General features: G+C 32.0%; 3 protein-coding genes and 1 pseudogene across 12 annotated transcripts in view; 1 reads left to right on the top strand and 3 right to left on the bottom strand.

The window, feature by feature from the left end:
- The first annotated feature begins 2232 nt into the window (after positions 1–2232).
- Positions 2233–28630, top strand: LOC148610341 (uncharacterized). 2 transcript variants are annotated; one of them, XR_015914803.1, is made up of 7 exons: positions 2233–2336; positions 21138–21206; positions 22137–22481; positions 22936–23001; positions 23825–23872; positions 24941–25050; positions 25764–28628. XR_015914803.1 is itself a non-coding variant. In XM_088542828.1 (6 exons), exons 2-6 carry the CDS (start codon positions 21149–21151, stop codon positions 25793–25795), a joined length of 549 nt encoding a protein of 182 aa, XP_088398954.1. In that variant the 5' UTR covers positions 2233–2336; positions 21138–21148; the 3' UTR covers positions 25796–28630. The 2 variants fall into 2 exon arrangements, 1 of the variants encoding a protein (XP_088398954.1); XM_088542828.1 differs by lacking the exon at positions 24941–25050 and having other exon boundaries at positions 25764–28630.
- A 1146-nt stretch (positions 28631–29776) lies between these two features.
- Positions 29777–34306, bottom strand: LOC148610340 (uncharacterized; annotated as a pseudogene). Its single transcript, XR_015914802.1, has 2 exons — positions 34182–34306; positions 29777–31935 (listed from the first exon to the last, which is right to left on the bottom strand). The product of XR_015914802.1 is annotated as an uncharacterized LOC148610340 (transcript).
- Positions 33209–36839, bottom strand: LOC148610339 (uncharacterized). Its single transcript, XM_088542818.1, has 4 exons — positions 35989–36839; positions 35714–35870; positions 35276–35359; positions 33209–34519 (listed from the first exon to the last, which is right to left on the bottom strand). Exon 4 carries the CDS (start codon positions 34511–34513, stop codon positions 33419–33421), a length of 1095 nt encoding a protein of 364 aa, XP_088398944.1. The 5' UTR covers positions 34514–34519; positions 35276–35359; positions 35714–35870; positions 35989–36839; the 3' UTR covers positions 33209–33418.
- An 8583-nt stretch (positions 36840–45422) lies between these two features.
- LOC148610338 (uncharacterized) overlaps positions 45423–60948 on the bottom strand; it is a 20727-nt gene continuing 5201 nt past the window's right edge. For 3 of the 8 annotated variants that reach the window (XM_088542820.1, XM_088542819.1, XM_088542821.1), the window contains 10 exons: positions 58544–58618; positions 57973–58302; positions 56725–56763; positions 56310–56423; positions 55176–55247; positions 54298–54387; positions 51302–51373; positions 49603–49683; positions 48059–48163; positions 45423–46651 (listed from right to left, as the gene is read on the bottom strand). In XM_088542820.1, coding sequence (XP_088398946.1) covers positions 48063–48163; positions 49603–49683; positions 51302–51373; positions 54298–54387; positions 55176–55247; positions 56310–56423; positions 56725–56763; positions 57973–58302; positions 58544–58618 — 974 coding nt within the window. In that variant the 3' untranslated portion in view covers positions 45423–46651; positions 48059–48062. Of the gene's footprint in view, positions 46652–48058; positions 48164–49602; positions 49684–51301; positions 51374–54297; positions 54388–55175; positions 55248–56309; positions 56424–56724; positions 56764–57972; positions 58303–58543; positions 58635–60948 lie in introns of all 8 variants that reach the window. The other 5 variants (XM_088542826.1, XM_088542824.1, XM_088542827.1 and 2 more) reach the window with 4 other exon arrangements.

The following is a 60948-nucleotide window of genomic DNA, read 5'->3' as shown; positions in this document are numbered from 1 at the left end:
ATTTTGTCACAGAAGCTAACATTTGAAAATAAATTGGAAATCCATAATTTTCATGACCAACACTAGCTCATGCTTAAAATAACAATTATAATCCAAACAGGTGGCGGGTCCAGAGATTTTCACAAAAGAATATACTTTCCATGGGCCGAAAATACACATAGAATTCACTTTTGCTATACAAGGCAAAACAACAAATTGTTTAATTTCTTTATATCAAACTGAATGTATTTTTAGTTTAATTCTTTACTGTAACAGTGTATAAAAATGAGATAAGGGAGATAACCATAATTAAAATTACTGACTCTTCTGAGATTCTTTCGTTGAGTAAGAACTTTAGGTACGTATGTTAAATATCCGATTTTCTCTGTTCTCTAGTAGGTGAAATTTTGACCACCCTAGAATCCCCTAATTCTCCACAAGCCTCGATACCATTAGAGTGAGGAATGTTGGTATTGAGAAATGACGTCGATAGTAACTATGGTGGTCTTTGGTGGAAGAAGATTCATAGCCTGCATCTTCTGTAAGTAATGAGTCGTATCTTTTATAAATGATGGAAGTTTACCAACATATGAACGTAGATGAAAGTCCATGAATTCTAAAATATTCTCTTGGGGTTGGCCGTTAGCAGAGGCTATAGGTCTACCAAGGCTGTTGACTGTAAATTTTGGGAGTAGATACAATCCACCAGGTTTAGGTTTTTTTTCTGGTTTGAGATGTTTACGACTTTTAATGTCAATATGGCTATTTTCGTACATTTTGTTTAACTCACTGTTCATTTCCTACGCAAAGGGTTGAGTTTTAATTTGATATAAAAACGGTTGACACTCGGCCTCATTAATGTAGGAAGGTTTGTCCATGATCACTACAGCGTTGCCTTTGTCTGCATGTTTTATTATGATGCTGTCATTAGTTCCTAGACCTTGAAAGGCTATACTTTTCTTTATAAACTGATAATTTTCATCCTCTGAATCACTCTTTTTTAACCCCTCGTTCTCTTTTGAGCCCAAGTACACTTTGATCTTTCAACTGCTGGCAAAATTATCAAGTTACTCGGTCAATATTCATTAACAGGATCGGGAACTGTGCAGAAATTAAGCTCTTGGACTTTTTATCCTCAATAAGATTGTCAGATCAAAGACTAATAGCAGTGTTGAATGCTTGACTGTCACTTTGTTTCTTCAATTGAAATGTGTGTTGAGTCTTTTGCTTTGTTTTTCACTTGATGAAACTTTAATTGGGGACATGCCATCACATTGACATTTACATTTCTGTTCATTATAAAGGGCATGGTTTTGCGTTTTTGTGATGACATCAAGACACTTAAAGATGTCACAGATGCACGAGTGCCGAGTCCCTCGGAGGGAACGACTAACAATTTGCATTGCAAATTGGACAGTTCTAAAATAAGGTTTTTTTTCAATTGCCCAAAATAGTATAGCAAAAGTTTTATTTTCTTCAGTAAACAATTAACTTTTTAAAAATATTTTCCTCATTGAACGATTTCAGGAATGACATCATAATAATTAATAACCTAAAGCATTTATTACAACATTGGTTAACAATGCATAGTACACATAATATGCATTCGAATGCAATCTATGTTTCGACTTTTATATCATATCCTCCAACTTATGTAATTGGTTCAAATTCAATGTTTGAATATAGAAAATTAACTTTATAGCCATACATTTGAAGTTAAATTATATACAAGGTTTCAATCTAGTACACTTTGTTTTCGATGTATGGACAACATGGAATAATTTAGGGATGGGTGCCAATTCGTGATTGGAATGTAGATTTTGAATATAAAACGTGATTTTCGATAGGGGAAAATGTATTTCCGATATAATTATAACTTATTTTATGTTGATATGTTGTTGGTTCAAAACATTATTTATAATAAAACAGACTGATGCAAGAAAAGGTCAGTTGAAAATAACATTCTGAAAAATCAAATTGGATTATGTAGCACACATGACTTTTTTGTTATAGGAATACAAAGTCAGTATACCAAAACTATTAATAGATTAAAAGAAATGATTTGTCCATAAAATAGAATATACTATTCAAAAAGCTACAGTTTTATAAAACACACATGTGCAAAATTTAAAGATTTGATAAATTTTGCGAGGCAAGAAACTTATTGTTTTTTTTTTCTTTTTGCTTTACATACGTTATTACCTGCAACGTTAAAATATTTCATTTACGCCCTTGACAACAGTAACTTGTCCAGAACAAACTACTTCCTGGTGCACATTTATTTTGTGCATTCGTAATTGAATATAATTGTACCAGTTGAAACAGGTTGTAGGTTAACAAGGAGTGGTATTCTTTCAGTAAGTTTTCTTATTACAGTTTTACATATATAAATGCATATTATTACTACATTTGTTCCAGTCACCCCCAGACATGTGCGAGTATGTTTTTGTAGTGAACGTAGACTAGCTTTCATACTCATTTGCAGGTATGTCATAGGTCTGTGTTATTCGGCCAAAATTGATAAAATGGTTCGCAGCAACGCCGAGGTATCAAATCTTACCACTACATTTGTTACTCCTGTACTGGTATTAACTATATGTGGATCCTAAAGAATTAAAACAATCTTCTAGAAACCGTACATTTTTTTTAAGTTTTAAGTCTTAAACGACCATTTTGATCTTAACGCTAACTAATCTTAACATAAAAATGTCAAGACTATCTGAGAGAGTAAGATCGATTTCAGATGGAAATGTTAAGACCATTTAAGACTACAAGATTGTTTCAGTTCGACACGTGCAAGACGTGTTCAGCTTTGTTAAAAAAAACAAGACCAACTGTTTTGTTTTCCGTTCATACTAGTTCAGACTTTGTTGGATCATTTGAGATTGAATGTACATTTTTGTGTTAAGATGTTATAATATCGCGTCTAATTTGTTAAGTCATAAAACTGTGGACATGACTTGTCCCCCTTTGACAATATTCTTTAATTATATGTTGTTTTTAGATCTTTTTTTATAAATGTATTTAATAGTTCATTTTGATTCTGAATGTATTTAAAATAGAACAATCAAAATAATTGGTGTCGTTTTGATTCTAAATATTATTTACATTTACTTAAAAAAATATTATAGCCAGAATTGTGTTGAATTTTTATCCAAATTTAGTGTATTCAATATCCCTCCGACTTAAAAGTAAATTCTTATACAAATGAGTTTGAATACATATAGTCAATTTACCGGGTAACTGTAGAAAAAAACTTGCAGACGCCACTATTTGCTGAACCACCTCCGAATTATGTTTATAGTTAACTTGCATTCTAAATATCTGACTGAAATATAGCGATAAAATTCTTTATCTAATTCATCAAATACAAGTTTGCAATCTGAGAAACATGTTTGCAGATCTAGATTACGGATGTCGCTAGCCGACACCATGCAACGATAAAAGAATTAAGCCGCGCTTGCCAATTCACCAATCAAGTCCTATCGCAATGAGATGTTTGTTAAACTTTCAAATATCAAATAAATTTATTCATCGCGTTTAATTACATCGGCTTTGTTTAATATTCTAAACATTCATATGTTTCACCTACTATAAACTAAATTTAAAAGTGTTAGAAGAACAAAATACCATGGTACATATAAACCACTAAAAATATAAAAAAAAGCAATCACACAATTATTAATCATTATGTTTTATAATTAATATTTTTTCTACCTTTTTTCTAAGTGTTGTAAATGTATACCTAATAAACCTGTCATATGTAAATGACCTTATTTATTTAAAACATTGCAAAATCATGGCCATCAAACATTAAAAGGAGTCCATTCCAGATTTGTTTCACTCTTTGGTTAACTTGCTGCAGTTTGAAAATGTTCACATACTTTCATGGTGTACATTTGTATGAGAATGAGCCAGATAATCAACACAGCAGCTTCCCTGTAATGGGTGCTCATTACAGACCCAAAAATGTGTACAAGTCCATAAAAACATATAGTAGTAGCAGCTTGTCTTTTTTTAAAATGATTCTTTGCTACCAAATGCCCATTTTGTACAATTTGCTTTAAACAGATTAAATTCTCAATTATAAAGAAGGTAAAACAGTTAAATTAACATTAGCAGTACCTATACATTACCAAAAAACTCTCTGCAGGACAAATTTCCCCTTCCGGAAACGGCAAATTTGACATGCTTAAAGAAAAGATATTTTTTTTCTGATCATGTAGTATTTAAGTAGCCTAAGCATACATGACATGCAAAGAGAAGAAAAAAAACTATCAAGAAAAAAGTTATTGAGGATTTAAGTCAGATTTCCCATGTAAAAAATCTAGAGTTTCCATGAGGGAAACCACATATTTCTTACGGAAGGATTCAATTTTTCCATAGGAACTTTTTTCCCATGGGAAAAGTGGACTCTTCCCATGGAAAACCTGATAAGCTATGTTAATCATTCTAAAAATTCATTTTTTCTATAATTTCATAGTTACAAACATTTGATTTCTACAGATAAATTTGTTTTAACCAAGGGAGGTAATTTTGCTGCATTCAGTAAAGGGGAAATAATTTTGATGAAATATTACACATCTTTTCATGCATATTTTTTTTATTGAAATAAATTATTTAAGAGACATAATTGACATTTTCCAGAGAGAAGGGCAAAAAATACAAGTTTGAGTTGAGTTAAAGTTGGATTTTTATTAAATTTTGGATTGTTTTTTTCCAAACTTGAAAGTTAATCTGATGCTTGACCACACACCTGTCCTTGGGCATGTTTTCTTTTGAGGTTAGAAATAATCAGGGATACACCAGCAAAGGCAGATCCAAAGGTAGATGACATGTGTGCCATCCTATGCCATACAGCCCCCTTATGCTTGTAAAGTTTTGGCTTTAATATAATAAATATCAAAATAACTAGAGCAATAGCAAATCTAGATGGGGGTGGAGGAAAACCCCCTACAATTTGGGAAAGGTTTTTTTTGAAAATCTCCCCCTCCCCATTTTCAAATTTGATTCATGCCTTCTACCCCGCCACCTGATTAATGCCCTACCCTTCTTAGGTCAGTCTTCCCCACCTCCTATTCACAATTTCTAAATCTCCCACTTTCCAGTAATACCCATAAAGGAAGAAAAGTTCAACCATGCAATGAAATGGCTGGTAACATAACTTTGTCCAATACAAAAAGAATAGGCTGTGATCAAGCTTTTACAAAATAGTTTCATGACAGTTCATGGCAATAGATGACCGAAAGCTACTTTAGACCACTATTAGCTAACGCACTTGATAATTATGTTCACCATTATTGGTACCAGTATTGTATTGAATATCCCTGATCAGGTGTACGTCAAAACATGGATGCTTTTAAAATATAGTGCATTTTCTTTTTACCTCTCTACAAACTAATGTTTTGTCAAAAGATATAAACAATGACTTATAAAATAGAGCAAACATCACACTGTAAGATGAAGAACTTTTTTAAAAGAAAATCTAACACAACATAAAAATGTTCCGAGGTTGGATTGATGAGTGCAAAACGAACGTGAAATAGGGAAAATGGCTATCTATAGTTCAAGACTACTTTTCTGTTCGATCTTCGTGGACACACCCTATTTTCTTCGCGGGAAATTATTTTTTCACACGTCCGTAGAAATGTTACATAAGTGAAAGTTTTATTGAATCAATTTACATATTTGTTTTTTAATTCTAAAATATGTACTTCACTATAGAAGTCTATGGGAAAATTAATACGATACTGAGACCTAATTGAATGGGGATAACGGTTGCATGGGAGTGAAACGGATAGACAAATTTTCATAAATCCTTTAGTTGGACCAACCGTGCAATGCACATAAATTGCAAGGCGGATCGAGAAATTTTGAAAAGGATGAGGTTCTGGTTATTATTTGACCATTTAGCACGAAATAAAAAAAATCACAACAGGAGTTTTCAACCCAGAACCTTTTTTTTTTTGTTGTGCCACTGAAGTGTCTGGATTAAATTAATTACAGGCCTATGGACCAAGTTGGCAGCTATATCATTGGGATTTTATTAGCATTCATACAAAATAGCTTTCATTTTTATTATACTTTTATAATATCTAAAATTTAATGTAACTTTTGTGCAGATTTCAGCAGGCGCCTTGTAGAAAATCAGAGAATGTGACGAACGAGTGAATTATCCGGCACATGTGGTGCGGCACCCATAAAAATTGAAACTGACATATACCAAGGTATTAGGATGTTTGGCTTAAGGAGGTAGGACAGAAAGTCACGGTATTGGTTTAAGTGAAATTTGGACAAAAGGTCTTACATAATTATATTTTGGGGAATTATCCACAAAATTATGTAATTTTATTGAATTTTATTCAATATTGTTTTTTTTTGTGTTGAATGCATATAAACAGATGGTCGAAACAAATGATTATATTAATTTAACGGGAAAAGTTCTGTTAAAAAATATTAAATTTTAGCATGATTTTTATAGATCGGGGTTCCAATCGGAGGTATTGTATTACAGTACACAATCGAATGACACGTCCGTTGATTAGAATTTATAAATGAATCGTATACATCAATAAAACTAATTACAGGTTTATGATACATTAAAGTCCCTGTTTTATTTTATAAGATGTTAAAATAGTTCAAGAACTAAAAAAAGACAAAAAACAAATAACAAAAAAAAAAAAAAAAAAAAAAAACGAAAACAACAAACAAAAAAGGAACGTCCGCAGGAGACCCGATACTGACCAAAACTAGCAACGTAAAATCATGGTATGTACAGCCCCTTTGAAAACTATTGTCAAATGGGCGATACTCACGAGTGGCGAAAGGGCCATCGCTATTCATAAAGAATAATTTAACTTTACACGTTGCCCCATTCCCCTTTCTTACATCCCGTTCCCGAGTATCGTATTAATTTTCCCATAGACTTCTATAGTGAAGTGCATATTTTAGGATATTTTAAAGAATATGTAAATTGATTCAATAGAATTTTCACTTATGTAGCATTTCTAAGGACATGTGAAAAATAATTTCCCGCAAAGAAAATAGGGTGAGTCCACGAAGATCGGACAGAAAAGTAGTCTTGAAATATAAATAGCCATTTTCCCTACTTTCACTTTCGTTTTGCACTCATCAAACCAACCTTTTCAGTCGAACATTTTTATGTTATAATGTTAGATTTTCTTTTAAAAAGTCGTTCATCTTACGGTGTGATGGTTGGTCTATTGTATAAGTCATTGTTTATATCTTTTGACAAAACATTAGTTTGTAGAGAGGCAAAACGAAAATACACTATATTTTTATAGCATCCATTTTTTGACGTACACACCCTCAGGGTTATGCAATACAATACTGATACCTCTCAATGCTCTCTCAGTTCTTGCATAATAACTAAGAGGGAAACGGCATTTTTTTGTAAGGATATTGACAATAGAGAAAAGCTTTTTTGCGTAAATGTTTTATGTAACCTTGCAACCATGTTAATCTAGACAAAAATGAATGAATTTGGTGGTCAAAACAAAAAAAAAAAAAAAAAAAAAAAAAAAAAACACTCTCATTACTGATTAAGATAGCCAATGGCAATGCATTTTCTCGCTTCAAAGTCGATCTAAATGTTCAAATACCAAATACGATTTAGATCTTATTTGGTGTAAACTGCTCAAGGGATTTTGGTAAATATTTTACGAAGAGTAGGCATCACATGTAAATGTGATTGTTATTACTGTTAGTGAACTCCAGATGGAGATAATTGGGTGGACAGACATTTCGGACAGTGGACCTTAAAGTCTATGGGATTTTTCAGCATGGCATAGGATTTTACATCTCTTCGGAAAACGGCCGTTTCGCTTGAAAAATATATAACTTTATTACTATTTGCTATTCTTTGCAGATAACATTTATTCAGTTTTTGGTTTTTAATTTAGATTTCAAATAAAGCAAATGTAGAACTTACTTTAAAACTGCACACAATTTTACTGTAGAGCAAAATTACATTAGAAATTTGAAACAAAATGACGGGTAGATAAAGGATTCGTAACACTCTTAGTGTCAAAACTTGGTTGAAAATATATTATATATTATATATATATATATAAATATATTTTTTAAGTTTAAAAAGAAATGATCTATTTCAAGTCCTTCGTGGAAAATTACTAGATAATGAATAATAAATGGTTTCAATAATTACAGTGCATATTAACACAAAAAAAAAAGTGTACTCTAAATCATCAAACGAGAGAAATAAATATACTTTGGCTGAAACATCCACCTTTTAAAAATTTCCTGGTCAGAACGTCCAAGGGTTAATTTCCTATGCCGAACAGTCCACTGGCCGAAATGTCCAACATTCAATAATAGAATTTAAAAAAAAAATAATAATTTAGTTCCATTGGACGTGAAGTTCATGGTTCGTGAATGTAAGAGTAATCACGGGAACCGTGGTTATAGCGGTAATCAAAAGAATGTAATCCAGGGACAAAGACCAGACATGGAAAACAGATATACATAACAAAGAACATAAAGTAACTAAAATCATAAATATAAAGTAACAAAAGCAAATGAGCAACTAAGACTCCACTAAAAACTGGGAGCATGGACCAAGTGCACCGTAGGGTAAGCGTCTTCTGCTTTTCTAGAAACGCCCGCGGAGTTGCTCATAAAAAGTCAAGTCCGGGATAGACAAACGAGGAAAGAAAAAACTATGACTCGTTGAATAAATCTGTTTTCATGGTGCAGATGGATACACCATAACGATCCACGAGTTCACGACGACGACCATAAAACTTCTGTAGTGATTACTTTAATCTTGTAGCAACATAACCCTGTTCCAGAAGTCTATTTGTCAGAGTTCCAGCGCAATACAAAAAGTCTGCGTAGTTTCGGCAAGCTCTTGCACAACGTATGAATTGTGATATGAAAACTCAACACGCCGAAGGCATGCTGCCACAGATGAAAGAAAAGTTGACGATTCGGAATGAAAAGTCATCACTTTTTTCGTGAAGTTTGGTCAATAGTTTTTCTTTACCATCGATTTCTAAGTGTAGGTCAAGATATGAGGCTGAATTCACAGTGTCTGTAGTATCCTTCATCTCAAGTCCTTTGGCAGTAGATGCGATGTATCAAATCCCCGAAATTAGGATTGTTTAAAGATAATACGTCATCTATAAAGCGGAAAATGAGATTGATGGATCTAGCCAAACGATTGTCTTTCTTTTTGATCAGATCAGCCACAAATTCAGTCTCATACGAGTGAAGGAATAGGTCAGCAAATAAAGGAGCACAATTTGTTCCCATTGGAATGCGACCGTTTGTTGAAGAACACGTCCACCACCATGGATAAATATGTTGTCGATAAAAAATTCCAGCATTTTGTAAACATCTTCCTATGTATATTTGGAAGATGATTTGGAATTATTTCTTACAAAGTATGAGGAATCTCTAGCAAGAACTATATATTTGTATCTAGATGTACCATCTTTTTTGGAAAAACAACGATGTGTAATGTTTTTAAGTCGAGATTTTAACTGAGTATGGGGAATAGAAGTATACAGTGTTAAAAAAAAAACATTGGTTTTAATGCTATTATATTCAGATAATAGTCTTGAACATTGTCTCCAAACGATCTTTCGAATTTTTCAGGATCCACATTGAATTAAAGCTCGCATTCTAGTTTTTACTTGATATATCATATTTTGTTGACATTTCTGCTCATTTCTCATGCGATATAATTTAGCAAACATCATCTAGGTAGCTTTCTTTAAAATTGTGTACTGCATGGGCTTTTTGCATTTCTGGTGACAGTTTAATGGGTGAATATAAGATAAATATTATTTTTATTCATAATTTTAAATCTCTGTTAGCCAGATATGATTTCTCAAGGAAGTAAATTTATATAAGGTTAAAATTCACTTTTATCAATGAATATTATAATGTTTTGTGAAATTCAATAATTCAGTATTATGAATTGTCCATTTCATATAATCTAACTTGGTATTTTAGCAAGCCGCCTTAACAAAGAAACTACTTCAATGAGGTATTTCTATATACTTAAAGCATGCATGTAAATTACAAATGTTGCAATCCATTGACAGTTGACAGCACTTATAGACCCCCGTTTAAAAAAATGGATTTTTGGCAAATAAACACTATAAATATTTGTTGTTGCTTTCTGGTGTTTTTGAATTAAGATCAAAGATCCGTTTTCAATTGTCGGTTTAATTAAGGGATATAATCAGCTTTGTCTATGGGTCGGTTTACACTGCAACATAAACCGCTTCATGGTTTGTTTAGATCAAACCAACCCGAAGTCTTGCATAACCCATAATCTAACTAGCAATTGAAAACACCCCTTAAGTAAAGTGTTTCAACAATTTTTGATGGCCTGCTTTTTCAGTCGTGATCTATCTTATATTAAATATGTTCGACTACGTAAATGTGCTTCACCACCATCAAATCATATGATCTACATCTTTAGGGACTTCTCTTTACATAAAGGTAAATCATTATACAATGTTACAAAGTTTCCGGATATTGTCTTTCCCATATGTATGAATTGATAAGACTTTTTAGACTTTCAGATACCTGATTTTTAGCTCTGTTGTACATAGAGCAGTTACAAAAACCTATCTAGTAAATTATATTTTTCCATCCTTGCTCTTCTATACATGTTCTTCTTGTAATTATCACTTTCTAGACATTTGGTAGCTGATATACCTTTATGGCCTAGATAAATGCATAACCTGTCAGATCCGTTATACAGGAAGATTTACCTGTAATGGTTTACCTATGTAATTGCAAGTAATTACCACACCTAGCATACCAGAAGGTGAAAGTTAACCCGATGCATATGAAATTTTAAGTTTGTGGATGTAGTTTTACTATCAACAAATGGGTGGTATTATATTGTAATCACCGTGTTTGTCAGTTTGTCTATCCACCACTCCGTCCTAGGTAGAAACAGATGTTCTATATTACTTTGATTCTATTCAATGTTTAATTTGTAAGTTAAATTGACAGAAAAATAGAGCTTTTTGTCACATTTTATGTGAAATATAAATTTGAAACTGTGGTACTAGTATTTAGAATTATTATTATTTTATTTTTATTTATCTAGGATATTGCCATGTTGCAATCATTTTGTTAACATTTTCCTGAATATCTGTATACTTTCTAAGTGCATAACCTCCTTACCTGTTCAATGGATTTGATGAAACTTGCTTGCAATCTTATGCTTGAGTTGGGAGATAAACTAATACAGAGTTTTACATGTTTAAATATGTTACCAAACAGAAGCATGTAAAATCCTTTTGTAAGATTTTCTCCCACACACTGCAAGTGCCATTGACGTTCACAGAGATTGCTCACAGCTTGAGGTATTTTAAATAAAAATCCAAGTATATTATGTGCTGTAAATATGTGAGTCATATTTTAGCTGGTATAACAATTTTTAATGATCTTGTTTTTCTTATGTCTATGAGAATATTTACCAATACCTGTAAAAATATTTCTCTTCTCTAAACAGGGTCTCAAAGATTCACAGGTTTTTTGTGATTGTGGCCTTTTCTATTTACCATGCTCCATTTGTCTAGGGAGGGTAGAGACCCGGAACATTTAGGTACAAAAATGTATGTCGATTTTTACGTACATTGTAACTGGTTAATTAACATTATTACCATATTTCTAAACTTGCACATGGAAATAATTGAAAAATATAGCTATGAATGTTTTTTCACGTTTTCACTATATCATTTTTATGTTAACGAGAAGCATAAACAATTTTTACAAGGAAGACAATTGTAAGGATCATTGGGACCTGTTTTGAGTTTTTGTTAATTATATCCAGTGAAACATGTGCTAAGAGTTAGACTTAATACCAGTTCTTGAAAAAAAAAGTTATTTAGGTAAAAACCAGAACTTTTATATATATATATATATATATTACTATTTTTTCAATGTTATTGATGCTTAACAATTGTATATATATTTAAATATATCCACCTTGAATTTATAATGGTGTGCATTTACATTATCTAATTGATTGATTTAGAATTTCAGGTATTTAGATGATATACCTGTTCTAATTTCCAGTTTACATTTTATTAGAACATTCGATATTTTTAAGGTTAAGGGAATTTTTTTTCGATCTCTAAAATTCATTTACTATGGAAAGATGATCAGTATTTCAAATCAAAATAATTATCATGATGAATTATATCAATGTACATGCATGTAATTTAAGGAAGACTGTAACTACATGTAGTGTCATATTTTCCATTAAGGTTCAAACAAATGGATAGGTTTAGATTTGACAACACAGAGATACAGGATGCGAAGTGGCATGCAGGTCAATAACATTCTTGGATTATTGGAATAAATTGCTTGAACTTATACTATAAAGAATAGCAAACTTTTGTACAAATGTAAGTGAGACTAAATGTCCATAAATAATTGAATATTTATAAAGATAACAAAGCACAGCAGTATTTATATGCCATCTTTTAATTAAAATACTAAGTCATGTACAATGTATACTGTCTATATTAATACTACATAATAAATTTAATCTTAAATATCATAAAATTCAAAAAAAATATATAGCTGTATTCCAAATGCCAGGAAGATACATACCAGTAGAAATGGGATAACTTGTCAAGTTGTCATTGATTGTTCCAAGTATTCATTTTTCACATTCAGTTTATAAAGATTTTTAATGGAAATTACCACTGTGATTCAAGAATGAAAAATGTAAACTTTAATATTTAGAAGTCATATCTCAATTAATATAACTGATACTCTGATTAGACCAGAAAAAGGGTTAAATTGAAATTCACTAAAACAACATAGATATACCAGTTATGCACTTTTTTGGGTTGTTTATTCATAAAAATGTCTTGTTTTTGAAGCTTGACAAATCATCGAACAATATTCAACTGTTACTATGGTAAAAGTACATACACACTTCTGAACAGTTTTGAAAAAAAATGCATGATATACCTCATTGTACATATTCTAAGGTAATTTTTGTCAGGGTTACCAAAAGCAAGCCTTAGTTACATGAAGATGAAGATACCGGTCATATACAAGATTATTTATTCAAAGATTTGATTGTTTTTTTCTTTTTTGGACTACTTATGCAAAAGAATTGTGCAGACCAGATGCCAAGTGACATGCTTTAGTTCAAGACCTTGTGTGAGATTCATCAGTGGATAGTTACTCTACCTAATCACAGATATTTCTAAAACTATGTTGTGATTGTACTGGTACTAACAGGACAAATTTATTTCATTGGGAAAATTGTTCATTCTTTAATACAAGAAGAGACCTGTTTGAAGACGCACCAATGGAATGCAATTGTGACTTATCACTGAGAAAGAAAATGCTCTCATGTGTGGTGATTGTTATACCTTTTGATATCATTCTATTCAAAGTATTCGTTGTAGATATTACATAGACAGTAATATAACTGTTCTAAGAAATAATACACATTAAATACGAATTGTTTGTTTCAATTTCTTCCAAAATGTTCTTGTAATTGTTAATTTTTCAAGACTCGTGATGAGGTTTATTGGATTTCTTTTTAAAACAGTATAAGAATTGAAGATACTATCAAGTTGTGATATTTAAAAAAAAGATGTGTAATATTTCATCAAAATTATCTCCCCTTTGCTGAATGCAGCAAAAATATCTCCCTTGGTTAAAACAAATTTATCTGAAGAAATCAAATGTTGTTTGTAATTATGAAATTATAGAAAAAAATGGATTTGTACAATGATTAATATACCTTATCAGATTTCCCATGGGAAGAGTCCACTCTACCCAACGGAACAAAAGTTTCTATGGGAAAATTGAATCCTCCCATTGGAAAACAAGTTCCCATGGGAACTTTACATTTCCCAGAGGAAATATGGTGTTTTCTCATGGGAAATCCATATTTCCCATGGGAAAACTGATTTAAATCCTCAATAACTTTTTTTCTTGATAGTGTTTTCATCTCTTTGCATGTCATGTATGCTTAGGCTACTAAAGTACCACATGATCAGCAAAAAAATATCCTTCTACACTTTCCTTTAAGCATGTCAAATTTGCCGTTTCCGGAATGGCGAATTTGTCCCGCAGAGAGTTATTATGTAATAGCTGATGCGACAAAGTCTAGTAGTCATCGTTTAAAGATATTTATTTTAAATTAGGGGAACAAATAAATCACCCACCCCACATCAATATTAATCTAGACCGCGCTTATTAGGTATTGCCAGTTCAACCCTATACAGGATTTCAAATGCATATGTACTGCATGAATACTGTGACGTTGCGTACGTTGTTGGTGTCACATTCGATTGAACCGGGGCTGGTTACGAAAACTGAAATATTGCTATTAGAATGTGGAATTATCAAAGGCAATATAGATATTAAAATGGTCGAAACTGATTGTTGCTTAGGGTTACAATCATAAATCTTGAAAGATGCGGTTTATTGTGGATGCAAACCACTATTCGATCACAAAAACGTCTGTTTTCATATGTAGACGGGTAACATTAAGAAATGCTTGCTTTCCATTTCACCAATATATATAAGTTGTTTCTAGGCGTATTTTGATAAAATAAACTTTTTTTTTGAAAGAGCAGTTTTTGCTGCAGACGATGTCATATTTTTCATGACGCAATGATAACATTAAAGCGTATTACAATATCACAAACATTTCCCCTTCGTTGTGGAAATTGTAAAAATGGAAAGAAACCGATTAGAAGACATGATATAGGACATTGTTTTTTTTATGCGAACAATTTTTTTAATCGGCACTTTTGTTAACTATATTGACAATTTATTACATTACCCAAAGGAATATATATATATATAATGTTCAACGAGTCTTTCTGTTAAAAGCCTTTTTGTCCGTATTTCAATTATGCCACAAATCTTATTTTTTTCGACGTTGGCCATTAGATACTTTCTTCCTAACGGTTGTAAAATATAACAACAAATAGAATTTTTACCAAACTATATTCACGCTTAAAGGACTGTATAAATATTCAGAATATCATGTTTTTTGTTCTAAAAATACTGAGTTTTATTGCCTAATAGTAGTACACCATGCAGAATTCGAACGAATTGTTCAAAAAGGCAAATGGTGTTTAGTCGATTTCTTCATATACTTCAATAAGTATTCATCCTCCTCTATGGTTTTATCATTTCATTTTTTTCTTGGCTTTACAAATGGGTTATATATATTTATGAAAAAAACCGTGTCTAACAAAAATGTCACAAAGCGCATTTTTGACGTTTCCAAAGTAACGTTCTGTTTTGCGACGTAAAAAACTCTTTTAACGTCAATTTTAAAAACAATAAAAAGTATTGAAAAGTTACGATACTAGATTGAATTATTACGACTGTGGACGTAATGAATAAATAAAAATACGATTTTAGCGAATCTGATAAAATAATGAAAGAAATGTTGAAAAGTGAACAGGAAAAAGGATGCCCCCCCCCCCCCGTTGCGCACATTCGCTACTGAAATATTGTAAACTCAACGTATTTCATGATCGTCTAATTACCTGGTGACAATTACTTAACTATAAGATATAATAAGCTATACAAATATTGGATTTTTTTTTCAAATCAGACCAAAAAGATATATTCTGGTGTGACCTTTTCGGCCCCTTATAACTCGAAAACCGTAAGAGATATCCCAAATCTGATTGAAAAATGCAGGCATGATCAATAATGAGGTATCCTATGAAGAATCCAATCAAATAAAAAATTTCGAAATCGGACCAAAAAAAAAAAATGCCCAAATTTGATCCCCTATAACTTGAAAACGGTCCAAAAAACATAAAATCTGCTGTACATTTGTTTAGCCGAATTAAATAAAGAACACATTAAAAATTGAATATTAAAAAATCAAGGGAACCAAGATAATAGCGGTAATCAAAAGAATGTAATCCAGGGACAAAGACCAGACATGGAAAACAGACATACACAACAAAGAACTTAAAGTGACTAAAATTATACATACAAAGTAACAAAAGCTAATGAGCAACTCTGACTCCATTAAAAACTGGGAGCATGGACCAGGTGTACCGGTAGGGTAAGCGTCCACTGCTTTTCTAGAAACACCCGCCGAGTTGCTCATAAAAAGTCAAGTCCGGGATAGACAAACGAGGACAGGAAAACTATGACCCGTTGAATAAATCAGTTGTCATGGTGCAGATCGAAAAAGAAACTAATTTATATGGGTTTTAATAAAATACCTACATTTACCCTTTTTGGCTCACTTTTTTAAAACGATAGGGGCAACAAAGTTCAATAGGAATCTTCTTAGTTTGTGGTAAAATCATATCAATATTACAGAACAATTCGTCAACCACAAGTAAAGTTATCGCACGGAAACGAAGTGTTTCTAGACCACGTCGACGACAACGCAGACGACGACAGCGCCATAACTTTATACGACCGCTACTTTTTTCGTCGTATAATAAAAACGGGAGACTTTGCTCTCAATTTTTCTCAAAGAGGGAGATTTGCCAAGGTTTTGTTTTCTCGAAATGTTTAGCAACATGCATTATAAATTTCCGAAACGAGTTCTTGTATTCGGAAATATCAACATATATCTACATAAAAGAAATAAAACCAAATGGGAAAGATTCACTGTATCCGCTTTCCCAATATGATTTCCGAGGAGAAGGGTGCTACTGACTTGTTTGCTTCTAGGTTTGTTGGCTTTCTCTTTTTAGTGAAGGTGTTTTACTGTTTTTAGCGCATCGCGAAATTTGTTTTCATAAATCCTAACATTTTTCTCATAGGATAAATTTTCATTCAAATCATTTTTAAATGGTTGACGGTACTATTTACCATATCAGGATGTAATCTGATCATTCCAATTGACCAAAACGTACGAACAATTAATATCGAATCTAATAATTAAATAATAAAACATGTGTGTGTTATTTTATGTAAAAATAAATAAGAACACTTCTTTTTACATGTAACAATCATAGAACGATGTATGTCGCAATACAAAAAAAAAGACGTCATATTTTGCCGAATTCGACGTTACCGAAAAATGACAACAACACCGTACGCTACATCTGTACGAAATTGTCTGAGTGTATACATGTACATTTGTAAAAATATAGTCACATTTATGTAATCGGATTGTATGCTGTTTATACATGTACCATCAATAAAGCCATAACAAGGACCATTCCCGAATTTTGTGTGTTCATATATCAAGTGCTTTATTATTATTATTATTATTTTAATTTTGTTTTTTTTTCTATATCCGCCACACGTTGTGGCAAGTTATGTGACACCATAATGTCGTGTTCCATCGTATTTTTCGTGTAATGTGAATTGCTTTTCACTGTTTACCATCCACCTTTTCTACCGGTACATGTTTCCCGATGATAACTTGAAAACGAATGGAGTATTGATTTGAAGGTATTCATTGTTTTTAGTACCATAAAATACAGGATAAGTTCCATTTTCATCAAAATCCCAAACAAAAAATAACTTTCGAGTTATACTACGTTAATGTATATATGCATTTCTTGTGTTCATATTTACTATATGTAACATATATTGTAAATGCTTAGGTCGATATGCAGTCAATGCAGTTCCATTATTGAAGCGCATATTCTCAATGCTTTTTATGGTACACTGCTATAAAAAACATTGATATCCTTCAATTGAACGTGGCATATAATAAAGTAAAACAAAGCTCAGACGGTATACTTCAGGCTTGAAATTATTAATAATCAATATTAATATACAGGAAGGTATCCCCTCCCCTGGACCGCATGGTAAAATACTAATATACGAATTTATATGTGGTTACACGAGTTTTACGGAATCATGTCCGTTACAATGGCATTCATATATCTACTAGTTTTTGTCTGAAACTTTTCATGAAACCGGTAAAATTATCCCATTGCATATGTAAATGTATGCAAAATACTGGAGCGTTACTGATTATAAATGTTTGTATGCATACATGAGAAATGTACATGTAGACTGCAACACTAGTGAAAAAAATCACAGAACTGCTCTACTTAAAATATTATGAAGCAAAGTTTCGAAAAACGCCGATACATCTACATGCATTTGAGATATACGTACATGTAGGTATACAAACGATTAGAGGTTGAAGTAGCTTCAAATGTTTGTAGGTATAGGCAAAACGCAGCAGCAGGAGGAACGATTTACACCTGGCCAATAATTTTAGTTGGTACGGCACGCTGTATCTAGTAGCTCTTCTTGCCGTACCAAACGGGGTTTGAATGATAAGTAACACCTCTGGGAATAGGTATATAATACACTCTCATTGAAACATAGTATGTGGACATGTATATATTTACAAGTTAGAAAAAGAAACAAGACATTCTTAAATATTATACCGACAAGATTGTTACAGGTGTAGTTCAAATTCACATTTTGAAAGGACTGAATATATTTTACAATATTGGTGACTCGACTGGGTTTATTTCAAACTCAGCTTTCCATAACTGCACTACTCATTTCAATAATGAACAGTAATCCGTTGTTTTGAGAAAAAAAAAATCTCGTCACATTACATTCCGATGACGTAGCGGCGGCCATAACAGTTCATTCATTCTTTTCACGCTGATGTGTATTCACACTCCAACATGTTTTCGTTGTTATTGTTATTAAATATAGAAGACAAAAGTTCCTTGATTTTATTCTGAGTCTAATTTTAACAGAAATTTATTTACAATGAATGGCTTTGATTTATTTTGATTTTATTGAACCATAAAATTAATTTTTGACTATTCACATTTCACATAATCCGCTTTGCGGATTATTCAAGTTGAAGAGTCAAAAAATAATTTCATGGTTCAATAAAATCAAAATAAATCAAAGTTATTCAATAAATAATACATAATCGACTGTTATTAACAACCTATAGACACCAAGGAGTCATGGTCTTGGTAAGTTACTAACGTGATTGCCGACACATGCAGGGAAATACTTGCCCAAAAACATTTGTGTAACGTATTACACAGGTCAAGGAGTAAAATATAGATTACTATAAAAATAAATAAAAGAAAAATCAGTCAATACAATTATGTAAATTGCAAATAAACCTTACACAGTGTAAAATTGACTTGAAATTCGAGTGTACTTAAGAATTCTAGATGCCTTGAAATACAAAAGTTCAGGCAATACATGAAACACTGCGCCCTATCAACCTACATTTTTTCTACTCCAACACCTATATCTGCCTGTATATTTGATGATACGCCGACGAATTCGTGATGTTTGTTTTAAACTGATGCTATGTAAATACAAAACAATTTATACAGCTTTACAAGACATTCCGACTACTGCTGTTTACTTACGTAATATTCACATCCAAACATTTTTTAATATAATTTACTATAATTATTTTATTTATTTCTAAAAGGAAAGTTTCAAGTAGTGTACATGGACGTGCTAATTTAAGGGAGATAACTCTTTTTTTTAAAAATAACACAGTAATTAGAGTAAAGACTTAAATAACCCCACCAGATCGTTCATACATGCATGAACGCCAGCCAACGGCCGTGTAGTTCGAAAGAGTGTGGCAACGACCTAAACGGCATAATATAGCTGTAAGAATCCACGTTGTTTTTATCAGTACAATTTGTTTACAGAGAGAGAGAGAGAGAGAGAGAGAGAGAGAGAGAGAGAGAGAGAGAGAGGAAAGAAACTTATCAATGCCAAAAAATATAACTATAAGTAAATTCACCCCAAAATTTAATTATTCCACAACTAGATTCTATAATTACATTTACCAATTCAACACATCTCAACGAATAATAATTCAAAAATGTCGGGATATAATTATAAGGATTAAACAGCTATTTTTGGTCGTTCATGCATGTAAGAACGGATCTTTCAACTCCCAACAATTACCTGAACGGCCTTTGGCAGTTCATTGAGTTTGGGAGCTCAGTGCCGTTCATACATGCATGAACGACCAAAAGTAGCTGTTTTAACTTGAAAAAATATTTACATGTTTTAATTTGATGTTGCGTTTCTAAACTATTATATATCGACTATAATAATTCTAACCAGATAGAGTCAGTTGACTTTTAGTTATTCCATATCTTGTCTGACACAAAAATGTTTAAACGTTTACCATGGAGCGTTTAAATAGATGCATGCCATTTAGCACATTCGATAATTTGACTAATAAAGTATCAGTATTGATCTGTTCTTATATACCGTTTATTACCGTGGTATAAGTTAATGTTAAAGGGTGGCTGCAGCATTTGACAGTTTTGTTGATTTGGAAATATCACGAATTTGTGATTGTCATTGAATATTTTTAACAGCTATAATTTATATACTTACTAAGTAACGTTCTAGAATTGTCTGTAAAATAACGTATTTTATGTAACATTACGTGTTAAGTCGATTACTTTTATGACCATCTATGTTATTGTTTAAAAAACTATTGGTGTCAACTTTGTAGTGTGGGATTTCGTTGATGTAATTTATAAGCATAGTCTTAGTTTTCCTACGTGTTTGTCAGCATTAATACAATCGGCTTTGATTTTTTCTTCTTCAAATAACAGAAGTGTCATCTTATATATTCCCCTTTTTAAAGTAAATGCTATGTCCAAATTTAGCTTTAACAATACTTGTATTTTTATTGGATTAATACCTAATGAAAATATCCACAAGTGTGTGTTACTAAAAGCTTCCCATCTACATTGATTGATTTGGAAAGAATATACACGAATTATGTAGTTGAAATGAGTTATCTCCCAAATTCCTCGTACATAATTCAACCAGTGATTCTTTAAAGGAAAAAAAAGAACATTTTCAATATAATTTTGGGAAATTGAATTAAAATTTGACTGCAATGCACTGAAATGAACATTAAAAAAATCTGTTTTAACATTCTGAGGAAAACCGGTAATGCAGAGATAAAATAATGGTCTTTTTCAAAAAGAAAGGGCATTCGTGGGGAAAACTTTATTGTCAGATTGACGGTAAATTTCAGTAGAAAAAAAGTACCACTGGATGTCCATATATAAATATTCCTAAGCAGCTGCAGACAATGTGCTCAATGTTTTTTTCTTTGTAAAACATGTCTAATGAACAATTTGCATTTTTTCGTCAAACATAGAAAATAATTCAAAATGACATATGTATTTCAGGTTCCAGACAAATGAAGAAAAATACTGTACTACAATTTCTATGTTATGTATCGGTTTTAGGATTGTCAGGTAAGACAAAGTTTGAAAAGAGAAAAACAATCATGGTCAAACTGTACCTGGACGCAACAAAAGGACAATACATATAGACCAAATCACATTAAGAACACTGAAATAAAATATTTTTTAACAGTTAATAATAAACGTTAAGGCAAAATCAAACGAGAGAGAGAGAGAGAGAGAGAGAGAGAGAGAGAACATACAAACATAAACAAACCAAAACAAAAACAAAAACAAAACAAAAACAAAAACCACAAAAAAAAACAAAAGAAAAACCAAACAAACCAAAGCAAAAACAGTAAAAAACAAACAAAACGGAAGCAAATCAGATTAAGACTGGTGTTTAAAAGGTTAAGAAATTATTCCTCTATTGTTTTTCTCGTTGGACAAAGTTGTTGGAAATTAATTAGTATTTATGAGGTATTTCATAAATCTCCCTTAAGAACAGGATAATCCATTGTTTATTTGTAACGACCTCAAGAGAGCGAAACATAGAATTGATTCCTAATAGACCCCAGTCGCGTTGCTTATTGACGATAAAAAGCTACAGTTAGATTTCTGATAAAATTAGTTTCCCAGAGGGTACATATGGCCAAGGATCACGATCAGCTTCCTTCATGGAATAAAATGCACAATAAATCGGCTAGTATAGATATTCAATTTGGTTTGTAGTGTTTATGTTTACCACATCTACCAAACTTCATATTTAGATTGTCTTCAAATATATATTTCTTGTTTGTTTTAAAAGTCCTACAAAATAATGATGTCATATTCCAAAATTGTTCATCCGTTGTACAATATCTCTTTTGGTAAGACGTGGTAATATATTTGCATTTCGCAAACAACAAATTTACGAAAACCAAAATCATTTACATAAAAAAACAAGTCCAGAGTGTACTGTCAATGTATGATTTGTCATGGTTACTGCAATTTTTATTATAGGGGATTCGATCAATTTCACTGGTAGAAAGTATAAACTAAAAGATGGAAGAATAGTTCTTTTGTTTACATGCTCGTCAGCAATAACACCTAACGTTACTTATGCTGAATTTCTAGTAAATGGTAAATCAACTGCAAGTTCTATATACATTGCAAACAAAGATAAATGTGACTTTAAACACTCAGAGAAGGATTGTACAGATGTGTGTGCATGTTCCTCAGACGGAAAAACCTTCATTTGGACATTTCCCGTGCCATCTTCAAAGAAAATAGTGCGTTTTTCTTGTCACATGTTTATTAAAAGCGATTTGTTACAGGAAAAGGCAGAAATTGTGTTCAACGGCACAGGTTTGTTTTAAAACTAACCCTTTCTTTATTATTTGCATTATATAAACGCCATAGTGGTCTTTGAAGTTTGGTCGGATTTGTATAATCGAAGTAGGTGTAATATTTTCTACTCTTTTATATTGTTCCGTGGCATCTTTTTTCATGAAATAAAATTACCGGTGTATATACAATTTTACCATAGAAATATATGGAATTCAGCCTCAGTATTATGGGGGTTATTGAACATATTTAGTCATACACATTTTGTTAAATGAAATACAGAATATTTTTCGAGGACCTTCGATCAACCATTAGTGGCATCAATACAGTTTTTTTCTAAATGCAATGCAAATAATTTTTCTTTCATTATGCCGTGCGTCAAACAGTATTAGGACCAAGTACACAGATAAACTAAAAACAGTATAGTATTATTGGTATACGCATTTAATTGCAATTCGACTTACCTTTTACTTAGATTTCACCTTCAACCCGCCTAACTCTGATGGTGTAATATCTACAATTAAAACTACTATAAAAAATGGTAAGTTTTGTAGTACAATGGTGTGATAATAAAATAGCATATTGACCCGCACTGATTGACAAATATGTTGGAAGGTTATACTATAATTATTAGTAGATTCTATATAAAGACAAATAATAAAAAAAAGAAAACAAAAATTGGATTAAAACATAGATATATTCAAAAGTTTAAGAGTAGTTTTGATTAATTCATACAAGTTAAAGCTGCTAATATTGATGTTTTTATCAGTTTTACCTAGAATATACTGAATATTTTTTTCATTAAATATTAAAAAAAATAGGGATTGGTGTTTTACTTTATCTGAACATATTTCGTGTCTATATTTGTATATAATGAAAATTCATTAATATTAAACAAAATACAAAGAATGCAAAAAAAAAAAAAAAAAAAACGCACTACAAGAAGAAAGTTTCATATGCATATTCCATAGCATATACATACATGGAACAAATTAAAACCTGATATCATATATTTAGATTAAACTATAGTTTTTGTTTGCATAGGTATAATAAGTAATTGAATAAACTCTATATCGTCTACTGTATATCGCATACACTAAATCACATATCAAGACACATATATCGCATAATCTATAACGCAGTCCTTCACAGACCATACTTGAAGTATGGTAAAACTATATGATATTTAAAATATGTATCACATGCGGTTTCAACGGTGGCCCTTTGGTTGATACAGGAGTCTCGGGTTGGTATTGCATGTAATACAGATTTTGACATTTTAATATTCATTGTGTATAACTTTTGATAAGTAGGAAGTACAATGTCATTATTAAATAAAGCTAATTCAGTTGTACACATTTCAGTTAAGATCGATAACGACGATGATGAACAAGAAGACGATGCATCAAATGGTAATTCCTAAACATATTTTTAACTCCTAAGGACTAATTTTGCATTTATCAAAGACAAAATCGTCTATCATATAGATTGTTTTTGTTTTGTTTTTTGTTTTGTTTTTTTTTGGTTGTCATTGAAAGCTTTTAAAATAGTATTGAGATTAAAGGATTTTTATAAATATAGTACAATAATAATATAATGTTTTGAATACAAAACGAAATAAAGTAAAGAAAAACGTTATTCAGTTATGATTTTTGTTAGTATTTTAAAGTTTGAAATCATTTGTGTCATAACAAATGTATTTTTTCTAAGAAAAAAGATTCATAAATAGGGGTTTTCTAATACAAGCAGAACTATATGTACAATTGTGCATACCAATTTTAAACAGCTGCATCTATGGGACATGTACAGTACGTATCACTGGATAGATGTATATTCACAAAAATGCGTGTATTCAGACACCAATACTAACAAAAGAAAATCGTTGTACGAACCAAACATATATGACGACGATTCTTGCATCGGAACATAGTAAATGGATCACATTTAGGTGACATAGACAGAAGATAAATAATGATCTTAGTGGTCCTCGACTTCAACAAGCCTTAGCCTCATAACCAAATTTGATATAAATGTTCCTCGTCTTATCCAGAAAGTTGGTTAAATAGTTCTAATGAAGAATGTTTAAAAATGGTATTCCGCCAAGTGACTTCTGTTTGAAACTTTTCTACACAACTGCAACATTTATGTATATGTAATTATTGAGTGTTCGGTCACATTTTTGGCAGTCGCCTCCTTTATTATTACATAGAGAAATCTTGGCGACAAGCTTCGTTATAAAGTACTAATGTCTCTTCACGAGTAAGATAATGTCAAAAACCCCGAAACCTTGCAACGAAGACTTTTTCATGAATGTTTATAATTCATGTGTTGAATCAGTATCACTGAACGTTAGCTATTGTGTTATTTTAAATGCAAAATATTCCTCTTTTTTTATTTTTCGAATTTCCCTAGAAAAAAATGTTTGAGCAAGTAATAGACCAATTTAAAACAAATAATTTCATATGTTTCTATATGTTTAGGTGGATGTTCTACTTTATATGTGTGTGTAGTTATTTTATCATTGGTTGCTATATTGTAACTATGCATCATATGTTGCCTGATTATATACACGAAAAGAAAAAAAAAGCAGGTATAGAAACACATTAAATTTTATTACACATTCTGAAATACTCCTTGTACGTGAAGACGTTTGAAATAGATAAATATTTTTAAAAAATGAAATATTAAGTTAAACAATATTGATCATTCATCTTAAGGTTAAGGTTTTTGTTTTGTTTTTTTTTATTTTGTTTTTGTTTTTTTTTTAACGATATGCTTGTGCCGTAATTATTGTAAACCTACAGATTTATCTTGACTTGATCTTAATCAAGGGAATTTATTTGTTCTTAATACATACACTGTAATAACAAATCTTACATTGTACATTATTGAATCAGAAATGAATTATGCAAGCCGGGTTTGAAGCAAGACTTTTCCGGCGCAGTCGGTAAAATTTCGCTTTTTACCCTTTGACTTTGAAAGATGCTCTTCTATGAAAATTCTTCAAGTCGCCTGATCGTAGTTCTTTTTTCTTGATTGGCGAAATACTGATAACCTATTGGCGTTCAAGTTAAAGAAATATAAAATAAATAAATAAATAAATGAATAAATAAAGAAAAAAAATGTATCGAAAATTGTATTTGCGTGCCATTTGTTATTTTCTTGAATGAAATGCAGAAACTTATAAGTAAATGCAAACAAAATTTTACTGCGTCGGGTATCTTTTTTTAAAGATAGTACATGTTTTAATCTAGTCATATAGTGTAATTATATTTAAAATATGAATATAATTTGTATATGCAGATAAGACAATAATCCCAAGGGAATTGACATAGATTGGATACCACACCCATGGCATATATATGCAATAGATTCAACCTTTATTCATGTGACGAAAGCGTGTTCGATGCAAGTTTCTGAGAAATCTTGGGACAGTAGAGATTTTATGTTTGTTGCAGTAAAAACACAATTTATTCCTACGATGTAGAGGAGAAAAATATCAGAATCAATGATGGTATATTCAACAATTCATCATCAATTGCATGTTTGCAGGACTATGTTTTTGTGAGTATAAACGACCATTCCGGAGCAACGTATGTAAACGGTGTAGATGGTTAATTTCATCAGGTTGTAATAACAAAAGCAGACGGACTAGAATGTTCGAAAATTATACATTTTTATGAGTACATGTCTTGTTGAATGTTCGTTAACAAGGAAACTTGATTTGCAGCAATTAACAAACTACCATGTTTTGGGGCACAGGTAGAGATTTCCAACAAAGGTAAAGCAACTTGTTCGTGAAGTATACGAGGATTTAGGGGTTGTACGTCTCCAGCTTTACATAGATACAATGAAACTGTCATATTAAATTTAAAAATAGTTCCTGTGTTGTCTTCGACTTTTTCAAGTTTCTATATTTGTGTTAATGCAAATATAATAGTCATCCGCCGAGTCAAATCCTCTTACAAATATTTAGGCTGCGTACATTAATTTTGTTTTCGTTTTATCTTTTTGATCAATGTGTGAACATTGTGTTCTTAATTTTCATCTGTCATGATCAATAATACCTGTTATCACAAATGTTGCATTGCGTTAATAGATACATAGCATGTAATGACTACTTTAGCATACTAACATACGTATGACAGATTATCCAAGCTTTATTTTCACGTCTGCATGTATTATATTTGATGTCACGAATGTAACATGAAACTGTACCTTTTTTACATTTGTCTTAGGTGTAATCAAAGTAGATTCTTGCAACAATTTTAATAGAATAAAACTGAATTTACATGTATGAGTGTTAGCTAGACTGACAATCTCAATGGATTGATAGACGTACAAGCAAACAACTGTTATATGATCAATTAACTGCCACATGCAGTCAAGTAATTAGCAATAAAACCCCCGCTTGTCAAATGTAGAAACAGAGGAAATACTTGAACGATCTACAACAAGTACACCGACAAACTAAGTGATGCACATTTATTTTATATTTCTATCCAAATAAATATAAAATTCCATTGATTGAATGGGGGTATCAGGATAGCGTGGATAACCAACATTTTCGTTATATTTGAAATAAGCTACGTCGATAATTAATACGGAATAATTGAGAATGTCTGTGCACATATTACCGAGAAGCTGCAAAAACTAAGAATATGAAAAAAAAGGATATCAGCATTGTCAAAACAATAGACGTAGTTAGAACTCGCACACAAAGTTAAAACTACTTCAACTTCATGCAGATGATAATTATTATTTTGTTTTCTTCTTGTTAAACTTTCAAATCAATACAGAACATTCGCATCAGTTTGATATATTTAAATTATACTTTAGATTAAAGGGATTTTAAACTATAAAGAACACCTATTACTGGTACGCTTTTATACAATTTAGAACAAATGTATGTACAATTACAGTATTTTTTTTATGTTTACTTCGGAGGTTTTCCATTAAATATCATACTTTATATAATGCCAGGATCATGGGTTTTGCATTTGAACTCTTACAACTGTATTCTTCCCGATTAGGTCATATCATAACATATTGTAGTGTAAAATCTTAAACAAAATATTCAACGGAAATAAGTTATTTTAACCTATATCTGGTATTTTTAAAACCACCCAAGTTAGCTCCCGTACTTTGTGTTGAAAGTCAAATGCTGGCGTGAAAATAGTGCTTTGAGTTTCATGTTTCCATTACTGTTACATATGTATTTTATTTAAACTCATGAGTTGGGTCAATGCTTAAATACTTTCAGAGATATTTTTACTGCCCTCGCAGAACCAACTATCAATCTCCGATTGTTGTTTATTCCTTGGGTCATAAAATGACTTTTTCTCCCGTGATTAGTCTTTCAATTTTCCGGTTTTATTGAATGTTTTTGGAATATCTTGGGTCTGAGAAATTTTTAGGTTGTGAGTCCTCAAAATTATAATTGGTATTACCATGGAAGTTACTCATATTCTAAACTTGTGTTTTTTTTTCTTTCGCTGGACCCTGTATTTCACAGTCAACATGTTGAAAATCTTTTAAACACAAATAAGGTAAATGTTGGACCTAGACATTGTCCTCTGGTTTCTTTTATTGACTTTTGTCCGTTAATTATATTGTGCTTTTGTGTTGCTCTTTTATTGAAGGTGCTAGTTTCAAACACTTTTTTGTCCTTGATGATTCCTCGCATTTTTGTCCGGTACACCTTGTCTGTTCTCTGGGATTTTTATTGAGGACGGGTTGTCCTTTTACTTGTGTTGCTTTGTTCGTGTTATAAAGCCTGCCTAGACTTTATGTTTGCAATATATTCTTTTCGCTCGCAACTTGGTTCATTTGATTCCTCTGTTCTAGCAAATTTCAACATGGTAGCTGCGTATTATCTCAATTGTTTGTTTCATGATTTAACGCAGACGTGGAATTCAACTTGTAAAAATATTATTTCTTATAATATAAGGTAGGGATTTGAACCATAATCTACTGTTTGAAAACAGTTGCAATATATTATACTATCAGGATAAATATGTTTTAGTTTTAAAATAAATTTGAAAGAGGAAGATTCCACTTGAATTCTAATGTAACAATCACATGTATGAAATCTGCACGTTACTCTTTTCTTCTTTTTTTAAGGTTGCTCTCCATGTGTACTTAATACGGCACACCTTTTTAGACACCGTTATCAGACTCATTTTGATATAATTGGAATTTCTGAATTCCATAACTGAAATAATGTTTAGTTGTTTATTTTTTTCTGTAAATATTAATACAATGACATTTAAATGATAGTAAGTATCTTTTCCATGCAAAGTATTTACAACATATGTTAAATAACATTTTTTTGTCAATTTTAAATGAATGTCTGATAAAAGAGATCGTGTTTTAATTTTCACTTAGTGTTATATAGAAACATTTTTTTTAAATAGATGCCTTGACAAGAAAATACACATGTCAACCCATTACTTATCAATGTTGTTCTAACATATCCGGGGTAAATTTAGGCACTTTCAAAAGGACAAAAGGAAGGAAGCCAGCCGGAGATTCTCAGAAAAGGAAACGATTGGACATATTTGCCATTTTTTTTTCATTTTTACACCATTGCACCACCTGGATCTACCACCGATATCATTAAAAGAAAACAAATGCATTTTACAATTGAATATTTTCAACTCATCTACCTACTTGTTATGTCCCCTTGATCGGAATACAAAACACTGTGCTGAATGTATTTCATGTAATATACAGCTGGAAACTGATTAATCGGTTATGTATGCAAGGTTTATGTAATGTCAAAATATTAATCGTTTAGAATGACAAATATTAAGTTTCGGCAGCATCGTTTTTTTTTTTTTAATTTTAAAACACGTCTAATGAATCGATATTACGGAAAACCTATAATGGAATTGTCATTGAAAGAATGTGATTAAGTGATAAACACATAATAGCTCTGATTAAAAATGAGAAAAAAGGAAATAAACAAACTATCTACTTAGAAAAAAAGAGTGTTTGGTTTCCTTATTTTTGATTTCATTTTTTAACTTGTTTTGTTTCTGTTTGTTTTGTTTTGTTTCTTTTTTTCTTAACGGAGAAAGGGGTTGCAGGAAAACCACACATGCTTTGATTATTTTCTTACTCATTTAAGGTTGACTTACTTTTTTATAGCCTTTTTTACTACTACATTAAGACATACGATCCATGCCAATTATATTCCATCTTCTTTTTGTTGGTGTACTCTGTTCCAGTTTTGTCCATATCAATATCAATATATATATTTATGCCAACCTCCTTCAACTGACCAAAGGCGTGCAAAAACCAACGCTTATGAAAATTGCGAAATTTTTACTGAAATCGTAAAAATTTGTAGACACATCAAACATGAATAAAATCACAACATGAAATATTTACATTCTATATATACATCTGACAACATAATATAAGCTTGGCCTAAAAAGGGGTTAAAAATTCCCCCATGACAATAAAGTAAAATACAGACAAAATTATATAAAACATCAATATGCACAGGTGATGAATGGGGATGAGGGCGGGTAAATATACAAATGCGGTGTGAAAATCGTAAATCGATCCTCCTTTCTCTTACACAAGTTAGAGTGGTTAACAGATGATATTTATAACTGACCAATCATAGAGGATTCCAATGAGGCTCCAAAGGGGAGACTCAATGAATACTAGCAGTCATGAAAAAAGTTTGCATCCGTTTGCATAAAGTTTGTTATTAAAATAACTTGTATTTATGCCAACCTCCTTCAACTGACCAAAGGCGTACAAAAACCAACGCTTATGAAAATTGCGAACTTTTTACTGAAATCGTAAAAATTTGTAGACACATCAAACATGAATAAAATCACAACATGAAATATTTACATTCTATATATACATCTGACAACATAAGCTTGGCCTAAAAAGGGGTTAAAAATTCCCACATAGACAGCCTTTGAAATTTTAATTCAAAACAATTTAAATACAAATGCTGTCTTACCCCATAAAGGCCAAGCATTGGCAAACAATCAAGAAACCTGACCAAAAAAAAAAAAAAAAAAACACAATCAATTCTTTTTTGCTGAACATGAATGATATGAATGTACATATAAAAAGTTTGTATTAATTCCAACAAGTAATGCAAACAAAATTAATGTTCTTCAATATTATGTAAAATAAGCATAGTGACAGTGATAGAACTAACGGCCCAAGCAGTTAGTCATCTAATCTGTGACCTTAATTACATGGACATGCAAAAATTGAATCAAGTCACAAAAACCATAAAAAATATCTATTATTAAGTGGTTTCCCTCCGGCCCAAGCAAGAGGCGTATTGTAATGTTTTGAAAAGGCAAATAATTTACATACAAAAGACTTTCAATAAAATACAAAATCATTAGTTGAACAACCAGCCCAAGCAGGTTGTTATGGTGAAGTAGTTAATATGTAAGAAATGTACAAGTGGACACCCTTGCAAATGTGTATGAATTTTTTATGTTAAGCGACTGAAGCTCTAATGTACTTATGAAATGCATAAGATTTCCAACGACCCATGGCACGGATTCTCGCATCTGAAAGTCCTTGCAAAGCTGCTGCATTTGCAGCCCCAATACGAAAACTGTGACCTTTATATCTACTGCTATCCAAACCACACAATCCCAAGCATTTATGGAGAATAGAATCGAAATAAGACCTAGGAACTGCTTTCTGATCTTGAAAACAATACAATGGACCAGGTTTATCTCCTCTTAGTTGTAAGAATTCAACCAAACTCTCTACGGCGGAAAAACATGCTGTGCCATGGGAAAATAGTACAACTTTTGTCTCACCTTTGACATTGTGCTTAAAATTATTAAAACTAACTTGAACGTCATTAATCTTCCCAGATTTAGAAATAAAGGTAATATCTTTCAATTGAAGCACATGAGAATTTGGCACACTAGGGACGGTAACAAGTTTCTCCTACTCGTGGAAAGGCTGAGAAAGCAAATAGAAACATTGATTTGATCATAGCTTGTTTGTAAGAAGAAATTGATAGAAATGGGACCATTTGAACCATTTTATTCAAGACTGGTATAGTAATGGGTAGCCTAGAATCAATCTTGCCAACTAACCTTTGACCTGTAAGTAATTTTTCAATTAAAAAAGACTTAGTAGTGTTAGGCATTGAAAGCATATTATGTACATATGCAATGGCTGATAAATATGTTGAAATAGTACTAGGTGAAAAACCCCTTTTTATACAAATAAGCAACAAAAAGAGATATGTAAACCTCTACTATAGGCAAGTCAATGGTAGTACCCAAAAGCTCTTGGCAAAAATCATCAAACGCCAGCCAAGCTCGGTGATAAGTGGCCCGAGTCGAAGGGGCTAAAGATGCGTTAGTCAGTAGGTCAATGTATTCCAGAAGTTCTCTGGCAAAAAGTTGTCTGGGACGGAGCATGGAACCGTGTTGGCTTGGTCTGCTAATCTTAAAAACTGGTCCACCTGCAAACGAGAAAGCAAGTCTGCCAAAATGTTATTTTTACCAGGGATGTGCTTGGCTCGAAACATAATGTTGTGTTGTAAGCATTTCAAGACCATGAATCTAACCATTTTCATAACCCTTGTGTCTTGGGAAGTCTGTTTATTAATAACAGCAACCAAAGCTTCATTGTCAGTAAAGAATAACAGTGAATGGTTTTGCCATAGAGGAGCCCAGACTTCTAAAGCAAGAATAATAGGGTAAAATTCCAGTATCATAATGTTAATTGAACGCCAGCTACTTGGAAAAGGCCCATAAAACCATCTAGGCCCATAAATACCTGAAAACCCTTTTGACTGAGCAGCATCTGTATGCAATTGGAGTGCCTGACTAGACAAGAAGGATTCATTCAAAAACATCGAAATGCCATTAAAATTATCTAAGAAATGCAGCCATAAAAACATATCTTGCTTGGATTCCTTTGATAAAAATACATGGGATTGATAGCTTGGTAAATTCATGGTTAAATTAATCAACCGACGTAAGAATGCTCAACCTGGTTGAATAACTGAACAAGCAAAATTAAGGACACCAATGAACGATTGTAACTCTTTTAAAGTACAACATTTCACGCCCAAAAATTTTTTTGATCAAAGTTCTACACTTGTCAAGTTTATCTTTTGGTAACCGGGTTTCTTGTCTTGGAACGTCAATTGTAATACCTACAAATTCCATAAGCTGAGCAGGCATTTCAATTTTTTCTGCCGACAAAGGAACTCCAATATCTTCACACAAAGAAACAAAAGCTTTCAATTTGGATAAAGCATCAGTGAAAGATTTTTCAATAATAAGAAAGTCATCAAGAATATGAACCATGCCCAAAACACCCAGTTTAACTTTAGCAATCCATTCTATTGCTGAACTAAATTGCTCAAAAATCTTGCAGCTTGTTCTACAACCCATGGGCAAGCATCTATCATAATAGAACTGTCCATCCCATTTGAAACCAAGTAAATCATAGTCAAGAGGAGAGACTGGTAGAATTCTAAAAGGTGAACGGATATCCGTCTTACATAAGAAAACTTCACAATTGAAAGACTTAATGATTTGTAAAGCTTCATTAATACCAGCATACTGGACTGCAGCAGCTTCATCGGAAATACCAGCATTGACAGAGTCATTTGTCTTATCAGGATAAGACAAATGGTGTATTAACCTCCAAGAACCCAACTTCTTAGGCACAAGACCAAGAGGGGAAATTCGTAAATTGACAAAAGGCTTAGTAGCAAAGGGTCCCTTAACTCAATCTCTTTGCCCAATTTTTCTTGAACTACAGAAGGGTTGTCCTTTGTTGATTTTAGATTAGAGCAATCAAATGACTGCCTGATGCCTTGATGTTCCAAACGAAATCCCTGTTTAAAGCCTTGCAATAAAAAACAATTTTTTTGTCTATCATACCCTTGCAAATAGTGTGCTAAACGATCTACCAAAACTGGTGTAGATAAGTCAGTTTGCCTGTTGTTTGGCATGGGTAAGACGTTGAGACAGGTTTGTGTTTTTTGTTTTGTTGGCAGATGAGTCGTTTGTTGTATGGACTGTGGAATGATGTCCTGACGAGCGTCCACTTGTACATTTGTATCTTGGGTGACCTTGGTTGCAGTTTCCACAGAAGTGGGCATAACCACAAAATCCGTCACATGCCCGCCCCTCCTTGAATTTATGGCAAGTTTTTGGAGGGGCGGCCCATGGAAAGGGCTTGTTATTAGAGTGTACTCCCTTTTTCTGATGCGGAGAAGCAACTGCCCTATTGAAATGAGTCTGTTTATACAAGGCCCTGGTGTGCAAAATTTGATCAACAAAACTCCAAGATAAGCTCGGGTCATTTTGCAGCATCTGCCTACAATTCTGGTCATAGAAGTACCAGTCACCACCGTCCTTCTGAATTTGCCTGATTAGGTCCATATAAATAACCAAGTCCTCGGCTAGGTTCAAATTGTCAGGATTGGCTCGACGTAGAACTGATGCAAATATGGAAAAAGCATCAGTCCAAGACTCAATTGTCAAATATTTTCGCTTCTTGTTAGAAGCTAGTCCCACCCTTCTGTTTTGTGCTTGGAAGTGAAATTCATTTTCAGAAGGACGGTGGTCAGTTAAAATATTTGACATTTCTATAAATTCTTTTGCGACAATCTTTTCCTGTAATTTCAAGTTAATTTTTGTGTACAATGGACGACCAATTGGTTTGTAAGCATTTACATGATTAGCCGACCTTGATGCCAAATCGGTAGCAGAAATTGAAATCGCCTGGTCTGACCGTACAGGCTCACTCAGCTGACTGATATTACTGCTTGTATTAGCAGTATAATTATTTTCAGAGTCCACAATGTTATTAGCCTGAATGTGAGTGGCACTACCAGAATGGACAGCATGTTGGCTGCCTGAAGGGCCTGCTATCTGTGCATCGCCACTGCCTGTGGCTGCAGGAAAGATACCTTCCTTTCGTAAATTGTTTATAACTTTCTGGGTGACAGCCTCAGTCAGAGCATCTGTTGCGGCTTCATTGTCTGCCAAGCGTTTCCGTTTTCCACCTTTCTTAGACATGTTATGCTAAAAAGAATGAAATCAATACAGCATTAAGCATATGTTACTTCAAAGGAATATATGGACTTATTCACTAAGCACGTGAAGTAAATGCCGCAGCCCAAATACATGGCACTGACAATAAATAGTTCATGCAGTCCAAATACATGGCACTGACAATAAATACATGCAGCCCAAATACATTGCACTGACAGATAAAACTTGTAGCCTAAATACATGGCACTGACAATAAAAAATACTTGCAGCCAAAATACATGACACTGAAAATAAATAATATTGGCAATTTGGCAATCCAAATACATGGTGCTGAATATAATCAATATTTGCAGCCTAAATACATGGCATTGACAATAAATACAGCTTTAAAACTCGCAGCTCAAATACATGGCACTGACAATAAATAATAATTGCAGTCCAAAAGACATAACACTGACTGTAAATAATACGTGGCATTCCAAATACATGGCACTGACAATAAATAAGAATTGCGGTTCAAATACCCGCCACTGACAAAAAAAAACAAAATAATACAATGTATGCACAGCCCAAATACATGGCACTGATCATAAATACATACATGTATGTATTAGTATTGTCATATATGCTGTCTTTCATTTTGTTTTTTTTTTTTAACGACACAGCACTTGAATAAATATTATCAGTGAACAAGTCAGGCAAGTCCTTGAACCGTCATAAATAGAAACATGTGTAAACAATGGATGTGACTATAACCATAGTCTTCTTATTTAGAACACCACATACCTGTTTATCAAAAAAAAACACAAGATAACTGTGTATTCAAGTGAAAGTCAAGGTAAAGAAAATATCAGACTGTGACACAAGAAACTGAAAAGAAAGAGAATCAAATTATTTGTACAGTAAAGCAACTACAGGTGTAAGTTGCCGTGGCACAATGTACATATAAGGTTGATGCATCACTGCATGTTTGTAGCTTCTTATGTACAATTGGTTTTTAACGAGTTATTGTAAGAGGTATACGCACATCTACCTACATGTATAAATATGCATATTTGTAATAACTGGACATAAGTATGCATCTCTCGTCAATTTATATATTGTATGAGAGCAAGACTGTATGCATAAATAGAATGTTAAACAATAGAAACATATATGAGTTGTGTGTATTATATGCACTGAAATACCCAATGTACAAGTATAATCATTGCAAGTAAAACATACCTGATTAGCCACTACTGTAAAAAGCCAGGTGCCTTAACATTCAAAAGGCACATAATAAAACTATACAAGCTGTACAGTACATTGAACCATGTAGAATGATGTACACTAAAAGATACATGTATCAAGCTCAACGAAAAAACAGCTACACCAAGATGGACTGAAAAAGAGCAAGCAAACAAGTATTAAAACTATAGTTGGAAAAGCATTGGATAAAAACAAGGATAACCCAATAGAATTAAATATAGAAATATGAAATAAAATGTAATGGTACGTACAGGTAAAGCATGCAAAATTGAAAGCCGAATACTCCGGTAGAACTTTTTCTGTCCAATGAATGATAAATGTGTCCCGTCCCGTAGAAAAATCGGCAACGGACTATGTGTCAAACGAAGATGTTTTCAAAACAAGAAAAAGCAGTCTGAAGTATGCTCCAACATTACAGAAATCATGTTGTTCATTATATTGCGGCGAAACTCATAAAGTTCAGCACTTATATTTCGTGGTGAAAGTCGAGGAAAGAGTTCACACGTGACTACCGCTGTAACTGAACGAAATTGTCCTATTTTCTCGCTGAAATCCACGATTCTACAAGCTATAGTCTCTGGACCTACGTTCGTTTCGCAAACGTCATTGTAAAATAACCACATCAGGCCGAAACTCTTCGAGCTTCTCACGCAAACGAAAATCGTGTAACAAACTAGCCACAGTTGCGCCTCCAACTCCATAATACTGTACCACACATTGATCCAGATTTAAATTAGAATGCAAGTCATGTCGTTCGTGAACATCGTTCTGTAAACGGCGAATAAAACTATGTCCAATTATTAAAACTTTCGTCCTTGATCCCATAATGAAAATCCAATGTTTGTAAACAAACCCACGCACAAGAAAATTTCAAAATGGCGGATATTGATTTACGATTATTCTGTAAATAAAAGCAATTCCAGATAAACTGCCTCGAAATCTATCCACACAATACCTGTAAAAGTGATCCAGATATCCAATCTTCATAATATCCACTGATTATAGACATTAAATATACAAATGCGGTGTGAAAATCGTAAATCGATCCTCCTTACTCTTACACAAGTTAGCGTGGTTAACAGATGATATTTATAACTGACCAATCGTAGAAGATTCCAATGAGGCTCCAAAGGGGAGACTCAACTTTTACTTCTAATAAGGCTCCAAACGGGAGACTCTATGAATACTAGCAGTCATGATAAAAGTTTGCATCCGTTGTTATTAAAATAACTTGTATATATATATAAAGTCTAAAGGAATCTGCCAACCAGCAAACTTAATGTGTATCGGATCGTGCAGTCATGACGATGCAGCACAAACAAAAATAATTATATAAGTCTAAAGGATTGTACAACGATACCGATAAAGATGCTAACACACTATCATAAGTTATATAATGAGCAAAATTTTCAGTCAACAAATGACCTTCTTCAGTGCCTTAAATAAACATGTTATTTTGTTTATTTAAGGCACTGAAGAAGGTCATTTGTTGACTGAAAATTTTGCCCATTATATACTTTATTATAGTGTGTTAACATCTTTATCGTTCATGCAGTTGTTATATCATCAAAATGTATCCTAGGATGGTGGTTGTGGTGTTAGTTGTAGAGATGGAGCTTCAAAAATGTAAAAAAAAAATGTTAGTATTCCTACTCTGGAAATATCTATAGCTACTGATCCTTAATTTAATGATAATTTCAAATGCATAATTTACGACTCAATCAATGATTCGTAGATTCAAAAAGTTTTCCTCGGAAAGAGTAATAGCATTTTGTTATAATCACGTTTGCTATTATCCATAAACTACTTCAACTTTTATTCAGTTGTTATGTTTATCATGATAATATTGTTGAAAAATATATTTATTTGGTAAAACAAATTATTATAACAAACATTGCAAAAATCTTTGGACTTACTCCTTTTACTGGGTATACAATAAAACCCCTGCAACGTAACCTGATGGAAAATTAAAGAAAAAAGTATGTTTCAAATACCTGGAATTGGGTCTTTGCTGCATTTTAAGTGCGCCCATTGTATCAGGTGTTTCTATAAAAAAAGAAACATTTTGACACCAGAAAAATAGAAATAAAAGTTTTACGAGATTATAATCATATGAATATATATATATGAAAACTGCAGATATGAACAAGTATACAAAGGTACTCCATATTGTCCTCGGGAATCAATGGTTGTATGAGAAGTGATACTTTATGATTCATTGTTAAGTTGAGTTGGAACGTCTGATTTCCTGACTGCAAAATTTTTGAAAGTTGAATTTTAAAAATTAAATATATATATATATATATATGTATGTGTGTGTGTGTGTGTGTGTGTGTGTGTGTGTTTTATGTCGTTAATATAACCGAACATGTTATGTTGTATCTTTTTTGTATGACCTGGTAGTAAGAGATTCAATCTTATCTCATACCAGAATAAAAAGATATATTTAAGACAAACTAGAATACAGTGCCGTCCGCTGCAGTTTTTGGTAAACAGTGCAAAAACTTTCAAATTATAGCAGTCCGAAATGAAAGGGCGACTTTGATCTTTGAGGTATCGGAATGTAAAATTAGAAACTAAATATTTAAAAAAGCACATTCTGAATTTTTTTTTAATATCTAACATTTGTAGTAAAATATTTAATTTTCTATTTAAATAGCAGCTTTGAAAGTGTCATTTCTCAGTTAGTTCAAATAAAAGTTCCCATTGGATTCATTGTATGAATATTTCATATATTTGCAAAGATATTCATATAATACTTAACAACACTGTTAAGTAACACTAAGATTGATATGACCATCTCGATTCTTGACACAATTTGTGATAAACCTGAAAAAATTCAAAAGGACATCACTGAATATGTTCATAATTTATTTTTTTACTGGGTTCAACGAAAACTGTCAGTTTAGTTGAGAAACCGAAAGCATGTATTAATTATGAAAAAAAGACAATACCAATAATGCAATAAATGCAAATACAAAAGAAAAAAAATAGCAGCAACAACACTTCGTTATTTGCCAAAGTTGATTTTATTGCACATAACGAAACAGTGCATTGTATCCTAATTGATTTTGTTTTCTTTTGTTCCATATCATCGTCCATAATCTTAAACACGCAAGTGCAAGCCAAAAGAAAGAAGTAAAAGACATTTGTTTTATTGTAAAGTGGTACCAGGTTGCTTAAAGGTTATGAAATGCGAAAAAATCTGCACAAACAAGACATTTGTTCTGACCAGTTTGTTTATTTGTGTCGGCAACAATCGTTTGTTCTTGGTTTGGAAAGCTTATAACCATTGATTTGGAATACTTTTCTTGAAAATAAAAACATAATTTTTACTAATGATACCAAGATGTCGAAGGAGTAGGTTCTGAATAGTTTTAAGCTATCGTAAATTAAATGTGAGTATTGAACTTTCTGGCTGATAAACTCTTATCCTTCACACAAACCTGTTTTGCAAGTACATTTTGTGACTGGATACCGGGGTAGTGTTTGATTTGAAGCCCTGCATATCCGGTTATGAGAATATCTTCGCGGAAAACAAAGGATATTTCATTTTTTTTTTTTGCACTAGCCTCTTGGCAGGGTAGTAACGATTTGTTCTACTCCGTCGTATACTAACTTGGCATATTTAATATTTGAATAGTTTTTGTAACCTTGCACGCTGTTTTATTGATAAGTATTCCACTTCAATTGAACTTAAAAAAGGGACTTCTGGGAGGCTTGCATGTGTGTGAAGAGTGAAGATATCAAAACATAAGTAATATGTATATGAATACTTGTTGCATGGATTTGAGTTAACAAGATAAATATGAATATTTAAATGTTGTCAATCTAACTCCTAATTAGTTTGGCTGTGCGAGTTCAGTTTATGTTCCCTTTGAGTCGAATGATAAAACAAAATGGCGTTTGCTACATGTAACATCAAGTGAAACAGGAATTTTACGATTTCAACCTGACATACGTCGGACAATCATTAATATGGTTATTGGTTGCTGTGTAAAGCGTTCGTTGGCAGAGGTATATCATGCTCGATTACTGCATGCATAAGAGGCAGATAATTTTTGAATTATCAAGACACCTTGTTTCCTCGTTTTGAAATTTAATAATGATATACGATTCGATATTATGGTATATCATATAGTTATACATGGTAATAATAATTTTCAGTACATGATATCATTTAAGCTCTGATTTAATACATATGGAATTCCTGTTCATCACGGGTTACAAACAAATGTAGTATTGCGAAAGTGGGTGTTATTCAAAGATATGGATAAACAGAACTATAAGAATAGCATCAACTTTCTTCTTAATCCACCAACATAGTACCATTATGAACCGACTTTTGGAATAAGATATTGTGGAGCCCCGCATACGACTGGACATACTATTTATAAAAAAAAAAAAAATTATCGGATTTGTACAATTAATGCAATTTAAATATTTCACTGTGCCTTCTTATACATAAAAAAACAAACAATGCCATTTTTCCATGTACTGGTTTTCAAATGCTTAGGCACACTCATAATTTATTTTTTAGCTTAACCACTGATCCAATACTCTCTTTGTATATACCTTAATGTTTTACTGACTAAGATTTGTTTTAACCCACATTAAAATCATGTCTCAAATCTACTAGTCTTAGTAATACATGTCGAAAGTTTGAAAGTCTATGCACATTGATTATTACAATCCGGAATTCAAACGTATCATACTCAGATTTTGTTCGATTCTTATCAATGTCATTTGAAAACAAAGTGCATATCGAAATAAGAACACAAACACATATTTTATTTTCGACGATTTCATGCAAACTTAACAAAGCAACCCCAGCAGATTAAATATTACACAACATTTCATTAGCAAAACGCAACATCGCAAGAGTGTAGTTTTGACTACGCGTACTAGTTATCGACAGGCCACAATATGCGATATATTATACACGGAACACGTGACATTCCGCATTTATAAGGTACCTTGTACCGTCGATATTGACCTTTTCGTTTACTATTTTAAAATACTTCTTATCATTACGCAAAATCGTGAGTTTATTCATAAGGTACCTGGTTACAAAATCTGTACATTTAAACCCACTGTGGTCGATAGACATGCACGAGTTACATACAATGGATGAAAATTGGTTTAGAATTGGCACAAAAATGCGGTCTGCAAAACTACGTCAACATTTCCTGCATGGCAATATTTTATTCAAAATTACAGCTTTATGTAATCCATAATGCTTTCTCTGAATAAACTTAGATCTTCAACGAATTTTTTTTCATGTTTTCATAATCAAAATTGCCTTTTTAACTGCCTGTACTTGTGACGGAAAACAGGGTGCCCACACAAAACGCAAAAATTCGCAAATTGTGACCACAATACGTTTGTACAACAATTCTAATTTGAAAGTAAAAAGAACTTCCTACAAAATGATACCAAAAATAGCCATATTATATTTCGGTGCATTAAACTTCGTTATTTGAAAACCTCTGCTATCCTACTAAATTATATTTAGACATTAACGAGATTTGCAAAAGTTCATTATAAATATATACTATAGTATGTTCCGCCTGAATGAGTAGTCATTGTTGTTTCTATCGATCTTGAGTTCAGTTGAATGTTGAATATATTCTCGTAGTTCATACTTATCAGTGCAACTGTGATAGTCTTGAAATAGAATTTTAAGAGTTACATCACTTGTAATACAGAGATTACATACACATATAGAAGTTTTTAATGCTTAATGGGGTACTATATTTTCTTTGTGAAGCTGATTAAAACCTGGCACAGATGCTTATTGAAATAAGGTTCTTGGTAAAATTCAATTGCTTCGAATTCGTTCCCTATGTACCATTCCTTATTCATCCTTTCCAGTTTTTCATAAAATTATAGTGTGGATTTTCGAGTTCACGAGAAAAATCATCCAACACAAGTGTTTTAAAAGTGCATATCAAAATGTATAATTCAAAAAACAATTTCTCGTTCTGTGATGGTGATGTTAATATGCATCTTCTTTTGCTTATAAAAAGTAAGCATGTTTCAAAGAAAATACAACAAAGTCAGATATTAATTCATAACAAAGCGAACAATAACGTGTGCTTCTTATAATGATTGAAGAGGCTTCCTATAGTTTAAACAAAAATCCCACTTAGCAGTAGACGTTATACGACATGAGGTAAAGGGGTGTAAAATAATTACACGAAACAATCATTGAATGATTTTTTGAAGACCATATATCATTTCGAAATGATTCACGTTCTAAGTTTACGTGTGTCTAGTCATCACCCATACATACTTAAGATATACCCGATCTTCAAACTGCGTTGTAGAAATAAGTATTAATTATAGTGGGACGACCAAGCTTTTTTTCCTTTTTTGAAGACCCGAATATATAACTTATAAAATTAATTTGCTGTTTTGATATAGTGTAAGAGTAATCAAGGGAACCAAGGTCATAGCAGTAATAAAAAATGTAATCCAGGAAAAAAGACCAGACATACAAAGTAGCAAAAGCAATTGAGCAGCTCAAACCCTACTAAAGACTGGTAGCATGGACCAGGTGCACTGGTAGGGTAAGCGTCCTCTGCTTTTGTAGAATCATCTGCAAGCATTATTTCATGTATAATTAAATCATTGAAGACATACGTATATAATGATATTGCTTAAAAGCAACCCATGATTCATTGCTAATTTTCAGTTACGATAAATATGCGTTTATTTTAATAAAATATTAAACAAATATATTATAATACAATGTAAATGATCAGTGTTCATGAATGACGCGTGTAAAAAGTACGACTGAGACATCACCATAGTTTTTGATTGAAATTGGAAAACTTTTGACATGTCTACGATAGCTCGAGATTTTCTTCACAAACATTATGTTGATTAAACTTGATACACAATGATTCATAGTTTAATAAAAAAAAAGTAAGCACACTTAACAATGGTTAAAAAAAGACAAAATCGGCCAAATTTTTAATATGCCGCAATTTACATCAATAACATTTTTTTCTCATATGAAACCTCTCGGCTCTTATTAACATTTGTTTTTTTTTTTATAAAATGTCGGCATTTGGAGGCTGTCACATGAGGCTATGCAAAAAAAAGTAAAACTATGGAGTTCTTAAAAGGTACGTTGTATTGACAATCCGGAATATTAATGCAGTTGTCACCCCAAAAGGACAATTTAAGTGCTTGAATTGATTTTAAATGTGTGGTATATCATTATCTTAATTATGAATATCTAAAATGAGAATTTACACTGTAAGTATGATGTGAATGATAATTCTACTTCATACTGAGACCAGTGTGTCTGAGATAAAGGTAATACTTTCTACATGTGTTTTAATATTTTTCTTGAAATTTATATTGAAGTATACTTAACTGGGAACTGTTTCACAGGCTGTGACACTTCTGTTACTCGTGGTATCAATTTCCGTTGTACTTGCCAGAATTCAAGGTATGTAAGGTAAAGTTAATTTCATCTTTAACTCCTACTTTTTTTAAATGCAGTGGCATGACAATAGATGACTAAAAGTCATTTCAACGGGAAAATACCTGCAGATTCCTGTGCTCAAGTTAAATTCTCGACCATCTTTGCCAATCATTGCGGTATAAGTGAAGAAGTATTTCACAAAATAATAGAATTTATACAGAAAACAATTGTTCATACAACAAAGTTGCAAAGTAATGTAAATGGTCATTTCTAGTTCTAACTTTATGTGAGGGGTAGATATTTTAACTTTGATATTTTAACGGGAAATTCCAAATAAGTAGAACATAATGTTTTAGCCAACCACAGACACATAGTAATAGAACAGGATTAAAAAATGGTTAATAATAACCATATTGTGTATATTTTTGTTCAGGGTAAATGGCGTCAAGAAGGAATGGAGTAAACATCATCTTGTTTATTCTGCATTTGGTAAGAGTATGGTAGCTATGCATCGAAATTCGACTAAAACGTAAGCTATAAACTCTATACTACTCTTTATTCTTCCTGCATAGTTGAGTTGTTAAATGATATATGTTCGTGTTTGTTGTTACTAGATTTTCATGCTACACCTGTGTTTTTCTGACAGTGTAAAAAATCGAAGAAATAACCAACAAAATGTATCATCATTGCGGGCGTTTTAATGTGTGATGAAGATGTTTGTCTCACCTGGACAGTTACGAACAATGATCTGATTTTAACATCCATAGTTTCATATCTTCTCTGTCGCGTACCCATTGACGGTCATTCTGGTATCAGTATAGCACAGTGCTTTCATGCATTGACATGCCTAACATTAGAACAAGTAGGCTGAACTGATATATTTTTAAACCACGAACAAGTAAAGATAAATTTCGAATAAATGGAAAAAAAATTCAATCATTTCACATAGAAGGTTGCATAAACTGATTAGTTCAAACCTGAACCTTTGTGTTGATTAATATTTCCGAGGTCATATAATGCCCTTTATTTCCCCTAAACAAACATGGCATTTATAAAATCGCTGATTGTTTGTTCAAAACATCTACTAAGCAATGAAGAATTGATTTTCTTTTTTTGTTATGATCAGTCATATAAGAAATATTAATGATAAACGAGTGTATATCATTTCTCTTTTTTATAACACTATACAATTAACATTGCAGTTTCAATACATATGTTTGATTGTCATCCAATTGTGAAATTCTGTTTTTAATTCAAATGTAGCATTTGTTTAATTGAATTATCTGATTTTTAATTACATAATTTCTTATATTTAATAATGTTTGCTGCATTAAAAAATGATACAAAAATTGGCACAAACGTCAATTACGGACCTACTGCATATTTAATGTTACATTTATGTGTGTGTGTATGTGTGTATATGTGTGCGTGTATGTGTGTGTGTATATGTGTAGAAACAAAATACACATATGAAAGTGAAATTGTTTTTCCTGCTCTGTTTTTTGTTTTGTCTTTTTGTTTTTTTTGTTTTATTTTTTTTTTTTGCTTATTGCAAAAAGTATAAATTACTTTCAAACAAAAGATATATTGATCGTTTCTAGTTGAATCTACTTTGTCTGAGATAAATACAACGGCAGTTCCAGATGTAACGACAACGAGATACAACTCAAATACCCGGAGGGTAGGTTATTTCCCAATCATTTGTAACTTTAAATGATACCTATATAGCTCATAACTCAGTACATTATTTGTATCGGGTAAATGTGTGTTCTTTCAGCGTTGTTAAGCATTACAGGAATGGAAACAACTGATATTTTCGATAAACGATTTTTCTTTGTTTCTATAAAATTACCACTTCTTGGTTTTTACAAATCTGACTTAAACATTCGAGTGACACTTTATATTTGTTTTAATTATTGATTATCATTGATTATCTGCTGCAGCGTAGTTTATTCTTTTCTGATGAAAATGAACAATATTTCCATTCCTAAATGTACATAGTCTAGACGTTTTGATTTTAACAAAAAAACGTTCTTTACTCTACATATTTTTTTTACTTTTTTTATTATAAATTTGTATTTATTGATATAAACATATTTTAAACTTTGTTTGTTCCTTTATAACACCTTTCGAATAGTCAATTACACGTAAAGTATAAACACAATGTTACAGTTGTTCTTGACAAAAGTTAATTAGTTGGTATCAAATTATTTAGTACACATGTACAAGAAAAGCATACCCATGAAGTCATTTACGTAATAAACTTTATTATGGCATACACGTATGGATCAAATTGATCAAGGAAAGTGTATATATTTTCCAACTGAAATAATTTTTTATAAGAATTTTGACAAACACTCAACCATATAGATGCATGATAATTTCTGAGTGTATTGTATATATCAGCTTTACAAAACCTTTTTCACAAAGAACAACTTTCATTGGGTTGTACCGAGGAATCGCTACACATTGTAAACTTTTGTACACATTCACTTGTTCATATATGTTAATTAATCACATGAACTATGAAATGAAGTGTGAAAAGCATTTATCAAATATATTTATATTTATCATGTTGATTTTGCAAATTAACAAAAATAATCACCTGAAATAATCATTTCAGGAGTTTTCATGACATATCTTGATGCAAATACATGCAGAAAATATTATTCTTTCATAAAGGTCAATTACTTTGGATCAGTCGACTTCCTTTATGATTCATACTTCTAGTACGAAACCTCACATTACTATCAACTTCAAATGTTCCACCACTTATAAGTTGATATGTAGGAAACACTCAACAAGTACCAAAAACATTCATTTAAACATTCATAAAGCTTCGTTTACTTACACCTGAAGAGTGGGATATTAAAAAAGATAATCAAGGGAACCAAGGTTATAGCGGTAATCAAAAGAATGCAAACCAAGGACAAAGACCAGACATGGAAAACAGTCATACACAACATAGAACATAACGTAACTAAAATCATACATACAAAGTAACAAAAGCAAATGAGCAACTCGGACTCCACTTAAAACTGAGAGCATGCTCATAAAAAGTCATGTCCGGGGTAGACAAACGAGGAAAGGAAAACTATGACCCGTTGAATAAATGTTTTTGGGCCAAATTGTTAACGCAGACTACAGGATAGCCTTACTGTAACTGACGTATCTTCATTGAAGGAAAGACACTGAACCAAGAAACTGCTAATACTACTTACATGTACACAATACATCACTAGAATGACGCGGCGTTCAAACGCAACCTCGATCAAAATTAGAAACAAAATCTTACATTAGTCAAACATTAACCGTGAATAGTTTATATCTTATACACTTATCATTAGCTATACTGTTCTGTATCTTTTGACTTGTTTTTATATACCACTGGTGTAGTATATTTCATGGAGCAGTTAGTGAATTTTCATGTGAAACTTCTCTTTGCTGCTACCTTCTTGATTTAAATTCAGTGTTACCTGAAATAAAACGTAAAAAGGCAGTCACTATTTAGAATGTAAACGCCATCATATTAAGAAGTTGTTCTAAAACGTTAATATTTGTCATCTACACAAATATCACTAATAATCTTGTAACAAAGTAACAAAAACAAATGAGTAACTCGGACTCTACTAAAAAACTGGGAGCATGGACCAGGTGCACCGGTAGTGTGTGCGTCTTCTGCTTTTCTAGCACCCGCCGAGTTGCTCATAAAAAGTCAAGTCCGGGGTAGACAAACGAGGAAAAGAAAACTGTGACCCGTTGAATGAATCAGGTTTCATGGTGCAGATGGATACACCATAACGATCCATGAGTTCATGATGACGACTATAAAATTTCTGTAAAGATGATTTCAATCTTGTAGCAACATAACCCTGTTCCAGAAGCCTATTTGTTAGATTTCTACCGCGATACAAAAAGTTTGCGAAGTATCGGCAAGCTCTGGCATAACGTATGAGTTATGATATGAACTCTCCATAGGTGCTAAAGGGATGTTGCCACAAATGAAAGGAAAGTTGACAATTTTGAATGAAAAGTCATCACGTTTGTCGTAAAGTTTGGTCAATAGTTTTCCTTTACCATCGATTTCTGACTTCACAGTGTCTGTAGTATCCTTTATTCCAAGTTCTTTGGGGTAGATGCGTTGTATCAGATCCCCGAAATTAGGATTGTTTAAAGATCTAGTAAAACAATATTCTTTCTTTCGGATCAGATCAGCTCTAAAGTCACCCTCATAAGAGTGAAGGAATAGGTCAGCAAGTAAAGGAGCACAATTTGTTCTCATTGGATTGCCGACCGTTTGTTAAAAACACGTCCACCACACTGGACAAATATGTTGTCGATTAAAAATTTCAGCATTTTGTAAACATCTTCCTCTGTATATTTGGTAGATGATTTGTAATTATTTCTTACAAAGTATGAGGAATCACTACTAAGAACTATATATTTGTATCTAGGTTTACCAACCTTTTTCGGAAAAACATTGATGTATAATGTTTTAGTCCGGATTTTAACTGAGTATGGGGAATAGAAGTATACAGTGTTGAAACAAATCATAGGTTTTGATGCTATTGTATTCAGATAATAGTCTTGAACCGATTGTCTCTAAAAGATCTTTCGCATTTTTCAGGATCCACATTGAATTAATGCCACTACGGGAGTAACAAGTGTTTTGGTAGGACTGCAGATCCTCTTTGACAATTGTGAAATTTCGTATTATCCCAACATCATGATGAAAGAAAGGCGTTATTGATTATTTTATCCTTTTTTTTTCTGATTAATACAAAACGGTAAGTCATACTGGCATCCAATCAAGGAAGTCACATTTACATTCAAAGTACTTAGAAAATGAAAGCATTCAAAATATGTGTTGTTTTCAGACATACCCTGTCAAAGACATGATTCATCCTCTCTCACTTCATGACCTATCTCTTCTTCTTCAACTGAAGAATTGAAAATATTCAATTGTTCAGGAACTTGTCTAGATAAATCTGTAATACAATTAAAATAAATGTCATATGCAATTTAACTTTGGCAACAATTAAAAAGAACTAAAACGTAACCAATTATCTTTACATTTTCCTGAAACATATAGTACAACCTTAATTTAGTTGTATTTTTCTTTATTTACTTTCAATGATATGCCAAGTAATAGTGGTAAAAACAGTGGTAAAACAAAAAAGATAAGATACACACAAACTATTATTCAATAGAGAGGAAACAAAAAAAATCATTGAGGAGCCATGTCCTCGATTTTTGTTCTTCAGAAAGCCATGCATATCGTGTTTCTGCAGATTTACATTGAGAACATCTTAATCACGAATGCGTAATAATATGGGGATGCAACTCTAAATTTGTAGCCGGACATAATCACATCGTGGTAATAACCGCGGCCTTATCACATTATATTGACTGGACAAAGGTTATACTGTAGGGTAATTAATACCACGTGTAAAGGCTTTATCCAATTGAAACTACTGATATTTAGTGTTATGAAATAACAACAAATAATACAATATTTTGATTCATGACTTCCATATTTTCCATATCAACTATGTACAAACAATTTGATTGTTAGCGGTTTTGTAATACATTAAGTGACAATATTGCCTAATGATTAAGGTTTGAATAAAACTATTCTTAAGGTAGGAAATCGTACTAATATGTAACAAGTCCTTTATCGAATATGAGGAAACATTTCTGCTTTTTATAATGTTTCATACTCCAGGTATCTGCTTCTCAGCTTTAAATGATAATATGTATATAAAAAAGCAGTGAGTTTAGACATAGCCTACTGTATAACAGTTCCACATCAAGAAGTAGATAAAAATCACTTGTTGGCAACCCAACTTAATAAACATTTACTCTTTATTATGTCTTTACACTTACAAACCACTTATAGTGTTCATGATGTTTGGAGATAATTTGCCTATTAACGATTACAAATACTTCTTTTGAGAACATAGTGGCGTACATATCATTAAGTAAGAGTGCATCTCTTGTTCCTAGTTGGTTGGTTTTTTTTTTAAATATATGATACTGATTCTTATATATTGATCAACCATGTTTTACCTTACGTTTACCATGAAAATATAAAAAAAGTTGCCTTTTCAATAACACTGGTATTTTAGGCATCTAATAATTGTAAAAGTAAACAAAGAAAGTGTAAATTAAATAAATGTTAAATATTTATGCCCCTCATCTGAAATATCATATGTAGGCTTCTTCCCCTGAACTTTATTGTCATTAATTGTTGTCTGTTACAAACTTTTCTGTTTTATATGTTTACCATAGTAATCAACACTTTTTAAGCCTGCGTTTACTCTAAACAAAAATATACGTTTTCAATAAAATTGTTGATTTGGGCTTCTAATAATATTAAAAAATAAAAAATATGAAAGTGTAAATCGGATTAACGTCGAACTCTTACGCTCTTCTTCTTCAGTTAGTTCTGTGTGTCCCTGTCCCTGTGTATTGTCATTCATTTGGAGAGGAAGGGTAACAGTTACTTCTTAAAAAATAAAGGATACAAATAGATTGATTCATATTTTACTATTACAAATTCTTTATGTTTAACAAACTAGCCACACAAAGATTTGATGCCAAAATATTTTCACTAATTCAAAAAAAAAAAAACATATCTAATTCAATTTATTCAAAATTTGAATTTTTAAGTAAAAAATGTATTATCGGTCAATTTGAAAAAGAAGTTGTTTTTTTTTTCTTTTATGTCAAATTAAACATTTTGACGCGTCTTCAATTTGCAAAAAAAATGAGTTTTTTTTATCTTCCGAAAAAAGTCCAAAATTAAAATAAGGTCATCAAGTGAAAAATAAACAAAACGACGCGGCTAATCAGCCTGGATGCTGGTATCTACCAATTACAAGGCTAATTATTCGTATAGGACTAATAGACTTTTCCTCTGATCGCCTTAGGGAAACGACAGATTGTTAAGACTGCCATATTTGGAAACCCATCTCCGGAACCGGTTTATTACTGCCACAATAACATCGGGACGGCATAATCCGCATATATTTGCTCGAACTGTCCGGAACAGGATTAGAGCTTGAACTTGCGGAAATGCGATGGACTTAAAAGATCAAGCAGACGCTCAAATAATCGCTATTTTGACACATGCTTGCATGAGTGCAATCGATTGAAAGGAATAGAGTAATGTGGCATGAAATCAAACACTGCAGACGGAAAGGACTGATAATTGTCGAAGGCCTTGAAAAATATATTCTGACAATTTAATTCAATAATATTATTAAAATTTGAGTATCGTTTCCTTTAATATTTTTATATACATTCCTTTCCAAAGATTGCAGTTTTTGGTATGGTGTCATGTTTTATAATTACAAAAGTCCGTATCTTTAAATTATTTTTGATGATTTGAAACATTCAGCGATTCACTCTTCAAACTTTTTGCTTAGTTTCAAACGTCAGATGCCTGCTTATGAATCTAACAAAAGTTAGCAGTTCAACTATGAAAATAATGCATTTCCATTACCCATTGGCTAATATATTTTAAAAATGAATATAATTATATAACAAATAAAACCATTGTGAAATTTACAAGATGTATTCGTTTATTGGAAGAAGATTAAAAAAAAATGATATAATAGTAAGGTTTTCGAAGTTACAAAGTTACTAAAAACCCGTATAGAGGTGTATTAACAAATATAATAGTAAGCTCTTGTAAGAGTTAAGTAGCTGTCTTTGTAAGAAACATGCAAAATCTGAAAGAATGTGATACACCCTAAAAAAAGGCTACATATTCTTATTTTTGTATATAAGTTTTTTTATGGGTCTATACTATGAAATGTGTAATTATTCATTCAAATCTGAAAATTGAAAAGCCAGTAGATTTTATAGTATTTGAGTTATCTCCCTTAATTTTGAAATTTAAAGAGCATTCTATGCAATTTTTATCTCCTAAGAGCACAGGTCATGTGAAAAACCACATGTTAATTTCTATTACTATGACATTTCAGACAAAATATCAAAAACAAAAATATGTAGGCTTTCACCCACGAATCCCATTTTTCATGATTCTTAGCTAGAGTACTACTTAAAGCAAAAGTATATATACATATAATGACATCAACTATTAACTCTTTGCTACTTACTATCTTTGCTTAGGCAGGATAGACTGAATACAAAGCCAATGATTAAACCCAAGACGACAAATAACCATTTTGCTGAAATGACATATGGAAAAAAAATCTAATTTTGAAAACAAAGTGTTTAAATAGCGCTTTTTTCTTTTTGGTTTACTGTCTATAACAGTAAACATTTTCATTAGAATTGTCAATTATATGTTGCCATGTAATATAAGAATGATAATACCTGTAAGCAATACATACCGAGCAGGACAACATATATGTGCTAGAGAATTCGTCGTTCCGAATTACCTTTGAAGTAAATGTTTGATACCTAGCTAAAGTCCGAAATTAGAAAGGATTGATCTTCTTGAATTTATGATTGAATAATAAATGAATACGGAGTAAAATATGCTCATTTCATTTTGTAGAGAACCATTAGAGCCAGGAATGAAATTAGCGGCAACTCTACGACATTTTTTTCTGGATCGACTTGTGCTGATATGAAATGTACATGACGCATTTCAACCAACACATTGTCTAAAATTATCTGGAACGTTTGTAATGTTATTATTAAGTAATAAACAGGTGAGGTGATTACTCCACTGAGTGGTTCATACGAATGAAAAGCATTTGTCGATAATTTTATGCACATATGATATTTTCTACATTGCTGTGGGGCACTGAAGTTATTTCGTCATTCCAAAAAAACCCGGCACGCTCATGGTCACAACTACAAATTCATCTAAACATATATTTGTGGTAAAATATTGTATATTTTCGAAATATTTTTAAACATTGAAGATATGTCATTTTCCGGGCATTTAAAACCTTACAAATTTGGGGGATGCCATCCTGTTAAAGATCTATTGTTTCCCGGAGTTAGAAGACAAAATTAACTTTTAAGTTATACGTATCTCAATTAAATGGTTTCTGAGAACATTGTAGTCAATATGTTTGTTCATGCCGACTTCAGTGATTTTAAATGATATACATGTACAATACTTGTCATTCAAAATATATGATGGATTTGAATGTGTAGTACATTGTACTTCATAAACTGCAAACATACAAAATTCTAAGTACGGTTATCTGTGTCCTTCCGCTTTGTACATTTTGAACCTGAATATTTAATAATGAATAGAGTGTAAAAGAATAATCAAGTGAGCATACACAAATATTGAGAGTACTTAGTATATTAACCAGGTGCATTAATACCATACATTTGAGGAAATGGTGTGTGTTGTAATGATCACATACATGTATATAACGAATTCAAAATAAAATAAGAAGCTGAAAATGAAACCATTGGATTTTCTTGATGTCGAACCTCTCCCAAATGGCAATGGAGCCGTTACCTTTATTAACATTGAACGCATTTACTCTACAAACAACAATTATAAAAGCTGCTGTCAAAAAACGATGTACAGAAAAGAATCTTGAGCTATAGACAATCGCTAGTAAGGCATATAGTCGATAATGCGTTTTGAATATTGGCTGATAGATTTTGAATTTTCCTTCCAATAATGGGACAGTCAATATCAAGACATGCTAACTTCCTCACAACTGCTAGGACCATTCGTGTATCGTGCGTTTAAACGCACGATAAGAGCGTTCATTTAAACGGACGATTGAAGCGCTCGTTAATCATGCGTTTGATGAGCGTTTAGCGTGCGTTAGGTATCGTGTGTATGGAAAACCTAAACATCTCACGTTTGTACGCCATGATATGTAACTCTCGCGTCCACCAAACGTGCACGTCATATGTACGACTTCGTTACTCTTGATCTTGACGCGCGTATTCAATACACTACAAAGATGATTGACAGGTTGAATATGTCCAAAACTATAAACGTGTTTGCGGCGCGTTTGATTTGTCACGGGATCTACACGAGTCGCGGCTAGACGGCATAGTTTGTTTATTTGTGTACGGTCATTTATATTCAATGTCTTCTTTATTTCCGTTGTAACAAGGGACTCAGACTTTTCTGAATTCTTTTTTCGCGTGTTTTTTTTTTTTTTTTATGTTTCATTTTGCTGTAGTGGAGATATTTTAAAAGGGGTGGAATATGGTCGCACCAAACTACTTTAACCTTCACTCCCCGCATTTGTCAGGAATTTCTGTTATCTGTATGTCTTGTTTCGCTTTCACCTGTAGTCTATCTTTATGTCATTTGAGTATATAGAAGCAATTTTTTCGTTTTATATGTGTATATTGATATTTAGGGCCAGCTGCTTCCTGCTCGTGATACGAGGATTTCGTCGTTGTTCATTGAAAAACAATGGGTGGCCTTAGATTGAAATTTTCATCCTGGCGGGTTGTTGTCTCTTTGATATTTACGCAACACCTATTCTCGTGTTATCACTATTCAATCCTCATCTAATTTGCACGGGGCGGTTTATTAAATAACACTACATTTATGTTTTACAATTCACATAAGTATTCGTCAGTATTTAAAAACAGTAAATTCATCAATATTTAATTTGGACGAAATATATGGACTTTGTGTGAATAATTGATGATAATTTGCCCTAGGAAGAATAACATGTTTCGTATAAAAAAAAATTCAATCGGTTATGAGTAATGGTAGATTTCGGACTAGATTTTTAGTTTTATTTACGGTTCAAATATAGTAGTAGACGCTAGTACCATAAACACAAGTGAAAAACGAAAACTTTGAGGCTGTGTTCCTAGTACTATATATTCGGTGGTCTACAATAATACAGGTCCTTTGACATAATTTGGTAGAACATGTTGGTACTGGATTAAGTTTTCTATTTTGATATTTTGCGATTTGAGTTCCATTCGTAAACGATTTACGTTTGAATTGTTAACAACCTACGTCTTATATATCTGATTCATTGTCTCCTATTAAGAGGTTACACCTTGAGATACGTATACAATACACATTGTAACAAAATCTACAATACTTAAATGATTTATATTTATATTCATATCGTAAATTCTTAATGTCTTTTGTTTTGAATATAGTTTGTCCTTCTTATAAACAAGTTTAACTTACTTGAGCATTCTTTATTGTCGATCGAACCAATTAGTACGGCGAATCCAAAAAATAATACAGTAGATACCGCAAAAGCGATCTTCTTTAGTTCTAAATATAAATATTTTAAAAACTGAATTCACATTTCAAGTAAACGACAAACTACGTAATCAGTAATAAAGCACATCTTATTTACATAATCAGTAATACATATTTTTCATAAAAAATTATTCAAACGTAGATGCAATATTATTCAAATTGTTGATTTAAATGTGGAATATACATTGGAAAGATGGACTGAGTAACATACGTTTTAGGTATCCAGGTGTATGCTTAAATGTTCACATATTAAAGTTATTTGTGTTAATGTCTTTGTACTTAAATCCCATCATTACATAGTAAAGTAAATAAGACAAGTACTAAGTTTTTTTTTCTTTTCAAATTGCAATGAAAACATTATTTTTAAAACAAATATCGTATTAAAGCAGAGTTAACATTTCTATTTTGGTTACCTTGTGCTTACATATGAAACAAGAATTAGCACATGCGTCATTCGAATAATTAATTATTATTGATAATTTAGTTTTTTAATTTTCCATATCATTTCTAAAACGTATTATTTATATATATTCATATATAATTGAAGTTCAAACATTCAAAAATATCAACTCGAAACATACATGTATATATCTAATTCCAAATAAAGAAATGACTCTGTCAAAAATTAATTCAATCCCATAAAAGAATCTATGGAGTTCAATTTGAAGTAAGATCCAAAAAATGAAAAACTAACCAAGGGAACTAAGGCTATAGAGGTAATCAAAAGAACGCAATCCAGGGACAAAGACCAGACTTGGAAAACAGACATACACAACAAAGAACAAATGACTTATATATACTTGGAAAACATTGCATTATTTTGTCTTTTCCTTTGCTGCAGAATAATACTTCGGCTGTTCTCATTAAGATATCTAAAAAAAAAAAAAAAAAAAAAAAAAAAACACACAAACATACATTACATGCAATACGGGTACTACAAAACAGTTGGGCATTGATTTTTACGAACGCTAACAACCTGTGAATTTGTTTTATTTTTTTATATCTCACATCAATATATTGCCAATTACTGTTGGTATTCAGGTTAATATTTCTTATCAAAACGGAAGTAGAAACGAGGAATGTTTCCAAAAATACTACAAAATTGATGTATAATGACCATAGGGAAACTTTGAGCATTCAATGAGTGGTAGAAGCGTTTTTATATTTTATCCGACTGACTCCCTTTTACCGCGTCAACAAACTGGGCATCAAATTTTCATATTGATATCTTACTTTTCCAGAACTTAAAATTGCATTTCATTAACAATACTTCAGTTATCAAAGTTGACATAAAAGACATATACATGTATTTAACAATAATCAAGAAAAAAACAGAAGCGGATCCAGAGATTCAAAAAAGAGCGGACACTCTTAATAGCGTAAAAGGAGACCCAGCACTGTCATGACTCAATGATTTCATACGTTGCACCTAATTTTTGTCCGACCTAAGAGTGGAGGGGAGGTGGCTAGGGCCCTCTTTTGGATCTGCTAGTAACTCAATGCCGGGCACCATTTTAATGAACATAAGTACGTATCAACCAATAGCATATACATAATAATAAATATCACTATTAATTTTTGAATGTATATTAAATATAAATATTATAAAAAGGCCACACATATGATTTACATACCTTTAAATAATGAAGGTGAAATTTGTACTGTTTGAACAAAAAAGTCATGTTGATCATCAAAACAAAAAGGCATGGCAAATTGGTAATCAATTTGGAAACACGAAAAACGGAATTCAAATTTAACCGATGACGAATTGCATTGATAAAATCATTAGCATGTGCATGCGTCTTTTGCTATTCATGACTACATATGCATTGTGCATCCACCGATTTGTGCAACCGGTATAGTGTGGTAGTTTATTAACTAATTAACATATTAATTATTGTGCAACCAATTGCTGTACCTTAAAATGTACGTACGGTCATTAATATACGAAATTCGAGATATAAAAGACATGATCACCAAGGTCATGGTTATAGCCACAATGAAACCCGATGACGACATAAATACTACAATATAGATGCACTTGTTTTCTGAAATATACATATAGATTATTATTTAAAATACAAAGTCAATACAGAACTAAATGCTACGATGCTTATTGAAGAAGTTGAAGCGTATTTGGCTACATTCCGAAATTCATTTTTTCATTAACAAAACAATTTAATCGCTAAAATGCTATATAATGCAGTTGTACAAATATTATGCATACATACCTACACTGTCAATTGTTAATGCTTGGCTAAAACATGTTCTTCTGAGTCATTTAAATCGTTTCTTTTTTAAAACATATTACTCGAGCAATACGTTACATCTATATAATTAAATGATTACCAAATATTGTCTGTAGACTCTTTCCGTCACGTTGATTATCTATCAAAACAACAAACGAAAACAACTCTATTTTTGAACAATGCTAAATTACATAAGTAAACATGAATTGTATTGTATTGTATTTATTTTAATTTGAAACAAATGAACGAAAACCTGAATGGCATATTCATATTGCATAGAGATCATATGGAACAGTTAGGTATGTTTTGTCTTAATCAGACAGCAAATTCAACTACCCATGAAAAAAAAATACTTTGTAAAATTCATCTTACTTTGAAAACAAAAATTCAAATCCACCTATTTGGTATACCAAGGTAAAGGTTGCAAACAAGATGGAAAATTGTAGCGACGATATATCGGTCCGGTGCGGTGGACCTGTATTTAAACAGATTGTCGGCATTACAAAGGGGGCAAATGTTGCCCCGCTATTAACTGACATATTCCTTTTCCCTTTTGATGTTACCTTTGAAACTGATCTAATGCCAAAGACGGAACATCGCTTAGCCAGTTTATTTTATTTCACTTTTGTTTATAAATATTTCCAAATTGCTGAAATTTCATAAATCGTAATTATCACGGAAACCCTATGATAAAGGACACCTTAGGGACTATGAAGTCAGATTTATATCTTGATCTATTCTTAGACATCAATGGTACGGAAAACTCAAAACCAAAATAAAAACCTGATGCTTATTCGTTCATTATCAACAATTTTACTTTCAGAGCTTGTCGCAAATCCGTCTTGTTCCGTACTAAAAATCTCGAAGTTAGGCCTCAGTAACAGGATTATGTTTCAACATGATTAAATTCATCGATACAAACGTTTTATAGAGGTCATTATGAACTCCTGGATCGTTACGGTGTATCAACCGAATTGTTCACTGTTTCATTGTTTTTGTTTGCTCTCTTCACTATTCCGCCGGTTACATTTTATAATTAAGCATATAAGCAACTAATTCAGAGGATGCTTACTCAAGCTTTGCACCATGTCAATGCCCCTAATTTAAGTCCGAGTTGTTAATTTACAGTGGTTACTTTGCATGTGTTATTTTTATTATTTCACATTATTTGTTGTGTATCTCTATTTTTTCTATCTTTTCATCATATATTGATTATATTTTTTGGATACCGTTCAAACCTATGTTCTCTTGATTTCTTTGTCAAATTCCCAAGTGAAAAGTTTTTTTCTTGTTTTCCTTGAATATTTTTTTTTTACAGTTTGTACATTGTATATCAATGACTTTATACCGTGGTACGTTAAAACTGTAACCTCTACATGAGCTATGCCCCTTTTCTCTCCATGCCTACATGTCCAGTTTCCGTTTATTTTCGTATTAATAACTCCTCTTAGAGTAAATGTTACTTCACTTGTTCGTTGGTTAAGTTTTATCGTCATGTTTTTATATCTCACATGGCAGGTACTTATATCAGATGGTGGAAAACAATTCGCTTGAATATTTCCGTTAGGATCCTCTATATAAGCATTGAATTGGAAATGCGAGATTTTGCATACTAAGGTTAATTTCATATACGAAATTTTCCAATTAAAGCATACATCAGGCCCACATGACTTCGCTTCTACAATAGAGATAATTACTTTGATATTTCAAACCGTAATATTAATTGTAAGAAAAAGATGATAATTGATAATTGTTATTTAACGAATTTCTTGTATTGGTCTTTAATTCGATTCAAGACAAATTTCAGTATTGAATTACATGACATATATTTAAATTAATATTAAGTATGTATATATTGTAAGATACACCGGCTTAACGTATTCTATAATTGATTAAGTATTTCTTCAATAGATACCTACCTATTTGCAAAATTCCGAGTATTGTATATATCCAAATCAAATGGCTCATATCTACAGTTTTTGGCGTGTCTTTATCTGAAAATCATATCTGCTTAAAAATACAGAAGACAAATTGATACGCCATTTAATTATTAAGTAAAACATCTTGAATGAAAACATATCGACAGTAATTGTCTGATTATATATTGATAAGTTACGATGAAGAAAATGAATCAAGTACCAGTTCATATAAAATTCAGACCCTACCAATTCTAAAGTGATTCATGGTGCATGAGAAACATGACGAACAGACGATGTTTTTCAGTCTACGTATGTTGTATTATTACATTACAATAATCATGTCTATGCTCAGATCGGTACTTTTAAGAAAAACAAACATTCACCTCCAAATAAATAAAATCAACTTAATATAACCAAATAAATACGGATAACTCTTGCAAAGTACCTATATCATGTACAATCTATATGAATTTCATCTCAAAAGGGCATCGACTAAATTAAAAAACTAAGACAGATAATATGTTCAAAAACTTTTTCTGATCAAGAAATAAAAGTAGTGAGTTCAATGGAATCACTTTCTGTCGGATTTCTTAATGAATACCGCTACTTAAATTGGTCGAAATTAAAATAAAAAAAACAACTCTTAATGTAGTAATATCTTCATTTGTATGATTTATTTGTAATTCTGGTATTCAGTAGACAATGACAAAGAAAAAAAAAGGCAAAATTCATACGTTTTATAACCAATGATATTACATTGCATGTGTACAGGATATGTATGTGTTCATAGTGGATAGCGTAAAGAGGTACGTGTACTACACAAGCAGAACTTATCCATGAATTAAACTATACTGTAGATTCCAATCAACCATCGAACTTCCGGAGGGGAAAGTGGTCGACAAACACTTCTAAACAAAGTAATGACTGATAGGACTACATAGCAAATTTACCTCAGTGTCTTGAGACATCTTGAGATGTCTTGAGACACGTTAAAATTAAATGTCTTGAGACATGTCTAAAGACACGTCTTATAGACACGACTATAGACACGTCTTCAAGACATGCCTTCAAGACATGCCTTATGACATCTTAAGACATGATTAAATGTCTTGAAATCATGAATTTCATGTCTTAAGACATCTTCAGATCACATTCACTTGTCTTTTAAGGCGTATTGAAACACATCTAGTGACCATATTTTAAATTTAAAGAAGGCCTTATACATGTACGAGCACGTAAATTCAATATGTTAAGACAAGACACTGTATCTATAAGCAAGTCACAATATATATAAATTCAAATGTTAAAGGATACATATCACTTTATTCAAAGGTTGTATTTTTTTCAATAGAAATTCAATGTTTCTACTGGCTTTATACATTATACATGCTTCAGGTTGCCAAGGTCAGTTAAACATACATAGAAACTTACATATGTATGCATGTAGCCCAATGTCTCAGCTTTACAATAGTATCAATACCACTGCAGTGACACTTTGGGTTTGGGGGTAAAATGAATAAAATATACCCCTAACCCGCCGAAAAAATGCTTAATTGACATAGTTTACAATGTCAAAACCCCTAGAGTATTAATACGTTAGTAAACAACGGTTTATTTGTTGATGTTTTGAAAGATGAAATGTTCTGTGGGATACATATTGAAATATCCCAAACAACTAAACAGGTGGGGCAAATATGGAATCAATATTCAAGCTTTTCATATGTCATTGAATTTAATATCAGACAAGAAACTATAAATCATTGAGATGGAATCCATCTCCCTGGCCAAACCCCGCCAACTCCCTGGGCGGTTAATTATGTATGAAATGGATTTGGGAAAAGCTTACCAACTCAAAAAATTTAGCTTATAATCACTGATAATTCAACACCCATATTCAATAGAAATATTTACCAGTTGAAAAAGAAGTATGGAATCAAATGCATCCCAAACACAAGTTTCTCACTGAAAAAAAAAAGGAATTTGACCATAGGGTCAAAGTTCAATGTCATAGGCCACTGTCCATGATATGCGACACATTATTTTCAGGTGATCTACCAAATTGCGAAATTTCAAATGATTACCTCAAAAGACAAAAAAGTTACCGCCCTTACACAAGTTTTTAACGAAAACAGAATCGTGAACATTATTCGGCCACCACCACTTTTAGTGTGGGGCACTTAAAAAGCAGGTTAAAGATTTGATACTAGTATTTGACATTAACTTTTATTGCATATCTCATTTAAAAATAACCTTATTTTTTAATTATATTCCTTAATGAAATCAAGCATCATGTACATGCACATGATATAAAATCTAATTACCCCTGATCTTACATAATTTAAAAAAAAAAAAAAAACAGGCCATAGATCTACATACATGTACATGTACATGACAGTAAGATTCAG

The sequence above is a fragment of the Perna viridis genome, chromosome 8, assembly GCF_037379345.1.
Source record: "Perna viridis isolate PV_CMFRI_1.1 ecotype Kerala chromosome 8, ASM3737934v1, whole genome shotgun sequence".
NCBI classification, from domain to species: domain Eukaryota; kingdom Metazoa; phylum Mollusca; class Bivalvia; order Mytilida; family Mytilidae; genus Perna; species Perna viridis.
The sequence above is the reverse complement of the archived record's forward strand: the minus strand, read 5'-3'. Positions and strand labels throughout refer to the sequence as shown.

Excerpts from the sequence above, each read along its gene's own strand:
- LOC148610339 (XM_088542818.1), bottom strand. The coding sequence starts at position 34,513 with ATGTCTAAGAAAGGTGGAAAACGGAAACGCTTGGCAGACAATGAAGCC.
- LOC148610341 (XM_088542828.1), top strand. The coding sequence starts at position 21,149 with ATGAAGAAAAATACTGTACTACAATTTCTATGTTATGTATCGGTTTTA. Across the intron at positions 22,482-22,935 it reads AATTGTGTTCAACGGCACAG|ATTTCACCTTCAACCCGCCT; the intron begins GTTTGTTTTAAA and ends CCTTTTACTTAG. Across the intron at positions 23,873-25,763 it reads AGAAGACGATGCATCAAATG|ATAAGACAATAATCCCAAGG; the intron begins GTAATTCCTAAA and ends TTGTATATGCAG.